The sequence below is a fragment of the Triticum urartu genome, chromosome 3A (genome assembly GCF_056163025.1).
Source record: "Triticum urartu cultivar PI428250 chromosome 3A, HENAU_Tu73, whole genome shotgun sequence".
Lineage (NCBI taxonomy): Eukaryota > Viridiplantae > Streptophyta > Magnoliopsida > Poales > Poaceae > Triticum > Triticum urartu.
In genome coordinates, this window is record NC_141875.1 from 721,862,665 (window position 1) to 721,934,753 (window position 72,089).

The 72,089-nt window shown below is 46.6% G+C and overlaps 2 protein-coding genes and 1 pseudogene across 2 annotated transcripts; 1 reads left to right on the forward strand and 2 right to left on the reverse strand.

The window, feature by feature from the left end:
* Positions 1–25,212: 25,212 nt before the first annotated feature.
* LOC147982172 (disease resistance protein RPS2-like) lies at positions 25,213–28,908 on the reverse strand. Its single transcript, XM_087516225.1, has 3 exons — positions 27,895–28,908; positions 26,370–26,886; positions 25,213–26,237 (listed from the first exon to the last, which is right to left on the reverse strand). Exons 1-3 carry the CDS (start codon positions 28,906–28,908, stop codon positions 25,213–25,215), a joined length of 2,556 nt encoding a protein of 851 aa, XP_087372351.1.
* A 2,447-nt stretch (positions 28,909–31,355) lies between these two features.
* Positions 31,356–33,849, forward strand: LOC147982173 (uncharacterized). Its single transcript, XM_087516226.1, has 2 exons — positions 31,356–33,101; positions 33,433–33,849. The coding sequence occupies exons 1-2, from the start codon at positions 31,356–31,358 to the stop codon at positions 33,847–33,849; spliced, it is 2,163 nt and encodes a 720-aa protein (XP_087372352.1).
* A 22,506-nt stretch (positions 33,850–56,355) lies between these two features.
* Positions 56,356–58,900, reverse strand: LOC147982174 (uncharacterized; annotated as a pseudogene).
* Between the last annotated feature and the right edge of the window lie 13,189 nt (positions 58,901–72,089).

Sequence of the window (72,089 nt, forward strand, 5' to 3'; positions counted from 1 at the left end):
TTCGGCGCGGTGATTGGCGCTTGGAGTTTTTGTTTTCTGTCCTCTCTACGACCTGGGTCTAACCTAGGGCTCCCTAGGGTTTTCCACGGCTGAGAAGAAAGTTGGGTCCATGGCGGTAGATGATGATCTCGTGGGTATGATGCTAGAGTTGGGAATAGAAGACGAGGATCTGGATGATATTGTCATCGAGGATGAATTCCCGGAGCTGAACAAGGATTCTGTCAGCTGGCTAGCTATTGGCAGGGTTCACACTACGAAGGAATTTGGGGACTTCTGGTTCTTCAAAAACATGCGCAACGCATGGGATTTGGCGCAACAAGTCAAATTCAGATCATTGGGTGATAATCTTTATACCATGCAATTCTATTGCCTTGGTGATTGGGATAAAGTGATGGAGGGGGGCCTTGGACTTTTCGAGGCAACCCTGTTCTGCTAGCCCCCTATGATGGTTTCTCAAAGCCATCGTCCATTGATCTTCACAACTTTAGAATCTGGATACAAATACATGACCTCCCTGATGGTTATGAGCCTTTAGTTAAATCCCTTGCAGGCAAGGTTGGGGAATTTTATTCCCTTGATAATAGAGGCCGGGACATAGCAGGAAATTATTACCGGGCTAGGATCACATTGGATGTCAGGAAAAAGCTCGAGAACCATGTTTCGGTTGTAAAAAGGCAGAAAAGGTAGATCTTCAAGGTGAAATATGAGCGGTTACCGGATTGGTGTGCAGTCTGTGGGATGATTGGACACTTATACACAGAACATGGTGACGGTGTTCACCATCCATCAACAATGATTTTCAGAGAACTCCGTGCTACATGGGGTTCAGGTGGCTCAGGTGGTCGTGGGCTTGACACACGAGCACCCGCTACATATGGTGTGACTATAACCGAGGTTCAGGAAAATAAAAGCATGGAAATAGACCCGAGTAAGGGAGCAGCGGTGGAGGATGATGCTACAGATTCAGAGTCTAATAGAAAACGTGCTTTGGCTGCTCACTCGGCTGCTGATACACCTCCTCTTGCCACAATTTCAAAGGGTCAGTTGTTACTAACTAATTCTGGTCAGGTTGTGTCACCTAGTCCATCCGGCGAGCAGGATCCGAAGCGAACGAGAACTGAGCAGAGCACACTCAATACAAAATATTTGTCAACAACGGCGGGTTCCAATCAGGAACGCCGCCAGGACAAATGAATCTCCTAAGTTGGAACTGCCGGGTGGCGGGGAACTCCCGGACAGTTCGTGATCTGGCGACTCTTGTTCAGTCGCTTTCCCCTACTTTGGTCTTCTTGTGCGAGACCCGCCAACCCAAGTCCCGGATGAAGCGGTATCGAGCAAGGTTAGGCCTCAAAGGATTTCATGGTGTTGATAGTGAAGGAAATAGTGGTGGTTTGTCACTCTTCTGGCATGAATCTCTCTCAGTGGAAGTAGTCTTTTCAAACCAACGATGTATTGACGCTCAAGTTAAATTGGGGCCGGATGAACCAGCGTTGCGTCTTACATGCGTGTATGGGGAACCAAGAGTGGAGAACAGCAGGCACAATATGTGGTCTCTTTTACAAAATCTAAGTGTGCAATCAGATTTACCTTGGATTGTTGTGGGAGACTTTAACGGGTGCATGTGGGATTTCGAGCACTTCTCGGCAACTGCCAGGTCAGTAGAACAAATGCAAGCTCTTTGAGATGTCTTGGAGGTATGCGAGTTGGTTGACTTGGGTTTTATTGGCATCCTGCACACATATGATAATATGAGGGCCGGTAGTGCCAATGTTAAAGTTCGGCTGGACAGGGCAGTTGCAAATCATGCTTGGAGAAATATGTTTGATAATACTTCTGTCAAGCACCTCATATCCCCATGTTCAGATCATGTCCCAATTCATATTTGTTGTGACGTACATAATGACCAGCCTACTAAATCACGTATAAGGAGGTACGAGGTTATGTGGGAAAGAGAACCGGCTTTGCAAGAAGTAATAGCGAAAGCATGGGCTGATGCTGGCATGAAAAACTCGCTTGGTGATGTACATGCAGCTTTCAGAGGTACTATGCGCAGGCTGTGCGAGTGGAGTAAGTCAAAATTTGGTAGTGTCACACGCGAGATAGAAAAATCTCGAACTCAGCTGGAGCAGCTCATGTTAATGAATGCAGATAGAATGGAAATACGAAGTGTGATGGACAGAATGAATGAGCTTTTATATCGAGAAGAGCTCATGTGGATGCAACACTCTCGTATTACCTGGTTGAAAGATGGCGATAGAAACACGAAGTTTTTTCATGCAAAATCAGTGTAGCATGCAAGAAAGAACATGATTAAAAAATTGGAGGATGCTCAAGGAAATTTGTTCACTACCCAGAAGGAGATGGGAGGGGCGGCCACATCCTACTTCCAGAATCTGATTAATCCCGTTGTTACGGCAAATACAAATGATCTCCTGTGCGCTGACTTTACACACAAGGAAATCGCTGATGCTCTATTCCAAATTGGACCATTAAAGGCCCCGGGGCCAGATGGGTTTCCAGCCAGGTTTTTTCAAAGAAATTGGACAACTCTGCGGGATGGAGTTATTGCATCCGTAAAGGAATTCTTCCGTACTGGAAATATGCCTCCTGATGTTAATGATACAGTGATTGTGATGATCCCAAAAATTCAAAATCCAATTAAAATTACAGATTTCCGCCCTATTAGCCTTTGTAATGTTATCTATATGGTAGTGTCCAAATGTCTTGTTAATAGACTTCGCCCAGTTCTTGATGATATTATTTCACCATTGCAGAGTGCTTTTATCCCGGGACGAATGATTACCGACAATGCACAGGTGGCGTTTGAATGTATCCATCACATCAAGCAAGAGAAGGACCCAACAAAAAGTTTCTGTGCTTATAAGCTAGAACTTTCAAAGGGATATGATAGAGTGGACTGGGTTTATCTTAGGCAAACGATGGAAAAGCTTGGTTTTGCTCACCGGTGGGTTAATTGGATCATGACTTGTGTAACTTCGGTGAGGTATTCCGTGAAATTTAATGGAGCCATCTTGGAATCTTTTGCACCGTCGCATGGTCTTCGGCAAGGTGATCCATTGTCCCCTTATCTATTTCTTTTTGTGGCTGATGGTCTCTCTGCACTAATTGGTAAAGGCATTGTGGAAGAACATATCTCTCCTCTGAGAATTACAAGAAGCGCCCTTGGTATATCCCACTTGCTGTTTGCGGATGATACTTTGCTATTCTTTAACGCCACACTTCAGCAAGCTAATTGTGTTAACCATATTTTGGAGGTATATGGAAAGGCCACGGGACAACTTATAAATCAAGCAAAGTGCTCTTTGCTGTTTGGTGATGCATGTCAGCAAGACATGGTTACTTCTGTAAAAGATGTGTTGCAGGTTACTTCATTTGGCTTTGAGGAGAAATATTTGGGGCTACCCACCCCTGATGGAAGGATGACAAAAGGGAAATTTCAGAACCTCCAGGTCAAGCTCACCAAGAGACTATTTGCTTTTGATGGCCATCCTACACAAGCTGGAAAAGAATAGCTCATTAGGTCAATTGCACAATCCATTCCTACTTACTTAATGAGTGTTTTTAAGCTCCCTTTAGCGGTCTGTGATGATCTAAACTGGATGGTACGTAACTACTATTGGGGTGCTGAGAAAGGTAAACGCAAAACACACTGGTATGCTTGGGATAAAATGACAAGGCCGAAGTCCCTTGGCGGTCTTGGGTTTAGGGACTTTCGACTCTTCAATCAAGCACTACTAGCCAGGCAAGCATGGAGATTGATTGCGTTCCCAAATAGCCTTTGTGCTAGACTCTTGAAAGAAAAATATTACCCTAATGGTAGACTAGATGACACCGTGTTTACTGGTAATCCATCCCCATCATGGCAGGCTATCAGTTATGGGTTGGATCTGCTGAAGAAGGGGCTGGTTTGGAGGATCGCAAATGGCCAGAATGTTAGAATATGGAGGGACAGATGGGTGGTGCGCGAGCCCTCAGGCAGATTGATCTCGAGGAAGGGGCGTTGTAGGTTCAAGTGGGTGTCTGAGCTCATGGATTATAATGGAACATGGGACCAAACCAAACTAGAACAATTCTTTTTACCCGTTGACATATGTGAGATCTTGAAAATACGGCCATCTCCATGACTTGGTGTAGAATTTCTTGCTTGGGCACCAGAGAAGTCGGGCATCTTTACTGTGCGCAGTGATGAAGACATGTACCTAGGGTAGTGGCACGGACCTGTCCAAGGAGCCCTACCCTAGGACATCCCTAGGAGAAGTCACCTTTCAATCGACTTGAAGGTATCCCACTCGACGGACTCAAGACACTCGACCAGAAAGCTATCACTCGACCATGAAGCCAACCACTCGACCGCCAGGAGACCTATAGTCACTCCGCAGGCAAACGGTCAGCTGTTAAGTAGTCTTTATGGTCATTATAGCACTTTATTAGGGGCGTTACCAGTAACGCCCAACCTTGAATGTACCTTAAACCCTGCATTACTGAGGGCAGGAGGGGGCCGACGGACTCTATATAAGCCACCCCCCTCCTCAGTATGAAGGGTTCGCACCCCTGTTATTCACACGCCAGTAATCTAGTTGACCGCCTCCGGGCACCGAGACGTAGGGCTGTTACTTCCTCCGCGAAGGGCCTGAACTCGTACATCTTGGTGTGTTTACAACTTCTCAATAGCTGAGATCTAGCCTCTCCATACATACCCCCCTACATCACTGTCAGAGTTAGAACCACGACAGTTGGCGCCCACCGTGGGGCAGGAATCTTAGCGCCTGATTGGAGAAGTTGCGATTTTTCCGACCCCTTTGATCATGGTTTCGTGCGGAGTTTTGGTGGAGGGCCGCGAGATCCGCCTCGGCGCGCTCACATTCATCGCTGACGACTCCGCCTGGCTTCAGGAGCCGCCACTCGACATCGACGCGCTCCCCGTCCGCGGTGCGACGCATTTCCGCGCATGCGTTCGTGGCGTCCTCCTACGGCAGCCGTCGACCCAGTATCGGTCGGCCCCCGTATCGTCTCCCCGCTCTGTCTCCCACCGGTGCAAGCGCTCCAGTCGGTCGAGACTGCAGAGGTGGGTGAGGCACGCCGTGGCTCGCTAGTCGGGCGCCCCGCAAGTCGCGGCAATCGAGCCCGACGAATCCCTCTACGGCCTGTTCGACTGGCTCCGCGGAGACCGCATCCGAGTGCGACAGCAGCGACCCCGCGGCTGAGATCCTGGCGGTCGATGGAATGCACAGTCCTCCCGGTTTCCCTCGCGCTGATGGAGGCGCGGGTGGGGGCGACCCATCGCATCCCCACGATGAGTATCTCCCCGAACCTCTCACGTCATCACAGCAAGAGGAGCTTCGCCGCCGGAACACGGACGCCCTCCGCACCCCTATCGTCGGAGAGTCCCCCGAGGCCTGGGCCTTGGAGGACGCGCGCTTGGCAAATTTGGCCGAGCGCACTCGATTGGAGAATCTCCAGCGAGCACTCGACGAGCAAGCGCGTCCGCGGGCTCCCGAGTCTAGTCGACGCCAGCTCTTCCCGCCGACGCAGGTATACCGAACCCCAGTTCAGAATTTGGCCGCCGCGGCCCGTATAGCAGAATCGATTCAGCCCTCCCAGTCGGAGGCTGGCAGGGGCTTGTTACAGATCAGAGCGTTGCTCCGGGCGGCGGGAAACCAGAATTCCGATGTTTCCCAGTCGCGGAATAGGATCCACAGTCGATCCGTTGCAACAGATACAGTCCAGTCGGCTCATAGCCCGCGGTCACCCCCGAGGCGTGAGAGACGTGGCGACCGGCATGATCAGTACAGAAGGAATGAGTAGTATGATCACCGATCCGATCGTGATGATCGACGTCGAGTGCCAACCCCTCCCCCGAGGAGTGGGTCATACGCGCCTCGACATCGAGATGACAGGCGCCCTCATAGTGTTGGGCAGAGGATTCCAGTCGGCCCCAGGGACCCAGGCTTTGATGCGAGATCCATCCTCGTTCAAGGTTTGGTTGACAGGAACAGAGCTCATCGAGAAGGCCACAACAGAGATGCGCCTGACATCAGCGTAGTACGTGCTTCAGGGCCAGAGTGTTTCAGTCGAGCCATCAGAGCCGCAGTGATTCCTCCCAATTTCAGGCTGGCGACTGGAATCAGCAAGTTCACCGGTTAATCTAAGCCTGACACTTGGCTCGAAGATTACCGAGTGGCTGTACAGATTGGCGGTGGCAATGATGAGGTGGCCATGAAGCATTTGCCTCTCATGTTAGAGGGCTCAGCCAGAGCGTGGCTAAATCAGTTGGCACCCAGCAGCATTTACACTTGGGAGGACCTCTCCCGAGTGTTTATCACAACCTTTGAAGGAACATGCAAGCGACCTGCAGGCCTTACAGAGTTGCGGTCTTGCGTGCAGAAGCCGAATGAAACTCTGAGGGAATACATCCAGAGGTGGATCACACTGCATCACTCGGTTGAGAATGTGCCAGACCATCAAGCAGTTTGTGCCTTCAAGGAAGGCGTTAAATACAGAGAGTTGAATCTGAAGTTCGGTCGAACTGGAGAGATGTCTCTGAATCGGATGATGGAGATTGCCACCAAGTACGCTAATGCTGAAGACAAGGACCGACTCCGGAGTGGCAAGCACAAGGCAGTTGCCCAAGAAACCGGAGGAAACTCCAGTCGGAAACAGAAGCGGAAGGCCGAGCCAGCCGCTCCTGGGGAGGCCCTGGCCGTAGCCCATGGAAACTTCAAGGGAAAACCCAAGGGCCCTTGGAAGCCCAAGAAAGTCAAGGATCAGGATGGAAATGATGTTTTGGATCTGCCATGTCACATCCACACCAAGAAAGATGAAGAGGGTAATTTCATTTACCCAAAGCATACCACTCGACAGTGCCGGCTCCTGATCCAGCAGTTTCAGGGCAAACAGTCCAAGGATAAAGAAAAAGAGTCGGACAGAGTCGAGGACAAGGAAGACAGCGACGATGGATACCCCCAAATCAATTCCACCCTGATGATTTTTGCTGATGTCGAAAGCAAAAGTCGACTGAAAGTCATTAACCGTGAGGTGAATATGGTTGCTCCGGCGACACCCAGTTATCTGAAGTGGTCTCAGACTGCCATTACATTCGACCAGTCCGATCACCCTACGCACATTGCCACCCCTGGGAGGCAAGCTTTGGTGGTCGACCCAGTTGTCGAAGGCACTCGACTGACCAAAGTCCTGATGGATGGTGGCAGTGGCCTGAACATATTGTATGCTGAAACATTGAAAGGGATCGGCATTCCGATGTCCAGGCTCAGTGCCAGCAACATGAGCTTCCATGGAGTCATTCCTGGAAAGAAAGCCGAGTCACTCGGCCAGATTGCTCTCGATGTGGTTTTCAGTGATTCAAAGAATTACCGCAGGGAAAAGTTGACATTTGAGGTTGTGGACTTCCAAAGTGCTTATCATGCTATTCTGGGCCGGCCAGCTTATGCACGCTTCATGGCTCGACCATGCTACGTGTATCTCAAGTTGAAGATGCCTGGCCCCAGAGGTGTGATCACCGTTACCGGCAATCGGAAGAAAGCAGAAGAGTGTTTTCAGAAAGGATCGAAGATTGCTGACGCTCAGATGGCAGTTGTTGAGCTACAAGAGTACCAGAAGACTGCTGATCCGAGTGAACTGCTATGAGCCAAGAAGCCTGCTTCAGAATCTGCTTTTCAGTCGTCTGGTGAAACTAAGACAGCTCACATTCACCCGACCAACCCCGACGCTGCTCCGACTCACATCTCGACGACGCTCGACTCCAAATAGGAAGAAGCGCTCATACAGTTCCTCCGTGAGAACTGGGACGTCTTCGCATGGAAGCCTTCTGACATGCCTGGAGTTCCCAGGGGGCTGGCTGAGCACCGTCTACGAGTCGACCCGAAGTTCAAGCCCGTGAAAGAACATCTTCGACGGTCCGCCGTCCAGAAGAGGAAAGCTATTGGCGAGGAGGTGGCTCGGCTCTTAGCAGCAGAGTTCATCCGAGAGATCTACCACTCCGAGTGGCTCGCCAATGTTGTCATGGTCCCCAAGAAGGACAAGTCACTCCGCATGTGCATTGATTTCAAACATATCAATCGGGCCTGCCCGAAAGATCATTTTCCTCTCCCTCGCATCAACCAAATAGTCGACTCGACTGCGGGGTGCGAGAGATTGTCTTTTCTAGATGCCTATTCCGGGTACCATCAGATCCGTCTGTATGGACCCGACGAGATCAAAACAGCTTTCATCACTCCATTCGGATGCTTCTGTTACGTCACCATGCCGTTCGGCCTCAAGAACGCCGGAGCCACGTTCATGAGAATGATTCAGAAGTGTCTACTCACTCAAATCAGTCGGAATGTGGAGGCATACATGGATGATATTGTGGTCAAGTCACGGAAAGGTTCCGACCTGCGGGCTGACCTTGCTAAAACCTTTTCCAACCTCAGGAGGTATGATATCAAGCTCAATCCGTCAAAATGCACGTTCGGAGTTCCAGGTGGAAAGTTACTCGGTTTTCTCGTTTCCGAACGGGGGATCGATGCCAATCCTGAAAAAGTTGGCACCATACTCCGGATGAAGCGTCCTGTACGCGTGCACGATGTCCAAAAGCTTACAGGCTGCTTGGCCGCTCTAAGTCGATTCATTTCTCGTCTCGGTGAAAAGGCGTTGCCTCTTTACCGACTGATGAAGAAGTCCGACAAGTTCGAGTGGACTCCAGAAGCTGACGCAGCATTTGCAGAGCTCAAAGCTCTGCTCTCCACCCAGCCGGTGCTTGCTGCCCCAATCAGCAAAGAGCCTCTGCTGCTTTACATTGCAGCCACAGGACAAGTTGTCAGTACAGTACTTACGGTCGAGCGGGAAGAAGAAGGAAAGGCCTTCAGAGTTCAGCGCCCAGTCTATTATCTGTCTGAAGTTTTGACCCCTTCAAAACAAAGATACCCTCACTATCAGAAGCTGGTATATGGGATTTACATGACCACGAAGAAGGTTGCACATTACTTCTCTGACCACTCCATTACAGTCGTCAGCGACGCCCCACTGTCAGAGATTCTGCATAACAAAGATGCAACTGGTCGAGTGGCCAAGTGGGCGATCGAACTCCTTCCCTTAGATATCAAGTTTGAAGCAAAGAAGGCTATCAAGTCCCAAGCAATCACAGATTTCATCGCCGAGTGGATTGAACAGCAACTTCTGACTCAAGTTCACTCGGAGCACTGGACCATGTTCTTCGATGGATCTAAGATGCTGAATGGTTCCGGTGCTGGGGTAGTTCTAGTCTCCCCCCGAGGAGATAAGCTTAGATATGTTCTCCAGATTTACTTTGATTCCTCCAATAATGAAGCAGAATATGAAGCACTTTTGTACGGGTTGCGCATGGCCATTTCACTCGGCGTCCGTTGCCTCATGGTCTATGGCGACTCAGATTTGGTGGTTAATCAGGTGATGAAGGAGTGGGACGTCAGAAGTCCGGCTATGACTGGTTATTGCAATGCAGTGAGAAAGCTAGAAAAGAAATTCGAGGGGTTGGAGCTTCATCACATCCCCCGACTGAAAAATCAGGTAGCCGACGATTTGGCAAAGATAGGCTCCAAGAGAGAAGCCATTCCCAGCAACGTGTTCCTGGAGCACATTCACTCGTCGTCGGTCCAAGAAGATCCTTTTTACAGAAGAAGCCCCGCAGCCGAAAAGTGCCACAGATCCGACTGAAGTCAAAGTTCCTGCTATGGTCGACCTGCTCATGGAAGTCTTGGCAATCACTCCCGACTGGACGATACCGTACATCGCGTATATCCTAAGGAAAGAACTTCCAGAGGACGAGGAAGAGGCTCGATAGATCGTCCGCCGATCCAAGGTCTTCACAGTCATAAAGGGGCAGTTGTATATGGAAAGCGCGACTGGAATTGGTCAGAAGTGCATAACACCAGAAGAAGGTCGGATAATCCTTGATGATATCCACTCGGGGACCTGTGGTCACCATGCGTCCTCTCGGACCATTGTGGCTAAAGCATACCGAGCGGGATTTTACAGGCCTAGAGCAAATGAGATGGCAAAAGAGATAGTCGACAGGTGTGGAGGGTGCCAGTTCTACTCCAACATGTCACACAAGCCTGCATCAGCCCTGAAGACCATTCCACTTGTCTGGCCCTTTGCTGTCTGGGGACTAGACATGGTTGGTCCACTGAGAACAGGCAGAAGTGGTTTCACTCATGTGCTTGTGGCAGTCGACAAGTTTACCAAATGGATTGAAGCTAAGCCTATCAAGAATCTTGATGCTTGCACTGCTATCAGTTTCGTCAGAGGGCTAACATTCAGATATGGAGTCCCGCATAGCATCATCACTGACAATGGGTCAAACTTTGATTCGGACAAGTTCAGAGCTTTTTGCGCCTCTCAAGGCACTCGAGTCGACTACGCATCGGTCGCCCATCCCCAGTCGAATGGACAAGCTGAAAGAGCAAATGGTTTGATTCTCAAAGGACTAAAGCCTCGACTGATGCGTGATCTCAAGCACGCGGCAGGTGCTTGGGTCGACGAGCTTCCGTCAGTTCTGTGGGGATTGAGGACCACCCCTAACCGGTCGACTGGAAGAACTCCATTCTTTCTGGTTTATGGAGCCGAAGCAGTTCTGCCAAGTGATCTTCTTCACAACGCGCCCCGAGTCGAGCTTTACACCAAAGATGAAGCAGAACAGGCCCGGCAAGATGCAGTCGACCTCCTAGAAGAAGAGAGGGAGATGGCCATGATCAGATCGACCATTTATCAGCAAGACTTGCGTCGATTCCACGCCCGGAATGTGAGGAGTCGAGCCTTCCAAGAAGGAGACTTGGTCCTCCGAGTGGATCAACAGAAACCACACAAGCTTGCTCCTACTTGGGAAGGCCCCTTCATCATCACCAAAGTCCTCCACAATGGAGCGTATCACCTCTACAATGTTGATCGCCAGATCGACGAGCCACGAGCTTGGAATGCGGAACTACTCCGCCCCTTTTACACTTGAGTTCTCCCTTGGACAAGATGTAATAAGAAAAATTTCTGCAGTTTATTTTTATCAAAGACAAGAGTGTTCCAATAATTGCTGTCACTTCTGTTTGCTTACGAAATCCCCCAGTGGGTGACTTAGCTGCGAATCCGATTTGCCTAAGTTCGAAAAATCCTACCGAGTGGAGAGCCAGACTCCTACTCGGAGGCTTAGCTACGAATCCGTTTCGCCTAAGTTTGAAAAATCCTACCGAGTGGAGAGCCAGACTCCCACTCGGGGGCTTAGCTGCAGCCCAGTGCTTGCCTAAGTGTTTAAAATCCTACCGAGTGGAGAGCGATCCTCCCACTCGGGGGCTTAGCTGCAGTCCAGCACTCGCCTAAGTTCTCTCACTTAGAGACTTAGCCGCAGTCCGGCACTCGCCTAAGTTTGAAAAAATCCTACCGAGTGGAGAGCGATCCTCCCACTCGGGGGTTTAGCTGCAGTCCAGCACTCGCCTAAGTTCTCTCACTTAGAGACTTAGCTGCAGTCCAGCACTCGCCTAAGTTTGAAAAAATCCTACCGAGTGGAGAGCAATCCTCCCACTCGGGGGCTTAGCTGCAGTCCAGTACTCGCCTAAGATCTCTCACTTAGAGGCTTAGCTGCAGTCAGGCACTCGCCTAAGTTTGAAAAAATCCTACCGAGCGGAGAGCAATCCTCCCACTCGGGGGCTTAGCTGCAGTCCAGTACTCACCTAAGTTCTCTCACTTAGAGGCTTAGCTGCAGTCAAGCGCTCGCCTAAGTTTGAAAAAATCCTACCGAGAGAGCAATCCTCCCACTCGGGGGCTTAGCTGCAGTCTAGTACTCGCCTAAGATCTCTCACTTAGAGGCTTAGCTGCAGTCAGGCACTCGCCTAAGTTTGAAAAAATCCTACCGAGTGGAGAGCAAACCTCCCACTCGGGGGCTTAGCTGCAGCTCAGCGCTCGCCTAAGTGTTTAAAAATCCTACCGAGTGGAGAGCAAACCTCCCACTCGGGGGCTTAGCTGCAGCCCAGCGCTCGCCTAAGTGTTGAAAAAATCCTACCGAGTGGAGAGCAAACCTCCCACTCGGGGGCTTAGCTGCAGCTCAGCGCTCGCCTAAGTGTTTAAAAATCCTACCGAGTGGGGAGCAAACCTCCCACTCGGGGGCTTAGCTGCAGCCCAGCGCTCGCCTAAGTTTTTAAAAATCCTACCGAGTGGCGAGCAAACCTCCCACTCGGGGGCTTAGCTGCAGCCCAACGCTCGCCTAAGTGTTTAAAAATCCTACCGAGTGGAGAGCAAACCTCTCACTCGGAGGCTTAGCTGCAGCCCAGTGCTCGCCTAAGTACAAGACACAACCCAATCCGCGAGTCGACTGCTACCTTCCCCTTCGGAGCTGCGCCGCAAATACAAGGTTATTCCGAGTGAAGATCAAGATCCACTCGACGAATCAAACCATGAAGATATTCAACGAGAAATCAAAATCAGATAAAGCCTAAAAGGTCCCAGACCTCAGATCAAAGTACTCAAGCCCTCGGCTCGGCGGAGTTTAACGGTTACAAATCAACTCGGCATTCCGAGGCAAATTTAAAGTGAAGCATAAAAGTTTTTCATTCCTCAGGAGGAGGACTGGAAGGGGCGACGAACTCGTCCAAGTCGATCCCATCTGCAATACGAGTGGCAGCAGCAATAAAAGTCTCCATGAAGTCCTGAAAGTTGTGCTTCCTAGTATTGGCAACTTGGATGGCGGCCAGCTTTTCTTCTCGCGCCTCCTTGCAATGGACGCGGACTAGAGACAGAGCGACATCAGCACCACATCTAGCAGAAGATTTCTTCCATTCCGCCACTCGACCCGGGACTTCATTCAGTCGGACCATCAGGGACTCGAGGTCGTTCTGAAGTGTCGTTCCGGGCCAGAGTGATGTGTCGATCCGCGACATCGCAACCTTCAGCCGAGCAAGATAATCAACGACGCTGGTAACACGAGACTCCAGTCGGAGCACGTTCATAGCAGCCTCGTCCTTCACGAGAGAATTGGCGGGATCCAAGCTTGGCTCCACTCGACTGGTTTCCTCTTCGAAGCTCTGGCAGAATTCTGCAAACACGATTCAAGAATAAGACAGTGGCCGTACGCGGGCTCGGCAACTACAAGACAGCCGGGTTGGAATAATTACCTTCGAGCATGACGAACAGCTTCTTGGCGAGTCCTTCGAGATAAGCCTCCAGATCTTTTGCCTTCCCCGCCAGCTCGCCCGCCTTGTCGTGCAGAGCCATCTTCTCCTTCTTCAGTCGACTGGCATCTCGATTAGCTGTCTCGAGAGCAGTTTTCAGTCTGGAGTTCTCCTGTTCAAGAGCTCCGACCAAAGCCAGTTTCTCTTCTTCGAGCTTCGTTTTGCTCGAGGCCTCCTTCTGTGCCTCCGCAAGGTCTTGATCCTTCTTCTTCAGAGCTTCCTCCAGTTTATCTGCGGCGCGTCGAGTGGAACCAACATCAAGAATGGACAAGAAAGAAAAGCCACCCGTTAAGAATGGAGAACCTCACCAGCCATACCTTTTGCTTCTTCTTGCGCCTTCTTCAAATTCTCCTGAGCAAGCTTCAAGTTAAGGTTGAGCTGGATATGCTGATTCTCCAACTCGGTATAGCGATCTACAAGTTCGCAAGATTTCTGTAAAAATAAAAATCAGTCGACAAACGTCCAAGACAAGTTGCTTCCGAGCAACCAAGAGATAATGATGACGTTTCTAAGACTACAGCCGAATCAAGAACATTCGACAGTAGTCTCGGGGACTACACCCAGTGGGTGCACTCAGCGTGCCCCCACTGGTTCGGCCAAAAAAAAGAGAGAAAAAGTCGACTGCCCGCAGTCGACCGGATACAGTTCCACTCGACCTGGCCCGACCAAACCGAGTGAAGAAATACAGCTACAGCAACACAATGTAAAGACTACAGTCGACTGCCAGCAGTCCACCGTAGTCTCGGGGACTACACCCAGTGGGTGCACTTAGCGTGCCCCCACTCGTCCAAGGATTGGCAGACACACCCAGTGGGTGTACAGATACAGATACAAAAGATCTTCGGAAAAGAGACTCTCCAAACAGCATATCATAACAGACCAAGTGTTGAGTCGACTGACATGGACGTTGCTCTGAAGAGCCGAACTCGCGTCATAGGCTGCTTGGCTGGCCTCCCGAGCCATCTTCACTTGCTCCATCATGATCCCCTCCTGGCGTATAGCCTCCTTTGCAGCAGCCGCTTGGTCCTTAGGGACGGGGTATGCGGCAAAAATCAAAGACGGATCCGCAGTCGACGACGAGGGCCGCGCACTCGCCAGAGGAACAGCGAAGGTCACAGAAGCCCGAGTGGTGTCACCACCATCCCGAGCCACGGCCTAGGATGCCGGAGCGGATTGGGGGGTCTTGTCAGCCGACGCCCTCTTGTGCCTCCTCACTCTCAACGGACCGTTGTCGTTGTCATCCGGGAGGTCGATAACATGAGGAGGGGCTACAAAGAAAAAGTTCAATCGACCAGAGTTGCAATAAATGATCAGCCGACTCAAAGCAGAACGTCAGTAATCGTACCAGGGTTGGAGGTAACAGCATCCTCCATCTCTTGGTTGTCGTCCTTGGCAGAGACCTCAGAAGTAGCAGCACTGCAAGCCTCGAAAGTCAGTCGGTTGGCTCAATGGATCGACCAAGGATCCGTCCACGGTCGACAAAGGAAAACAAGTTTTATTATTACCCAGAAATGGTAGGGACAGCTATCTTCATCTTGGGCAGAGCCTTGGGCGGCTTGGACAGCGTCGTGCGTGGGTGCTTGGGAACCTTCCCAGTCGGCGTAGGAGAAGAGGTCCGAGGGCGTTTCGACGACTGCCCAACAGAAGCAGTCGCCTTGCCACGTTCCCGCGCTGGGTCGTGTGTGTGCTTGCACCGCCCCTCTAGGCGAGGGGGTTCGACCTCCTCCTCCTCCTCTTCGCTGGAGTCGACGTTGTCGTCTCCCTCTCCTTCACCATCGGACTCCCACTCGCTTTGGTCGTCCCCACTCTCACCTCCGCTCGCCTCCCCTTCCTCAGTTGGCTCCTGAGCCCCGTTGGGCGTCGAGTACATTTCGGTGGTCGCCTGGGAAGCAATAGACAAGACGAAAGTCAATCGACCAACTCAAAGAAGACCAATGCAGAAAACAAGATTTCAGTCGGGAGCATAAAGACATACCTGGTCCACTTCATACGAGTTGTCGAGTGGAGTTACCCTCCTGGCTCCTCGGGGGTTGTCTTTGTTCCCCGTGATGCTCGACAGCCACCCCTCCAGCATCTCGTCGGTGACCTCCTCCGGGTGGATCCGAGTGGTGTCATCGAGACCAGAGTACAACCACATCGGGTGGTCACGGGCCTGGAGCGGTTGGATGCGCCTCTGGAGGAAGACCTCCAGCAGGTCCATCCCAGTCACACCCTCACGGACAAGCTCGACCACTCGACCGGCCAACACTTTGACTTGGGCCCTTTCCTCCGGCGTCACTTTCAGAGAAGCGGGTTTTTCAGCTCGGTCGAGGGAGAAAGGAGGAAGACCAGTCGACTGTCCTGGGGTCGCCTGGTCCTGACAGTAGAACCAGGTCGCCTGCCAACCACGGACCGACTCCGGGAAAGTAATGGATGGAAAACAGCTCTTCCCCCTCGTCTGGATCGCCAAGCCCCGCACAACTGGATCACCTGCGTCCTCTCGTCACTCGACTTGGCCTTCTTGACCGATTGAGAACGGCAAGTAAAGATGTGCTTGAAAAGTCCCCAATGGGGGCGGCAACCCAAGAAAGCCTCACACATGGAAATGAAAGCGGCAAGGTATACAATGGAGTTGGGAGTAAAGTGGTGGAGCTGCGCTCCGAAGAAGTTCAAGAAGCTCCAGAAAAAGGGATGGGCCGGCAGAGAAAACCCTCGGTCGATGTGGGTGGCTAGGAGCACACACTCACCATCGCGGGGTTGAGGTTCGATCTCTCCCCCCGGAAGACGCGCGGCTTGGTGGGGAATGACTCCCCCCTCGACCATGTCGTCGAGATCCTCTTGACGAAGCACCGACGGCATCCAGTCACCCTGGATCCAACCTTTGGGCAGAGCGGTCCTAGAGGAGGATCCGCCCCGAGCAGATCTTTTCCTCTTCCCCTACGCCGCCGCCTTCTTCGCGCGCTCCAGAGCAGAGGTCTTGCCCTTCGTCATCGTCGCCGGCGAAGTCTCGCACGGGCCTGCTGCGCTGGGGCGAGAACGGAGGTGGCGGAAGGACTTGCGAAGGGAGAGAGGAAGAAGAAAGGAGGAGAAGAGAGCGCACTGCTTGGAAACCCCGAGCCGGCGATTTATAAGGGACCGCTTCCGAGTGGCTGACTGGTAGGCCCAGGCTATCCAGTCAAATCCCGCAGCAGACGCGCGCGCAGTACGTGGCGAAAAAGGCGACGCGGGGATCGAGGAGCTTCCGCTTTATCGCTTCCGATTACTGCGGCCGCTCCCGTCCCGCGCGCTTCCCAAAATCCGAATCGTGCGACATCCGCGGGCCACAGAACAACTTGTCAAAACAGAAGACCCCGATCGCACCGGCGCTCAGTATGTCACAAGCAAAGAAATTCACTCGACGAAAGGCCTGGAATGGATCAAGGCGGCTGAAAAAGGTTGGCAACGTCATCCGTGACGATTGACCCAAAACGAGGCGCTCACGTAGCCCAAAGAACCAGTCGGAAAGATCTCCAACTCTTTCCCCACTCTAACCTCGATCCATTCGGGGGCTAATGATGAAGACATGTACCTAGGGTAGGGGCACGGACCTGTCCAAGGAGCCCTACCCTAGGACATCCCTAGGAGAAGTCACCTTTCAATCGAGTTGAAGGTATCCCACTCGACGGACTCAAGACACTCGACCAGAAAGCTATCACTCGACCATGAAGCCAACCACTCGACCGCTAGGAGACCTATAGTCACTCCGCAGGCAAACAGTCAGCTGTTAAGTAGTCTTTATGGTCATTATAGCACTTTATTAGGGGCGTTACCAGTAACGCCCAACCTTGAATGTACCTTAAACCCTGCATTACTGAGGGCACGAGGGGGCCGGCGGACTCTATATAAGCCACCCCCCTCCTCGGTATGAAGGGTTCGCACCCCTGTTATTCACACGCCAGTAATCCAGTCGACTGCCTCCGGGCACCGAGACGTAGGGCTGTTACTTCCTCCGCGAAGGGCCTGAACTCGTACATCTTGGTGTGTTTACAACTTCCCAATAGCTGAGATCTAGCCTCTCCATACATACCCCCCTACATCACTGTCAGAGTTAGAACCACGACACACAGTGCTCATCGACTTGCGTCGGATGAAGTGAGCAATACTTCAATCGCTACTTCCAGTGAACATGCTGATGGAGCACGGGTGGGATGGAAGCACATCTGGTCCACTCCAGCTCCACCAAAGGTTCTGAATTTTGCATGGAGATTGGCAACAGATTCATTAGCTACTTGCAAGAACAAACAAAAACGGAACCTGCAGATAAGTGTTATGTGTCTGATTTGTAACTGTGAGGAGGAAGACTCTTTTCACACCTTTTGCTCATGCATTAATGCAAGGCGACTATGGAGAGAAATGTCGGTTGTATGGGACCTTCCGGATGTTACAAAAATAATGCCAACAGGAAGAGAATGGTTTGTTCAGATAGTTTCAGATTTGAACGAACATGTACGGCTAAGACTGATGATGCTACTTTGGCGTATTTGGTATGTTCGAAATGAGCTAGTTCATCATAAACCTGCGCCACTAGTGGACGTCTCTTGCCGCTTCCTAGCAAGCTGCGTCGCGTCGCTACACTCCATTGCTTTAAACCCACAGGCTGATCACTCAAAGGGCAAGTACCCAGCTATGGTGTGTTTTCCTTTGGCTGCTCCTACATGCAATATAAAGCGTCTTGATCCCAGCCCTTGGGCTCCTCCTGTGGCTGGTAGGGTAACAGATCGTGTGTTCCTAGTCTGTGTTTGGTAGCGTGGTGAGTTACCGTAATCCAGCTTATCCAACTAGCTTTTGCCTATTTTAGTGTTTGTTTAATAACTTTATCTCTAGTTTGGTGGCTATTTTCCCACATATTATAACATATAAGCACAGCCAACACAGTGCAGCAACTGTGTACTGAGCCTCAGTTGAGTTTGTAACGCCGGAATTGCATTTTGTACGGGACTCGTGTATGTGATCTGGATCACTAATTAAGTTAATGCAAGTAAAAACATTGTTGCTTCATAGTATAACCTACGTCTCATTCTGATATTCTCTTGGGAAAAAAATCTCACAGTATCATGTTTTTTACGATACAGTCCCATGAACTGATACTAACCACAGACAAGAAGCAATACTGTTGGCTATCCCGATCCTGACAACCGTGCTAACTTGCAAACGAGCTTGTTCTGTGAGGTGAGGCACTGTCCTGCTCGCTCTTTCACGAGCTTGGCTCAATTCCGCATCGATGCAGGCATTGCGCCAGTTGATCATCTGTTTTAGTAGGGTCTGTTGTTGATATACATCTTGTACTCTGCTGTTTACCTTGATAATCGATATATCAAGTTGGCTCTGTGGAGGAACGTCGTACCCATCCTTGGGCGACGGTTGCGTGTTAAATAGCCTGGTCGCGACCTTCTAGTATAGCGTACAAAGTTGGTTCAGATTACATTTTTGGAGGAAAAGAGATAAGGGAAGTTACAACTATATGCGAATAGCTAAAGATCCTAGTCTATCTAGTTGGACTCCTTGTGCGGTGCTTATCTCCAGAAGGTTCCGAACCTTGTCACGTAGGTGGACCAATGTTATGTTCAACACCCTCCCTTAATCACAACTTGGTCAAGTTGAGATTATGCTTGAACTCTTCAAAGTTTCTTGTGGGCAAAGCTTTAGTGAATCCATCTCCAACCTGATCACGAGAATGAATAAACCGAATTTCCAGCTGTTTGCTTGCAACTCGTTCTTTGACAAAGTGGAAATCAATCTCGATATGTTCTGTCCTTGCATGAAAAATAGGGTTAGCAGACAAATAAGTAGCACCAAGGTTATCACACCATAAACATGGAGCTTGAGTAGTCTTTACACCAAGCTCTCGCAACATGGACTGAACCCAGATGATTTCAGCTGTGGCATTGGCCAAAGCTTTGTGCTCAGCTTCAGTACTGGACCTTGATACAGTGGCTTGTTTCTTTGCACACCATGATATTAGGTTTGGACCAAGAAATACTGCAAAGCCACCAGTGGATCGTCTGTCATCTAAACATCCTGCCCAATCTGAATCAGAAAAAGCACTAACAAGTGTAGATGAAGACTTGTGCAATATGAGACCAAGATTGACTGTATCTTTCACATATCCCACTATACGTTTTGCAGCAGTCCAGTGAGTTGTAGTGGGTGCATGAAGAAATTGACAAACCTTGTTTACTGCAAATGAAAGATCAGGTCTTGTCAAGGTCAAATACTGAAGTGCACCTACCAGACTTCTGTACATGGTACTATCATCTTGACCCAAGGGCTCTCCTTCTTTGAGTGACAATTTTTCTATACTGGACAATGGAGTTGATGAAGATTTATACCCCTGTAACCCAGCTCTTCTTACCAGATCAGTGGCATACTTTTCTTGAGATAGATGAAGACTGTTACCTTGTTTCTTAACTTCAATCCTTAGGAAGAAGTGCAAGTCACCCAGATCCTTGAGAGCAAACTCAGCATTTAAATCCTTCAACTTGATCCCAGCCCTTGGGCTCCTCCTGTGGCTGGTAGGGTAAAGCTGAACACCGACGGATCTGTGCTAAATGGAGTAGCAGGTACATGTATGATTCATAGAGACCATGTCGGCAATATCATTTTTAGTTCCAGTAGATATTTGTTTTCTTGTAATGATGTGCTTGAGACGGAGATCATGGGCATTCGAGAAGGTCTCTCACTAGCATTACAATGGAGCAATTTGCCTGTTGATGTTGAATCAGACAACCTTGAAGCAGTGAAGATGATTCTTACTGGGGACATGAATAGATCAAAATATGCTTTTCTGACAGAGGAGATCAAAGCTAGTTTGATCGAGCGTAATTCTTGTATTACTCATGTTGTGCGCAGCAAAAATAATGCTAGTCACTTTTTGGCAAATTTTGGACGATCGCAATGCCGAACTGTTGTGTGGCTTGGATCGGGTCCTGATGAACTCCTCGACATTGCCGGTCGTGATTATAACCCTGGATAGTTTTGAGTAATACAAGTATTATCCAGCAAAAAAAAAGCACAACTTCCTTACCAATTTTAAGAGCTATATGGCTGTATGGTATTCAGATACCTTTTTATGTTTGAACATTTAGAATGTAAATATATTTTCCCAACATTTCTATCCATATTTCTTTCTTATTCATCCACAATATATGTTTTTCGTCTATCTTCTCATGAACAAAAGAAAGTCCCGGAGCAACACGCGGGGTATCATCTAGTTTTCATATAGGTAGCCTGCAAATATCCTTACTGGTAGCTAAATTCATTTTAACGTAATTTCCGCTTTTTTTTTGAGTGGTAGTAGGTAATTTCCGCTTCCGCTGAACCAGTGCGCTCAGCCGCTCACTTTCCAGATTGATGTGGGCCAGCATTTTGGGTACTAATGGAAGAAAGGCCCAAAGCCCAGTCGCTATGGGAAAGGACGTTCAGCTTTGCTTCATTCCCTCAAAAAAAAAAAAAAAAGCTTTGCTTCTTCTTCGTGGAGACAAGGAAGAACAGAACAGATTCTGCTGAGTGCTCTAATGGCGCCTCCAGAGGTCGGGGTAGGTGGGGTTGCTCGCAGCTGGGGGCCCCGGGCGGCAGCCACCATCAGGGCCGGGCCTGTGTCCGTCTCACGCGGTGCCCTGCTGGACTCCCCGGACACATGGACCCCCGGAGCAGAGAAGGGGAGCAGCACCGGGAGGCCGGAGACGAATGAGCTCTAAAGCTTCCAGCTTCGAACCCCGGCCATATCAAGTTCACATATGAGGTAAAATCACTCGTTCCCCATTGCCCCGCCCACTTTTGGTGTACTTCTAGTGCATCTAGGGTTATGTGCCTTTTCCAAAAATGTGCATTAGCTTTCCATAGAAAGGGGAAAATGAAAGGAATGTGGCAGGCTCAACGCTTGGTTAGATCAGGTCGTGCAATTTTCCCTTTCTTTCTGTACAGATTTTATTTTAAATAAAATTTGACGGTAGGTAGTTCACCCAATGAAAAAAAATAGCGTGGCCCTTAAAATATGCTATGAGCATGCTATATCACGCTATAACATGCTATTAGTGAGACATTGTACATTGATTTATTTAACAAATCATTGCTCAAAACATTATAGCGTGCTATTAGCGACACTATAGCGCTTTTCCACTGAGTTCACCTACTATTTTCCTAAAAAAATAGCATCATCATGTGGTTCATCAGAGCCGGCTGGTAGTCCCTACCCTCCCGGACCTTGTGATTAATTAGTTAGAATCCACAAAGAGACACGATTAATTAACTAGTTAATTACGATCCGCAATCTCCCCATAGAGTTTTTTTTGTGTGTGATACTATCTCCCATGTTCAGTGTTTCTGTCAGCGTCGTTTTTGTTAGAGTAAATCCAAGGCATACCATCGATCATCTGAGAACCAAGCAATCACACAAGCATGATACCAATATTTATTAACGAGGTTCACCGATATGGCTACATCCCCGGGACCTGACTATGGGCGCTCCTCTCCATAACACAGCTACAATACCGCACCCGGTCGCCCTGGACACCGGCACATGCCGCCGGCTTCCCCTGCGTTCCGGTGCTATTATGTTGGCATATGTTACATCGTGTGTCTAGCCCCGCTATATATGAGAGGCCTAGGATACAAGTGTCCTACTTGAACACGGCTACATATCCTATCTAAACACAATACAACTCAGAGTTCAACTGTAACCTAACTTGTACACTCTATTCGACACAACTCTAACAAACTCCATCTTGGCAAATATTCTCCACCATATTGAATTCGTCAATTTGTCAAACTTCCATGTACATTGGACTTGAGCTTCTCTCATGAGTACCGCTGCTACTCCAAAGACTCCATATGACTCCACCTGCAACTTGTAATCCTTTCTTTTCTTGACCACAGTCAACACTCGAGCAAAATTAAGTTCCTTGTTACTCTAGTTTGTGCTCCCAACTTTCAGAGTATCCGTCAACGCCATCACGCACCGATCACTGACCTGCGTGAAAGTGAACAACTCACATATTGGATGCCACACATAAGAGTTACCTGAACTCAACATCACCGCTCCTTTCTTGACCATCTATCTGAAACTTGAAGGAATTTCACCGTTGCTTGTAATCATCCCGAGTCAAATTCGCAGTTGTCTCACCACATGTATGACCACCAGAGTCTTGGCCCGTCTCCATGCCCCGTGCATACTGCACGCCTCGCCGCTATTACCGCGTCGAGCCTCCGCTGTCCCGGTCGAGTCTTAAGAGTCGTGAACCCACACCACTCAACCCCCACTGCAGAGTACCACCGACCATCACCGACCGATGACGAGTTTCACGCTTTCATCAGACCACTGGGCTCCAGTCCAAACTACGTGTCCCTCACTTTTTCCCACCTGCTGAATAGGCTTCGATTCCCTGGATCCTTACATCGTAGCCCCTCAATCCAGCTCCACCTTCAACATGACTCCATGGTGGTTGTACGTGCCGCCCCGCGCCCCGTCGACTCCAAGCTCTCGTGTGCACCGTCTTGAATCAACGTGTTTCCACGCCCAGAAGTCGGTCACCATCGGCATCACGCTCCTATGTGGTCGTCACCGATCCCACCATCATCTTCTGTACCAACCGACATGCGTCGATCCGTCAAACCGTCCAAGTCTGACCTCAACCGAACTTCCCCGACTGCACGACACGTTCCAAACTCCTCAAGCCGTCACCGTGACCATCACCATCCGTACACATATGTGTACCAACAAACAAAACCAGGCAAAGTCCACATAGCCTTCCCGTGTCAACATACATGAAACCCGATTCATCACGTCTGTAGCTGGGCTTTACTTTTCTTTTCTTTTTTCCATGATAGCATCACGATCTGACTAAGTCCTTGTGCCGTATTTTTTTTCCCAAACATATCACTTGTCCTTGCTTTTACAGCTCTGCAGCTTCCTGCACGCACTCGTCCATGCTTCCATGCAGCATGCCACGCATGTTGGCCTCACCAGGCTTCAGCCCAGCCGCCCGTGCCATGGCCTCGTCCGTTGCTCACCTTGCAGCCTGCGTAGCTGCACCTGCCCCCAACTTGGGCCGCCTGAACCACACACCTGTAGGCCCCTCCTGGGGCTTAGCGCGCCTTGCACAAGCCAGCCCTGCCTGGGTTCTCTTGGCAACCTTGCCGATGGCAACGCTGCCGCGGGATTCCTGCCGCTGCACGACTGATCTGTCGTTACGTCCGCGTGTACCACGCGCCAACCAATTCGATCTCGCCAAGTCCTGCGGAACATGCCACCGCCGCTTTAGATCGATCTGCTGCACGCCAACACGTGTCGTCTGCCGCCAGCTTCTCGACGAGATGTTTGCCTACGCGCCCGTCGCCGCTTGCACGCCCTCTGCTGCACGCACCGCTGCTTTCCGATTGCTTCTTAACAGAACTCCTGCCATCTATCGATCTTTTCCGGTCGCAGGTCTTGACCAGACCAATTCGACGAATTCCGCTCCAATCTCTAGATCAACAACCATGGTCTCAAAACGAACCTTGCTCGTGATATCACTTGTTAGACTAAATCCGAGGCATACCGTCGATCATCTGAGGATCAAGCAATTACACGAGCACGACACCGAGATTTGTTAATGAGGTTCACCGATATGGCTACATCTTCGGAGCCTGACTATGGGCGCTCCTTCCCATGACACCGTTACAATACCGCATCTGGTCGCCCTGGACACCGGCACATGCCGCCGGCTTCCCCTGCGTTCCGGTGCTATTATGTTGGCATAAGTTACATCGTGTGTCTAGCCCCGCTATATATGAGAGGCCTATGATACAAGTGTCCTACTTGGACACGACTACATATCCTATCTAAACACAATACAACTCAGAGTTCAACTGTAACCTAACTTGTACACTATATTCGACACAACTCCAACAGTTCATTGTCAATAAAAACAGTGAGAGAAGGGCAACATTGGTATTTCATAAAGTTGGTATATATATATGGATCATGTCAATTATAACTCCAGTCGATCAGACAAAACATTCGGATGAGATGTAGGCATCAGTCCACTTGCTTTTTATCTATAGTGATATTATAATCAAATTCTCTGTATTTAACAGCAAGCTGCTAGCGTGTTGAACTTACTTGACCCACATTGTCACATTCGTTGAGAAGCTGTTGCTACAGTCCTACGAACAGTTTTAAATTTGAATTATATTTTTGCCGGGTACACGACACTACAAGACCATATACAACATATGACATCAGTTTTTAATTTTCTGTTCATTGCAACGAAGGCAATACCCAAAATCTAAGACACAAAAAGTGGAATTTAAGAACATGGTCTGAAAGGAACAGCAAAACTCAAGCGTACATCATACCGCATCTCACACAAATTCAGGTTTTCCTTACAATAAAGGTTCAGGTTTTTACACATTGCACAAGATGTAATGGCCAAATAGACAGATAAAAAAAAGAATTTATGGAAACAAGTTTTTGCACTGGTGTACACTTGTATGCAGTGCTTCCTTTATCCGTAACATAATCAACTTCAGATATAGGTTTCATGACATAGGCATCCAGTAGAATTTGCCAGACGGGGGATTCGTTGTTTCGAGCAAAACCAAGTCTCAAGCCTGGAAGCTTGCACGCTCTTGCATTCTACCTTGCGTACAAACACAAAATCGTTCGAATTAGAATTTCCACAAATCAAGTGAAAAGATAAATGGAAAAATGTATTTACTTTGCTGATGCTAAGACATTAATTACTGATGCAAGACAGTAGTAAACACAAACTAAGAAACACTTTTGATGGGCATACAAGCATGTGCCCATGTTATTGACAAGTCTCTAAATGCAACGTTTCTACATGTAATCAAAGGTGAAGTGATATCATCAGTACTCCATTTATAGAGGCAATCCGTGAGAAACATAATTGACAGCTTGTCAGCACTTTTGAAATTACAAGATGGCTATAACATGATAAAAGCGAGGCCAAAAGCACGCACAAATGTTTTTTTTCTCCTTGGCCCGCTAGGAGGAAAATGTTGGATCGAAGTAGGGAATAAATCTCCCTGAGCTATTCCGATTCCACCAATCTTCGCTGCAATCTATCTTGATCATACTCTGCTTGTACTTTTGATTTTGGATATCCTTCATTTCATCGCATCGAGTTACACAAATATAAGACAACTCTTCAAATTCACATGCTTGCTTGCATATCACGGATAGCTTTGGCAGCTCTTCCAATTTAAGCTTTATCAGCCGAGGAAAACTTTTTGACGTCGTTTGCTTCATGCTGACACCTTGTGGCGATTCTCCAGTTTCAATCAATATTTCCATTTCCTTGCAGTGTGCAACTGTGAGCTGCTCAAGGTGTTCAAGGTGATGAACCCATGTCACATCTTTTAATTTATCACATTTATAGATACTAACCACTCTGATGTCCATCCCTGCATTTTTCCACGTCACTTTCTCTAGCCCTAGAAGATTGTTCAGTTCAAAGATTTCCATGTAAGGGAGTAGCCATTGATCATAATTAGGGCCACCTTCAGCTACCAATAACTTCTGACTGTGAGAGCTCTCTACAATGGCTAATTCTCGCAGCTCTTGTAGTTTGGATAAAATTTGCAAGTTAATAATATCCGGATGTTTCTCATCTTCAAAATGGTCCATGCAGAGTGCCTGTGTGCACACCCTTTTCAATTGTCCCAGTTGTGTTATCTCTGCTATTGTTTGCACAGTATAGCCGAGCATATCCAGATCTATGGTGGAGCTCGCAAATTCTTGCAGGACGTTAGGGAAACTAGCACCAGTATGGAAAAGGTCCAGCCCTCGAAGACTTTTGAGTCCCAAGATAAGCCCTTCTGGTATTGTTTGAAGAACCATGTTATTTCTGATGTACAAGTACTTGAGTTTTGAAAGCTTTCTCAGTACTAGAGGCAAGAGAACAATTGCTGTTGCAGAAAGATTGAGATGTTGCAGTTCGGTCAATGAGCATACCTCAAAAGGCAATCCGATTATTTCCGTCCCCTCCAAGTTTAAAAAGGTTATATTTTGGAAGTAATGAATGAGTTTAAGCGAGAAGACATGTTGAGCCACCAACACCTTGAGTTCTGGGAAACAAACGTTGGAAGACCATTGACGCCATCTTGATGTGTCTTCCTCTGATACCCAAGCCTTCTCCACAGTGTGCCACATCTCTTCGGCCAAGGCTGCTCTATATGGGGAATTTTGTAACCACTTGGTCTTGTATCCATGTTCATTCGCAATCCAGATAGCCATCAGTCGCATCATGGTGTGCATCTTGACATGTGAATTTTCTGTGGAGTCAATGCTAGTGTCACCTTTTTCCAACATGGATGCACGCACTAAGTCATTAATGAGGGTATAGCCCACATCACTAGCATTAGGACCATTTAACAAACCAAGTCCTATCCACCACCTTATAAGTATCTTCATTGGTATGTTCTTATTTTCAGGCCATAAAGAACATAACAAAAAACGCTTCTTCATAACAGCTGTCAGATTATTATAACTTTCTTGTAGATGTTTGAATAAATCTTCATGGGTATCAGTGATTTCATGGAGTTTTGAATTCCTCAGCAGATCTCTGGCGGTTCTCCATTCCCTGTGATCTTTCTTGGGCGACATAAATTTACCGAGTGTGCATAAAGCCATTGGTAAGCCGTTGCACTCCTCAACTATCTGTCGAATATTTAGTTACATAAGTAAGATATGGTTGTATGAAGTGGATGTGGTAAACCACGGCAAAAGAAAAGTATACTTATGCAATTAGAAGGAAAGAAAATTGAACTACAATCATAGGCAGAAATGTTGCTATCAACGGTATCTGCAGACACCACTACCGGGCGGCACAAAAAAGGCCTACTTTATACGTATAAAATATTTTAAGTTACACCCGCTGTTTAAATATATTAATTTTTATAATTTAATTAGCTTTTAAGAATTATAATATGTCTATATCCTTGGAAATCTTCTATTTTTACAAAGAACCATTAGTGTGGTCAGTGGAATCTTCTGCTGTAAAATGACATATATATTAGAAAACTGTGTCTCATAGCAAACCAACGCTTCTGATAGTTGTGTCTGCGGTACGTGATACAATATATACATCTTTTTGTATGCAGTTCTTACATGTGCTCACACTTCATTATGTTATAATACCATGACTTTTTGGAGAAAATTTTGAAATGCACAAGTGCTTGATCAGACCAAATGGGTGTAGATATAGGAAATCCACCATTTAGGAAATTAAATTGGGCAACCAATTACCACTTTCTATTTTCTTAGTTCTCAAAAATCCTGGATGTAAGTCAAGCTATTATTATGTACACATACAAAAATTCATCCAAAAATATGACTATTTGTAATCTAAACATAGCAGAGTACGCACAAAAGTTAGTGTAGTGGCATCTACTTCAGCAAAATCAGCTTTCACATTCTAACTTTGGCAGCCTCAACTAAAAAAACTTTGTTGGCCTCTCTTATCATCTTTTGTTGTCATAAATGATTAAAATTCTAGAAGATCATTAATGCATGTGTAGACAATGTATATTCCACTGATAAATTAAATCTTCTACAACCTAAATTAATGATTCCACTATCATTAACAAACTTGTATTATATAAAAAAGCTTCACTAATTAAATTCATCAATATCACTGCCTTGGGCTGGAGTTAATGCGGAACTAACCTCTTTCGCAAGATTATGAATTTTCTTATCATCAAAGATTTCACTTCCCACCTTCTGAGCAAAGAGATTCCATGCGTCTTGTTTACTCAAGCACTTCATTTGGATGGTATCCTCAGGGCAGCAGCATCCCATCTTGCTACACACGCACATGCTTCTAGTTGTGAACACAACTTTACGCCGGTGTGGCTGTACTACATCAAGCGAGGGGATGCCTAGTTCGTCCAGATTAAGATCCTCCCATAGATCATCCACCAACAATAAGAAGCTCTTATCCCTGAGGTGGTTATGAATGATATTTGCTTGGGAAATTTGGTTGCCTGTCTGAGGTAATGCTATACTAATGGCGATAGCTTTTTGCAAATCAGCAACTGTAGAGCATCCCTTGCCAGCTTGAACAAACAGTACTTCGGCAAAATCATCATGATACTTCGAACGAGAATCACTTACCAGATTGATAAGGGTTGTCTTGCCCACGCCTCCCATGCCCCAAACCCCAAGCAATGCAGACTCTGCATTATTGTCCTTAATGAAATCGAGCACCTTCTTATACGAGCCCTCCATCCCCGGCAATGGAGCTCGCAGCTCTTGTGGCTGGACATGGCGGACAGGACGTGGGCTTGCCTTTACCTCTGGCATTAATTTGTCGCCTTGGCTGATGAGTTCATTGGCTTTGTTGAGCTGCCTGTAGGCTTCCCTACCGATGTAGCACCTCTTAAAATAAGATAGGCTGTACTTGTGAAGCCTAATCTTGATCTCTCCCTCTTTGTTTTGCAAATCATCCACGCTCTGGAGCCATCTGATGCGCTCTGCAGAAGATGGGAAGGGATCCTGGCAGCGGAGGTTGATTTGCATCACGCCCAGCATCTCCACCTTTCTTCCAAGATCCTCCACATGGCGGTGAACGCCGAAGGAGTATCCAAGATAAACTGCTATGGGATCCCACCACTTGATAGCCACGAGAACCGAAGCACAGATAGCAGCAATGCTGATCCATGTTGCTGGGTCAAGCTCCATCTTCTTCACACTTACTCCTTACTCTCCTCTAAATTCTGTTCATCAAATTTAAATATAAGGTCCTGCAAACAGTAGACTATGGTGCGCGCGGCTGGTTATTAGCACTTAAAGGTGAGTTTATGCATCTATTTCTACTTCCAATTGTTACATTCTCCTTGTCAGTAGCGACTTGGAACCACTGTATTAGAAAAAGCACAGCTTTTGGTGTTTAGCCCGGTGCTTAGGTTGTGGCGGACAAACCGAGGCTTTTGCTGCAAAATTAATTATTCCAGGGAAACTGTATGTTACATCTTCTGTAGCAATAGATGGACAAAAAATTATTTGTCAGCATCTCAAATAGATATAGAATAATTACAAACACAGAATACAATTCAGCTTGACAGCTTCTTCATGGCTGAGGCTAAGCTACTTAATGGCCCAACATATATTTGGGCGGCACATTGGTTTTGTCGACCGAGTTGGCCTCAGAGGTAGTTTTCAAAATTCGGTTTCAGAAATATTTTGGCCATATTCAGCGATTTCAGTTTATTACAGATGGATTACAGTCTGTTCCCAGTCGAATCTGGCCTAACCCAACAATGCCTCCTACAGGCGTTATTTACGGCCTTGTTTCCCTCTTTTATTTAGATTGCCGGCCGGTCATAGGTCAGTGTCATGGCAGGCTTTTTTTCTTTCATGATAGCCTATTTCTTTTTGCAGCATGGCTGGCTTTGTTAATCTACGCTCCGATCTAGGGATTCCCCCGGAGGTAGAGGATAGAGGTCTAGAGCTTCTTCATGATGATGCCTTCGAGAAGGGGACGACGCAGAAAAACGTCGCCATTGCTGACCTTGGCAACGTGCCAAGAGTAGGGTTTTCACCCGGATCTGCTCAAGGACCCTCCATCTAGCATCGTGTGCACGAGACTGCCACCAATTACCGATGCCGCGCATGGGAGAGGCTGCACCGGCCGGATCAGATCTAACCGGAGACAGGCCCACCTTGCCGCCCACCGCAGTTTCGGGGTCTGATCTGATCTGACCCGCCCCCGCCGGGGGCACGTAGCCAGCATGCAATGGGCCGCCCCCATAGCGTCACCGTCCCGATGAGGACACCGCGGCCGTGAGCCGCCGCCGCCGCTCAGCCGATCTGCGCGCCCGCCCGACTCCGCCGCCTAGCGAGACCACCCCGCACCGACCCTCACGACGCGTGAAGCACAGGGCCCGCCGGCAGCCACTCGAGGGGCTTTTGCCTAGCGGCCCCGGCCGGCGGCGCGGGTGGGGGGGAGCTGGTGAAGAGGCGAGGAGAAGGAGATGGGGGGGGGGGGGGGGTGAGGGGGACGACACGGGGTCCTGGGTCGACCGGATACGCCTCCTTGTCAGTAGTGAGTTGGCACCACTATATTAGAAAAAGCGCAGCTTGGCACCAGTTTGGGGTTTAGCCAGGCCGGTGGCTAGGTGGTGACGGACAAACTAAGGCTTTCGCGGCAAAATTAATTATTCCAGGGAAAATGTATGTTACATCTTCTGTAGCAATGGATGGACTACAAATTATTTGTCAGCATGTCAAATAGATATAGAATAATTACAAACACAAAATACAATTCGACTTGACAGCTTCTTCATGGCTTAGGCTAAGCTACTTAATGGACCAATCGTATATATTTGGGGGCACATTGGTTTTGTCGACCGAGTTGGCCTCAGAGTTGGTTTCAAAAATTCGGTCTCAGAAATATTCTGGCCATATTCAGCGATTTCTGTTTATTACAGATGGATTACAGTCTGTTCCCAGCCCAATCTGGCCTAACCAAACAATGCCTCCTACAAGCGTTATTTAGGGCGTTGTCTCCCTCTTTTATTTCGCTTGCCGGCCGGTCATAGGTTAGTGTCATGGCAGGCCTTTTTTTCTTTCTTGATTACTTTTTTCTTTTTACAGCATGGCTGACTTCATTAATCTACAGCCTGGCTTAATGCCGTCGTCCGGCCACATGAATGCAAAGGGTGCGAGGGCCTGGTCGTACGTTGTACAGAACAGATCATGCAGCAGGAGCAGTTGGTAACATTCAAGTAAACCAGCCATAACACAAAAGCCACCAGGCATATCACTTTTCTCTTGCGAGAAAATAAGCAAGTCACCATACATATTAGAGTTTCAAGAATAGGATGGACGCATAGATCTCATCTTCGTCCCAACAATGTCACCGATTTAGGATGCCTATCGAATTCCTGATGTACGTAAGTGCTATCTTCCTTCCTCCTTGCATATGTGTCTCTTTAGTTATCCATCCCCCCCCCTCAAAGTTCCCACACCTCCTCTGGTCTAGCTTGCGAATCTGCTTGTTTGATTGCAGAATGCTTTTTTGGGCGCTTTGGCCTATGCCGGTGTATGAAGGCTCTGAGCAGATCTGTGGAAAACCTTACATCTCAATTTATTGAGTTTAGAGTTGAGAATTGAGCAGTTTGAAGAAGATGGAGCCAACAGTGTGGGCAATAAGTTTTTTGGTTGTTAATCCACTCATCACACTCCTCATCATGAGCATGTATGCAACGATTACAGAAATGGTTATGATAGTAAGCATCGTTCTCGTTTCTATTGTTTGGTTTATCATCAGAAAGTATAAGATGATTCCTTTTCCCCACTGGAGAATGCATGGGATGATTCTGCTGGCAATGGCAGAGGACATTGTTCATAATTTAGGTTCCATTATTAAAATTTCCGGTCGTATGAAGGATCTTGGGGTTGAAGTTGCGAAGCTGCATGTGATGCAAATGGCCCTCCGTCGTCTGGATCCACTCCTGTGTTCTGAACAATGCATCCATTGGCTTAACAGCGTGGACGCTTTGCAACACACGGAGCAAGATATTCAGGTTGGGTATGGCAGGTGCGGCTTGAATTATTCAAAGAGGCTCCACTTAAGCAGGAAAGTATGCCAGGAGCTCAACACAGCCTATAATCTCCTCAGGCAAGGAGACTACTTCTTGCACCCAAAAATTAATTTGCAGGGCACGATAAACTTCTACACGAAGAAGGTGATTGGTTTTGTTAATGCCATTGACGCTGACTCTGGATTGCTTGGGATTTGGGGCACTGGTGGTGTGGGAAAGTCATGCCTTCTCAAGCTGGTTAGTGATTCTCGTTCAGAGTATGCTGATGGTTCCTTAAATGTCATGTTTGTTCGTGCTGGCATTGGATGTACAGTTAGTCAGGTGCAGCAGGTAATTGCCACCAGTATGGGACTATCTCTAATGCACAATAAGACTTCCCATGCAAATATCATTCGTGATCACCTCAGTGATGTGAGCTTCTTATTGCTGTTAGATGATCTATGGGAGTATCTTGATTTGGAAGCTGTGGGCATACCATTGCCGTTGGGGAGTGTTGTAGTCTCCCTTCAGGGAGGGTTGGCACGGCAAAAACAGCGTAAAGTTGTGCTAACAACAAGGAACATGAATTTGTGTGACAAGATGGGGTGCAACCACGACAATACCATCAAAATGGAGTGCTTGGACGAAGAAGATGCTTGGAAACTCTACCGTAGATTCTGGTCTGTATTCATCGATAGAGAATTCACCATAGAAGAAAAAACATTATTGCCTGAAATACTACCAGTGCAACGACCGTCCGGCTGCAAAACCCTGCAAGATGATCGGTTCCCAGGAATGGCAGGCTCCTACAATAAGGTGCGCTATTTCATCGAGGACAAGGGTGGCCGATCCCTATTACTGGGGGTCTGGGGCACGCGAGGCGTGGGCAAGACAACTCTTCTTAGGCTCATGCGTGATTATAAAGGTAACGCTCACTTCGAGCACATTATGTTCGTTGGGGCTGGAACTGGATGCGTGGTGAACAATGTGCAACATGCTATCGCTGTCAATCTAGGCTTAGATTTGGCCATGATGTCATCACTTGATGAGCTTTCCCGAGCCATGCATATCTTCAACTATCTTGAAGACAAGAGCTTCTTATTGTTACTAGATGACATAAGAGAGCCCCTTAATTGGTGGGCTGTTGGCTTGCCACTATTATCATGTAGGGGGCAAAAGATCATCTTGGCGACGAGGAGTCAGGCTGCATGTGCCCTCATGGGGTGTCATCCCGCCGACGTCATTGAGATGCGTTGTCTGGGAAAAGATGATGCATGGAGCCTCTTCAAAGACAAGGTTGGGATTGGAATCATCGATGATCATACTCAAGTTCATCATCTTGCAAAGCAGGTGTATATATTTCACCTATCAAATATGCTCTTCCTTTCCAATTTATAAGGCCTACACGTACTAGGTTCAAATTTTGATCATCAGATTGACCACTAAAATATGAGTTATGTTTCCCAAGAAGTATACCGTTGAATTCATGTTTGAAGGAAAGTTTCCGGTGGTATAATTTTGTGCCTCATAACTTACATATATTATTAGTATAACTTGGAAGGAGTGATTATTTGTGTATTTATGTAAAGAAATAGCTATATATTTAACATTCAAGTACATACCATTCGTGTGGAAACAAGAGTTGCCCCTGAACTAACTTAGTTGAGTATATGATAAGCAGATGGTCTCACGGTGCGGCGGCTTGCCCCTAGCATTATGCGCCCTTGGTCGAGCCATGTCAAATAAGAGAGACCCTAGGGAATGGAGAAGCGCCTGCAGTCAGCTCACGGCTATTGGCCTGGAGCCATGTGAAATCGACGAGAAGGTGGGTACTATAATCGTCGACCCTCTGTATGGATGGAGAAGGGATCCCATCATCCCAGCTGAACAGATCCAAGGCAAGACCACCGTCGACCATCCAGATGTATGGGGAGAGGACCCCACCCTCCTAGCTAAACAGATCCAACCCAATACCAGCGTCAGACAGGAATGGGGAATACTGCGCTCCTCGGCATCACGCAGAATCTTTCAGCAGGCACATGGACTCCCCCCTCCTGTGGAAAAATATAGGCCTCACAAAGGGAGTGAATCTGATTGATACAACATCTCTGATACAGATAACAGATCGTGTGTTCCTAGTCTGTGTTTGGTAGCGTGGTGAGTTACCGTAATCCAGCTTATCCAACTAGCTTTTGCCTATTTTAGTGTTTGTTTAATAACTTTATCTCTAGTTTGGTGGCTATTTTCCCACATATTATAACATATAAGCACAGCCAACACAGTGCAGCAACTGTGTACTGAGCCTCAGTTGAGTTTGGAACGCCGGAATTGCATTTTGTACGGGACTCGTGTATGTGATCTGGATCACTAATTAAGTTAATTCAAGTAAAAACATTGTTGCTTCATAGTATAACCTACGTCTCATTCTGATATTCTCTTGGGAAAAAAATCTCACAGTATCATGTTTTTTACGATACAGTCCCATGAACTGATACTAACCACAGACAAGAAGCAATACTGTTGGCTATCCCGATCCTGACAACCGTGCTAACTTGCAAACGAGCTTGTTCTGTGAGGTGAGGCACTGTCCTGCTCGCTCTTTCACGAGCTTGGCTCAATTCCGCATCGATGCAGGCATTGCGCCAGTTGATCATCTGTTTTAGTAGGGTCTGTTGTTGATATACATCTTGTACTCTGCTGTTTTCCTTGATAATTGATATATCAAGTTGGCTCTGTGGAGGAACGTCGTACCCATCCTCGGGCGACGGTTACGTGTTAAATAGCCTGGTCGCGACCTTCTGGTATAGCGTACAAAGTTGGTTCAGATTACATTCTTGGAGAGAAAGAGATAAAGGAAGTTACAACTATATGCGAATAGCTAAAGATCCTAGTCTATCTAGTTGGACTCCTCGTGCGGTGCTTATCTCCAGAAGGTTCCGAACCTTGTCACGTAGGTGGACCAATGTTATGTTCAACACCCTCCCTTAATCACAACTTGGTCAAGTTAAGATTACGCTTGAACTCTTCAAAGTTTCTTGTGGGCAAAGCTTTGGTGAATCCATCTCCAACCTGATCACGAGAATGAATAAACCGAATTTCCAGCTGTTTGTTTGCAACTCGTTCTCTGACAAAGTGGAAATCAATCTCGATATGTTCTGTCCTTGCATGAAAAACAGGGTTAGCAGACAAATAAGTAGCACCAAGGTTATCACACCATAAACATGGAGCTTGAGTAGTCTTTACACCAAGCTCTCGCAATATGGACTGAACCCAGATGATTTCAGCTGTGGCATTGGCCAAAGCTTTGTACTCAGCTTCAGTACTGGACCTTGATACAGTGGCTTGTTTCTTTGCACACCATGATATTAGGTTTGGACCAAGAAATACTGCAAAGCCACCAGTGGATCGTCCGTCATCTAAACATCCTGCCCAATCTGAATCAGAAAAAGCACTAACAAGTGTAGATGAAGACTTGTGCAATATGAGACCAAGATTGACTGTATCTTTCACATATCCCACTATACGTTTTGCAGCAGTCCAGTGAGTTGTAGTGGGTGCATGAAGAAACTGACAAACCTTGTTTACTGCAAATGAAAGATCAGGTCTTGTCAAGGTCAAATACTGAAGTGCACCTACCAGACTTCTGTACATGGTACTATCATCTTGACCCAAGGGCTCTCCTTCTGTGAGTGACAATTTTTCTATACTGGACAATGGAGTTGATGAAGATTTATACCCCTGTAACCCAGCTCTTCTTACCAGATCAGTGGCATACTTTTCCTGAGATAGATGAAGACTGTTACCTTGTTTCTTAACTTCAATCCCTAGGAAGAAGTGCAAGTCACCCAGATCCTTGAGAGCAAACTCAGCATTTAAATCCTTCAACAGTCCTGATATAGCCTCATCAGATGAGCTTGGGACAATAATATCATCGACGTATATAAGAACGAATATGGATGTTTTCAACTTGTTGTAAATAAAAAAGGATGTGTCAGACTTAGAAGGAACAAAGCCAAGAGTTTGCAATTTGTGACTAAGCCTGGAGTACCACGCCCTGGGGGCTTCTTTGAGTCCATATAGCGCTTTATCAAGCTTGCACACGTGAAACGGTTTGTTCTTGTTTTCAAAATCAGGAGGTTGTTTCATATACACTTCCTCTTCCAGAACGCCATGAAGAAACGCATTCTTGACATCTAGCTGACGAAGGCTCCATCCCCTGGAAGCAGCAATAGAGAGCACAAGACGAATAGTTGCAGCTTTAACAACTAGACTAAAGGTGTCCTCGTAGTCTATACAATACCGTTGTTTAAAGCCCTTTGCAACGAGTATGGCTTTGTAGCGATCAATGGTTCCATCAGCCTTCTTTTTGATTCTAAAAACCCACTTGCAGTCAATCAAATTTTTACCATGCCATGGGGGAATCAGATGCCATGTTTTATTTTTGAGGAGTGCCATGTGTTCTTCTTCCATGGCTGCCTTCCACTTTTTGTCGCTGAGTGCCTCGCCAAGAGTCCTTGGTTCATCTGTGGAGCAAACTAAACTGAACTTTGTCAACTGTTTGTAATTAACTGGTTTTGTTACCCCTTTTTGAAGACGTGTCTGTGGAGCAGCAGCAGGTGTTGGTGCAGAAGATCCCGATGCTGCAGCGTCAGGGGCAGCAGAACCCGAGGAGAATCCCATGGCAGTCCCCGCCTCGCTGCCAACCGTGCCAGACGGATCCTCTGTGCCGTCACGGGGTGGAGGCGTTGGAGATGTGGCTGGATCAGGCGCAGACAATCCTGGGCCGCGGGAGACATCCGGCGCAGACCCATCATCTCGTAATGATGAGGCGAATCCTTGCGGGATCGTGCCGGATCGTGCGCCAGCAGCACCAGCGGACTGGGCCGGATCTGCCCGGGGAGACGCGCTTGTCTCCTGCCGAGGCGACTCCCCGCCTGTCGGCTGGCGGCGCACGTAGTGGCGGGGGCCATCAGTGGCCCATCTAGTCTCGGTGTGCCGCGTGGGGGCGTCCGAGTGGTGGAGGCGGCCCGTGACGACGCGCCGGGTGGCAGACAGGGGGCCGCTGCTGGGTCGGCCGTCGGGCGACGCGGAATCCCGCGCAGCGCTGCCCTCATGATGCGACTCCGATCCCGAGGAGGATCTGCTGCCAGGCTGCAGTGGAACTGATCCTGGGGAAGATCTGTTCCCCCAACCCTGGACACATAAAATATGGCGTATTTTGCAGATTTTCTTCGCCGTTTTGGATGGTTGGTGCACCATTTTCTGCGCCGTTTTCATCTACGTCATCATAGAACTCATGCACTTGGTTATGAACATTAGTCAATATTGGATCACTATAATCATTATCCCCGTGAGAAATGCCGGTAAGGCTAGATGGTAATAGAGGAATTTCTTTATGAAGGAGTGCACCGGCATTTGGATGAAGTTAAGAGAAAGGAAATTTTGTCTCATCAAAAATGACGTCGCGAGAAATATAAATGCGACCAGTGGAGATGTGAAGGCACTTGACACCCTTGTGTTGAGCGCTATAGCCAAGAAAAGCGCATTGCTTAGAGCGAAACATGAGCTTGTGAGTGTTGTATGGACGGCGATTCGGCCAGCAAGCGCAACCAAACACGTGAAGGGTTGTGTAGTCGGGTTTGGTGTGAAGGAGACACTCAATGGGGGTTTCATGGTTTATGACACGGCTAGGGAGCATATTTATGATATGTACCGCACCAAGAAAAGCCTCGTCCCAAAATTTTAAGGGCATGGAGGCGCCAGCTAGTAAAGCTAGACCGACTTCAACGATGTGTCTGTGTTTGCGTTCAGCAGACCCATTCTGTTGATGAGCGTGAGGACATGACACGTGATGAGATATGACAATTTTCTGAAAGAACGAGTTTAGCTTCTCGTACTCCCCTCCCCAATCAGATTGGAGAGCAAGGATTTTGCAATCAAATTGGCGCTCAACAAGAGCTTGGAAGTTCAGAAACACTTGAAACACATCCGATCTTTTCTTAAGAAGATAGATCCATGAAAACTTGCTATAATCATCTATGAAACTCACATAATATGTGTGTCTACCAAGAGAGGAGGGGGCAGACCCCCAAACATCAGAGAAAACAAGTTGTAAAGGCTTGGTAGAAATACTGGTAGAAACTGTATAAGGTAATTGATGGCTTTTAGCCTTTTGACAAGAATCACAAATTGTCTCAACATCACGCTCGCCAACATACGGGAGCTTATTTTTCTTAAGTAATCGCTCAACTAAGGAAAAAGATGCATGTCCTAAACGATCGTGCCATCGTGTTGAAGACACTTTGGTGGCTTTGAAAACTTGTTTATTGAATCTTCTAATCTCCGAAATCAAAGGGTAAAGCCCACAAACGCATCTACCTCGATATAGCACCTTCTTCGTTGCCCGATCCTTAATAAAAAAGAAGTAAGGGTGAAACTCAAGAAATACATGGTTGTCGGCCAATGCGATGAACGGAAAGAAGACTTTTGGAAGCACTAGGGACATGTGAAAGTGCTAGTGATCGACTAGAGGGGGGGTGAATAGGCGATTTTTATGAAAGTCTTCAAAACATGTAAGTTTCGAAGACAAACGATAGAAATAAACCTATTACCATGTAGTGGAAGGTAGACTACACTAGGCAAACCATAGTCACTTATTCAATGAAGTGAAAGCACAATGACTAATAGCAGCTAGGCAGTAAGGATCAGGTAGGAAGATATTGTGAAGCCAATCAGTAAGCGTAATCATTTAGTGAAGTCGAATGGTGATGCTATCGTACAATGACTTCACAAGAACCAACAGTAAGTAAAGGGAAGGGAAGGATGAAACCAGTGACTCATTGAAGACAATGATTTGTTGGACCAGTTCCAGTTGCTATGACAACTGTACGTCTGGTTAGGGAGGCTGAGATTCAACTCAGAATACCTCGTCTTCACCTTATTCCCCTTGAGCTAAGGACACCCAGTCCTCGCCCAATCACTCTGGTAGGTCTTCAAGGTAGAATTCCAAACCTTCATAGATTTCGTTCACCGGCGATCCACAATTACTCTTGGATGCTCAGAACGCGACGCCTAACCGGCTGGAGGATTCACAGTCCTCAAGTGTAATAAGTCTTCAGATCACACAGACAAGAAGACTAAAGTGATGCCTAACACTCTTTGGCTCTGGGTGGTTAGGGCTTTATCCTCTCAAGGAATTCTCTCTCAAAGGCTTCGAGGTGGGTTGCTCTCAAACGACAAAAGCCATATTTTAACTCTGAGCAGCCAACCGTTTATGGTTGTAGGGGGTGGGCTATTTATAGCCACTAGGCAACCCGACCTGATTTGTCCGAAATGACACTGGGTCACTAAGGAACTAACACATGTTCCAACGGTCAGATTTCAAACACACACGGCAACTTTACTTGGGATGCAAGCAAAGCTTACTTGTCCAACTCTGGACAAGATTTGCTCTCATAGTCTTCACTCGAAGACATAGGATTTTGGTTAAGCATCACTTCAGTCATTCTGACTGGTTCTCTTGGACCCCACTTAACAGTACGGTGGTTCCTATGACTCAACAAAGAAGAAAAAGAACTACGAAAGATCTAAGTCTTCGCGCTCCATAGTCTTCATGCGATGTCTTCTCTTGTCATAGTCTTCAATGTGAATGTCTTCACATACCACCTTTGACTTCAATGTCTTTATACATTTTTAGGGGTCATCTCTGGTAGGAAAACCGAATCAATGAGGGACTTCTACCTGTGTTATCCTGCAATTCTCACAAACACATTAGTCCCTCAACTAGGTTTGTCGTCAATACTCCAAAACCAACTAGGGGTGGCACTAGATGCACTTACAATCTCCCCCTTTTTGGTGATTGATGACAAACTAGTTGAAGTTTTCAACGGGGAATATAATATGTGAAATTGTAAAGGATAAGGAATTGTCTTCATAAGTTGCAAGGGCTCCCCCTGAAGATGTGCATATAAGGAATTTGCTTTTGGAATGCAAATGCACATGGCAGGTTGTACTTGTGGAGATCCTCTTCAACTTATGATGACAATTCATCATGCATGAAAAGTATGTGAAGATAATGACATGCATAATGAAAAATGGACGTCTGCAAATGATCTAAGTGTGGAATTTATTGTCGCACATGCGGAATTTATCATCGCATCACAGAATAGCAAGTAAGTAGTAGAGGACCATCGAGTTTAAGTGTTACAACTCAAAGAACCAAATGTATCAAAACGAGAGTTGTAAACACTAGGCAAAACATAAAGTAACCGCCCATATGGACCCGCTTGAAGACTATCAAACTCATATGCTTCTCCCCCTTTTGTCAGTAAGGACCAAAAAGGTTTGAAGACATAGAGCATCTACTCGTTCCCATGAGGAGTAGGTGAAGCAGCAAGGTCGTCGGTGTTGTTAGGCGGTGCAGACGAACTCGGGGCAGTGTCAATGCGTGCTGAAGTAGGGGCGATGAAGTAGCATCGTGTTCGTCCTCGATCACTCTGGCATTCACAGTTGCCGCGGAGGAAGAGAACTCAGAGTCTTCAAGAGACGGAGTTCGTCGCAGCACAGTCCTTCGGGGAGGTGTGGAGTCAAACTTGAAACATTCAGGGAAGCCATCCTCTTGAAGATCATCTTCAGAACACATAAGCGTCAGCCCTTTCCATGTACGCCGACAGGTTTCATGGGCAACAAAGGCGTTCTTGGTGGCAAGATTGTGGATGCGGTTGACATCCACCAAGAGGCTTTGCATTTGGCGCTTTAGCCAGTCATGATGCCTATCCTGTTTCTGATGAAGGGCAGCCAGAAGCTCTTGGTCATTGAGAACACGAGATCGCTTCTTGGGCCGTTGGGCAATAGTGCTGTCAGTGGCTTCAGTGAGGGCACGATGAGGTGCACGTGTAGTACCAGCCAGAGGATAAACACGAGTGACTGCTTCAACTCCTTCAATGTTCTGAGAGAAACTTTGATGCTCAGCATTCTGAAGACTAAGAGGCTCCTTGGCAGGCTCTGGATAGATGGCTTCAATGGACATATCCACGTCAGGCAGAAAGATTCGATGATTGCGAGAAGAGGGCTGATATGAGATAGCTGAGTGGAGTTTGATCAGCTACATTATCCATGGAGCGTAGAACTTCAAGCCAAAAAGATCAGATCCTGATGCAGCAAGTTGGCGGATGAAGAAGTCTTGTGCATCGAAGCATTTGCCATGAAGAATATAGAAGACCAAAGTCTTCATTGCACTTTTCAGCTTTGCATGTGGAGAATGTCCTTTGATGGGCCAGAGAGTTCGCCTTATAATGTGATAGATAGTGCGTGGCAGATACTCAAGGTCTTCAACAAAGAACTCCTTAGGATATGCAGCATCTGCAGGCAAAGGCTTCATCATGCTAAGCATCTGACTCATGTTCAGTTCAGGCTTCTGAAAGATGCTCTCCATAGCTTCACTGTGAAGCTGACAACCAGGTTCATAGAGATCTCCAGGAGTGGGCAGACTAGTGAGCTCAATGATATCAAAGGCTTTGGCTTCGTGATGAACATTTCTGGTCATCCACTCAAGGACCCAAGTTTTCAGATCTCTGTTGTAGCCACGAATGTGAAGAGTGGCATAAAATTGGAGCAGCAACTCTTCGTTCCAGTGCTCTTGGTCGGTGACGAAAGGCAACAATCCAACCTCTTTGAAGCAATCAAGAGCTTCTTCCAAGCAGGGCAGACCAGTTATTGCTTTGGTGTCAAGACGCATATGAGGGAAGATGCGACCTTGATTGTACAGAATGCAAGGGTAATAACTTCGATGCGGATAGCTCCATAACTGATCAGAAGATATTCTTTTCCTTGAGTAGGGGTTCTTGGAGCTATTGAAGAAGGCGTTGTCTGCTTTGAAGCCGTTGACATTAAAGGATCCAGGTGCTGATGCAGGACCTGGAAACCTGGGCAACCTTGGCATTGGCTTCTGTACCTGAGGCCTATGCTCAACATGATAGTCAAACTGAGGACCACCAGCAGGCGCAGGAACAGGAGCAGTAGCATCATTGGCTTCACTGACTTCTGGTGCATGGGTTGCTGTAGGTTCCACATTTGCTTCAGCCATGACTACGTCATTGGCTTCATTTGTGTTGGTGGTGGCAGCCTCAAGATTCTCAACCTCCACTTGATGAGCTGGAGGGTCGGACACAGACACGTTCTCCTCGAGAACAGCTTCTTGGTGAGACGGGGGTGTAGCAACTCTTGGGGTTTCTTCTTCATCGGCTGATGCAGCCGGAACATCTTCAACCAGTTTGGCTTCGGATTCAGTCACAGTGGGAGTGGCATCTGGAAACACTTGACGTGCAACAGATTGGTGAGGCACTTCTCCTTCTGGAATGCTGGAAGGAGGGACGTGAGACCTTGATCCTTTGCGAAGCCTGCGGAACGCTGGCGACGCCTTTGGAGATGGAGTTTGCTGGGCCTCCAAGTCGTCTGCTTCTTCTTGCCGGGGTGGTGTGACTTGTTGTTGTGGGTGATCAGCCCATGATGCATCCTGAGAAATTGGCGTCAGAGGACAACCAATGCTGATGAGTTTGCTGTGCGTAAGCACAGACGATGATACCTGTTGGTGCTCGATCTGAGGAAGAACTACATCATCTTCAACATTGTCATGGTGACCAATGTCTTCAGCAGCGGTGGGATCAGCTGCTGGAATGTCTTCAGCTGTATGAGCCTCTGTGGAAGCAGGCTCATGGACAATCAGTTGACGCTCTTGGTGTGTAGATGAAGGGCAAACCATTGAGATAGATTCAACAACTAAGGGCTCTGTGGGAGCAGCCCGATCCTTCTTGGTCTTGCGCTTGTTCTTGGAGGGAGCAGCATCAGAGGCTTCAGGATGTTTCCTCTTTCTGGCTTCAGCCTCAGCAGTCCTCGTCTTCTTCAGATCTGAAGCGGTTGACCTGACCTTTGGCTTCGAGCCAGTCATACTGGCTGGGAAGACAATGGGATGTGCTTCCTGCCTTGGTGCATCGGGTTCGGCCGCAGCAGGCTTCTTCTTCTTCTTTGCAGCCATCCTGGGGCCGATGCCAGGACGACCAAGGGCCTTGCTGTAAGTGCATCTAGTGCCACCCCTAGTTGGTTTTGGAGTATTGACGACAAACCTAGTTGAGGGACTAATGTGTTTGTGAGAATTGCAGGATAACACAGGTAGAAGTCCCTCATTGATTCGGTTTTACTACCAGAAATGACCCCTAAAAATGAATGAAGACATTGAAGCCAAAGGTGGTATATGAAGATATTCACATTGAAGACTATGACAAAAGAAGACACGTTATGAAGCCTATGGAGCTCGAAGACTTAGATCTTTCGTAGTTCTTTTTCTTTTGTGTTGAGTCATAGGAACCACCGTACTGTTAAGTGGGGTCCAGGAGAACCAGTCAGAATGACTGAAGTGATGCCTAAACCAAAAACCTATGTCTTCGAGTGAAGACATGAGAGCGAATCTTGTGCAGAGCCGAACAAGTCAGCTTTGCTTGTAGCCCAAGTAAAGTTGCCATGAGAGTTTGAAATCTGACCGTTGAGACACGTGTCAGTTCCTTAGTGACCCAGGGTCATTTCGGACAAATCAGGTCGGGTTGCCAAGTGGCTATAAATAGCCCACCCCCTACAACCATAAACGGTTGGCTGCTCAGATTTCAGTGCACGGCTTTTGTCGTTTGAGAGCAACCCACCTCGAAGCCTTTGAGAGAAAATTCCTAGCGAGGAGAAAAGCCCTAACCACCTAGAGCCAGAGAACATTGGGCATCACATAAGTCTTCTTGTCTGTGTGATCTGAAGACTTATTACACTTGAGGACTGTGAATCCTCCAGCCGGTTAGGCGTCGCGTTCTGAGCATCCAAGAGACATCGTGGATTGCCAGTGAACGAAGTCTGTGAAGGTTTGGGAGTCTACCTTGAAGACTTACTAGAGTGATTGGGCGAGGACTATGTGACCTTAGCTCAAGGAGAATACGGTGAGGACTTGGTGTCCTGAGCTGCGTGTTCAGGACTGGGTGTCCGGGACTGTGTGTCCTAAGGTTTAAATACCTAGCCGCTCCAACCAGACGTACAGTTGTCACAGCAACTGGAACTGGTCCAACACATCATTGTCTTCAACGAGTCACCGGTTTCATCTTCACTTCCTTTTTTTTACTGTTACTCATCGTGAAGCCATTGCATGCTTGCTCTATCTTTTGTCTTCACAACGTGAATGTATGATCTGTTTGGCTTCATAACTTCTTCCTACCTGATCCTTATTACACTACAGCTGTTTATCTTTGTGCTTTCACTTTATTGAATACTCGACCATGGCTTGCCTAGTGTAATCTAACTTCCGCTGCATAGTAATAGGCAAAATCTTCGCTGTTTGTCTTCATAACTCCCAAGTTTTGAAGACTTTCATAAAAATCGCCTATTCACCCCCCCTCTAGTCGATATAACGCACTTTCAATTGGTATCAGAGCAAGGTGCTCCCTTGTTCTGTGTGATTCGGTTTAACCACCTGGAGTTTTAGCCATGTCGACTGCAGGGATAATCAAAGTCTCCGCTGCGTGCCCCGTCTTCGATGGAACTGAATATCCCTACTGGAAGAATAAGATGCGCATGCATCTTGAAGCCATTGACGTCGACCTATGGTATGTCGTCGAGAACGGCGTTCCCAAGGCTGGAGAAGGTGTCACTGCTGCTGATGTCAAGAAGTTCACTCAACTGGACTCTACTGCCAAGAATATCATCTGCGGTCATCTGACAAAAGGAGAGTATGGCCGTGTGAGTGCCTTGAAGACATCCAAGATGGTCTGGGACTGGCTCTCCAAGGTCAATGAAGGCATCTCAACCCAGAGAGATCAGAGAATCAGTGTTCTTCGCAACCTCTTCAACCGCTTCAAGCGAAATGACAATGAGAATGTCCAGCACACATTTGACCGGCTCACTGACATCACAAATGAACTTCAAGCCCTCGGCGCCACTGAGATCACCAAACATGAAATCGTCAAGACGCTGCTGAGATCACTTGATAGTTCGTTTGACATCCTAGCCCTGATGATTCAAGAACGTCCTGATTTCAAGACACTCGATCCGTTTGACATACTTGAGAGGCTCAACACACATGAGTTCCAGCTTTCTGAGAAAAGAGATATCTACGGTCCAAACTATGGGCGAACTCGTGCCTTGAAGGCAAAAGCTATTTCCTCATCTGAAAAAGAATCTGACAGCAGTTCTGATGATCCTGAAGACATTGGAAGGGAACTTGCAATGCTAGTGAAGAAGTTCCAAAAATTCACCAAGAAGAAAGGCTTCAGAAAATCTTCACGATCAAGCTCAAGGAATGATGAAGTTTCTGCTCATGACTACAAGAAGAAAACATGTCACAAGTGCAAGAAAACTGGACACTTCATCTCTGAGTGTCCTCAGTGAGACAATGAGAGCAGAAGGAAGAAGAAGAGCAAGGAATATGATTCTGACGACAAGAAGAAGAAGAAATTCTCAAAGTCTTCTTCCAAGTCTTCCTCAAAGTCTTCATCACACAAGAAGAGCTCATCTGGCAAGGCACGTGCGTTTGTTGGCAAGGAAATGGATTCAGAGGAGGAGTCCGCTTCTGAGGAGGCAGAGGTGGAATCTGAGGAGGAGTCTGATTCTGGCATTGCGAGTCTGGCTACAGCATACGTCGCCAAGTCCATCTTCAACACTGAAGACAATGACTTCATCACCGACACTTATGCAAATGACAAGAACGACTCCACTCCTACCTACTGCTTCATGGCACGCAGTGCCAAGGTAAACACATGCACTACTCGCTATCAAACATCTAGTGACGATGACTCTGACTGTGATTCAAAACCCAGCTACAAAACACTTGCTAAAATTGCAACTGAACAACAGAAAGCTATGGAACATATTCAAAAACTGTTAGACAGAAGCGATGATCTGTTGGGTGCTGAAATGACTCGATCTGAATCCTTAATTGAAGACATAAAAAATCTTCACGTTAAGTATCAGGAACTTGAAGATCGTCTTGATACTCTCTCAACAACTCATGAAAAGCTTTCCTATGATTATCTTCAAAGGAAGTAAGAACTTGAGAAATTGAGAGCGGCTCATGAAGATCTTCAAAAGGAAAACAAATCACTTCGCGCCGAACAGATCAGTTACGCTTAGGAAGGATTTGAACCACCATGTCTTAAATGCATTGAGCGTGATAATGCTACTTCTGTTGCTGAATGTTCCACTGCTACTGCTGTTGCAATATCTTCAACTGTTGATGTGGTAACTAACCCCTCTGCTGAGGATACCACTGCTATTGCTGATGAGAATGCTAGGTTGAAGACATTGCTTGAAATAGGGATGTACAAAAGTCTTAAAGGACATCAGACATTATGTGATGTCCTCAAGAAGCAGATTCTGAACTGAACCCTAGGAAAGAGGGTGTTGGGTTCGTAAGGAAAATAAATGCAGATGGCTCTTACTGGAAACCTGAGCAGTACCCCAAAACCACATGGGTTGCTGCAAAGGAACCTTCAGCAGATCCATCCAATTTATCTGGCTTCACATGTGCTAACCCCATTATTATTGATGAATCCTTTGATGCAAACTATAAACTGTTTAAGAATCAGAATGGTGAAGTGTTTGACAGGTACATTGGTACTAACTACAGGAATGGACCGCCTATAAGGAAGATCTGGGTTCCGAAAAAGTGACTGGAAAATCTTCCTGTGAATGTCTTCATGACACCTCACTTGAAGAAGACAAACCTCAGACCAAAGGCTTCATACGGTCCAAAGGCTTCATACAAACAGAGGACTCACCTGAGTCACACTAACGCAAATTTTTTGCAGGGAAACCATACTCAGGCATATGAATATGAAAGCGGTTCATCGAACCGTCATGTTCATATGACCAAAAATTATTCTGCTTATTCCTATGAGTATTATTGTCCACCTGCAAGACTGTTTGCTAAGGCTTCAAAGCCAAAATTCTCAGATGCTGCACTTAGACTTATTGCTTCTAAGCCACCCTTGAAGATGTGGGTGGTTAAGAAAGCTTAACTCTCTTTTGCAGGGAAAGGTCTCCAGCAGAAAAACAAAATCTTCTGACGCTATTGCTGGGGACCTTAAAAATCTTGTAGGGCGCAAGATAAAATGCCCGAATGGCATCATTATGTACTTCGTTCCTGAATCGCATGCTACTCTCCCTATTAGTCCTAATCTGGATCTAAGTTTTCATAACCCACTGGTTCGTCAAATGTTTTTGCTTCACAATTCTCTTCGTGAAGCCTATCCGCCTAACTGCACTGTAGGGTACGACACCAGCGACTTCAAAGTCTTCAGAATGGATTATTGACAGTGGGTGTACAAATCACATGACTGGCAAAAGAAGCCTTCTTATGGACTCAACCTTACGTCCATCCGACAAGAGCCACATCACATTTGCTGACACTGGTAAAAGTAAGGTATTGGGTCTAGGTAGAGTTGCAATCTCAAAGGATCAATACATGGATAAAGTCATGCTTGTTGAATCCCTTGGCTTCAACTTAATGTCTATCTCAATGCTTTGCGATTTGAACATGATCGTAATGTTTGGAAAATATCATTGCCTAGTACTAATGGAATCTGACAAGTCTCTAGTGTTTGAAGGGTATCGAAAAGATGATCTGTACATGGTAGATTTCTCAGCAGGGCCACAACTTGCAGTATGTCTTCTTGCAAAAGCTTCAGAATGCTGGCTTTGGCATCGGAGGCTTGGGCATGCTGGCATGAGGAACCTCCACACCCTTGCGAAGAAGAAGCATGTCATAGGCATCGAGGGCGTCAAGTTCAAGAAAGATCACTTATGCGGTGCCTGTGAAGCAGGGAAGATGACAAGGGCAAAACATCCTTCGAAGACAATCATGACTACTACTCAACCCTTTGAACTGCTCCACATGGATCTTTTCGGCCCCACTCACTACTCAACTTTTACTACTACTGTTTGCCTCTATGGCTTCGTCATTGTTGATGATTACTCTAGATATACTTGGGTGCACATAATCCTTTACAAGACTGAAGTGCAGGATGTCTTCAGACGCTTCGCCAATCGTGCTATGAACAATTTTGGCGCCAAGATAAAACACATCAGAAGTGACAATGGCACTGAATTCAAGAACACTGACCTTGATACATATCTTGATACCTTGGGCATCACACATGAATTCTCAGCTCCGTACACGCCACAGCAGAATGGCGTCGTCAAACGCAAGAATAGAACACTCATTGAGATGGCCAGAACAATGCTAGATGAATACAAGACTCCAAGAAAATTCTGGACTGAAGCCATTGACACTGCATGCCATACAATCAATCGTGTTTATCTTCACAAGCTTCTGAACAAGACATCTTATGAACTCCTAACTGGCAAGAAGCCAAATGTCAGTTACTTCAGAGTATTTGGCGCAAGGTGCTGGATCAAGGACCCACACCACACCTCAAAGTTTGCACCAAAAGCACATGAGGGCTTTATGCTTGGATATGGAAAGGATTCGCACTCCTACAGAGTCTTCAATATCTTTCATTACAAAGTGGTTAAAACAGTGGATGTGCGGTTCGATGAGACAAATGGTTCACAAAGAGAGCAACTGCCAAATGTGCTAGATGAGATTCCAGCTAGTGAATCAATCAAGCTAATGGGAACTGGAGAGATTATACCTTCTGAAGCTCATCCTGAAGAAGAACTTATCATCTCAGCACCTGATCAACATGAAGACAATGCTCAGCCTGAAGACATTCCTCCCAACAACAACACAGATCAGCAAGAGCAAAGTCTTCGCCCTGTACATCCTCGTGTTGCCAATGAAGTGCAGATTGACAGAATAATTGACAGCATCAATGCACCTGGTCCACTCACTCGTTCAAGGGCAACTCAGCTAGCAAATTTCTGTGGGCACTTCGCATTCGTCTCAATATCAGAACCCAAGAAAGTTGAAGAAGCCTTCATGGAACCTGAATGGATTCAAGCTATGCAAGAAGAGCTTCAACAGTTTGAGCTGAATAATGTATGGGAACTGGTTAAGCGTCCTAATCCACAATGAAACATTTGCTCCCGTGGCTAGGCTTGAAGCCATATGCATTCTGCTGGCCTATGCAAATCATCATAACATACTTCTATATCAGATGGATGTGAAAAGTGCCTTTCTCAATGGCAAGATTGAAGAAGAAGTGTATGTTGCACAACCGCCTGGCTTTGAAAATCCAAAACATCCTGACATGGTATACAAGCTCAACAAGGCACTGTATGGCCTCAAACAAGCCCCTAGGGCCTGGTATGACACACTCAAATACTTCCTGAAGAGCAAAGTCTTCATACCTGGTTCCCTGGATCCCACTCTTTTCACGAAGACATATGATGGTGCACTGTTTGTGTGCCAAATATATGTGGATGACATTATCTTCGGCTGCACCAATCAGAAGTACAGTGAAGAGTTTGGATATATGATGCAAGAGCAATATCAGATGTCCATGATGGGGGAGCTGAAGTTCTTCCTTGGTCTTCAAATATGACAACAACACAATGGCATGTTCATATCTCAAGAGAAGTATCTCAAAGATTGCCTGAAGAAGTTCGGTATGCAAGACTGCAAAGGCTTCACAACACCAATGCCAGCCAAACATCATCTAGGTCCTGACGACAATGGTAAAGAGTTCGATCAAAAGGTATATCGCTCCATGATTGGTTCTTTGCTTTATTTATGTGCATCTAGGCCAGATATTATGCTTAGTGTTTGCATGTGTGCTCGATTTCAAGCGGCACCAAAGGAGTCGCATCACTTAGCTGTGAAGCGAATTCTTCGATATTTGGCTCACTCCCCAACTCTAGGATTATGGTATCCAAAGGGCTCAGAGTTTGATTTGGTTGGATTTTCGGATGCTGATTATGTCGGTGACAAAGTTGATCGCAAGTCTACATCAGGCACATGTCACTTTCTGGGACGATCACTTGTATGTTGGTCTTCAAAGAAGCAGAACTGTGTATCTCTCTCCACTGCTGAATCTGAATACATTGCTGCTGGATCTTGCTGCGCTCAGCTTCTGTGGATGAAGCAAACACTCAAGGACTATGGCATTCATCTGAAGCAAGTACCACTTTACTGCGACAACGAAAGTGCCATCAAGATTGCCAACAACCCAGTTCAGCACTCGAAGACAAAGCACATTGAAATTCGTCATCACTTTCTCAGAGATCATGTTGTGAAGGAAGACATTGATATCATACACGTCAACACTGAAGAACAATTGGCAGATATCTTCACCAAGCCCTTGGATGAGAAGAGATTTTGCAAGTTACGGTGTGAGCTAAATATCCTAGAATCCTCAAATGTCCTGTGATCAGGCACACATCCTAACACTTATGCATATGCTGACTTAGATGTGCAACGCACAAAGTAAAGTATATCTTCAATCAATGAAGACATACATTCTAAGTGTGAATACATTAATGTGGAATTTGACTTCGGAGCACCACGATAATTGTGCGCCGTGTCTGGGTCTAATACTTGCTATACGGTGGGTAACGCCACCACCAAACGTTCTATTTTGAAGTGTTTCACTCATGGCGTTACCTTGCAATATCTTCACATTTGGTTTGGCTTCGAACTCAACATGTCTTCATGATTATCTTCACTACGTTGATTATATAGATGTATACATACTAGTGTTCTGTCCTCTACAGCATTCACTTATAGCTATGTCTTCTTGGTTGAATCTTTTGAACTAAGTGAATGTGATCAGACCCTAATCTCTCTATGCTTTCTATCTCAAACTCTGTCTCTCCAAGTCATATGCATTCTATTGAAACTGTCAAATGTCTTCACTGCGTCCTTCTCAGCAGAAGATATAGAGACAACCATAAAGTCCGTTTTAAATGCTCATTCCTCCACATAAAATCCGGAGAAGCAGGAACGACCGCCCGACAATCCAGGCGTGCGTGGGACGTGGAACAAACCCCAAACCTCCGCAAACTGGCCACGCGTTCCTCAGATGCGAATCGCCAGGGGCACCTGTGTAATAGCACAGTGCCGCCCCTGTGCCTATAAATTCACACTTACCGCGGTCATTATCTCCTTCTTCCACCCTCGCACGAACCCTAGCGCCACCGCTAGCTCTCGACGACGCCGGCGACGAAGCGCTTCGCTGCCGCAACCTCTCTGACGCCGTCCTCACGCCGACCGCGGACATCGTTCTCTCCGCCGTCGCCGTAGGTGTCTTCCGTCGCCAAGTTAGGGAACGGAGGAATGAACTGCTCGGCATCATCTCCCACTTCCGTCTAGCAGTTCCAAGTGTGGTAAATAAAACTTCTTTTTACAGCCCCTTTTGATCTCATGGTTCTGTCACTTTATACCATAAGAAGTTTATCTTCACACAAGTTAGATCTCTCAATCTACATCTCATAACATGCCTAGTATATTTACTTGTGCTTCATGAAGTAGTTAGATTCCTCACTTGTACTGATCTGTGGGTTCGTACAAATCTGGAACCAACTTCTTATCTATGAGTGAATGTCTTCGCACGATGAGGTCAATGTCTTCTAAACTGATTAATCTTCAAAACCTTCTGAGAATGCATATGACCTCTTCCCCTTCCCTCGCACCTTAATGCTGTCATAGGTACATGTCCATGGGAGAATCCTTCGGTTCTCATAGTCTGCATTCATTTGCAGAATTCCTACAGCATCACATAAATTCTCCTGAAGCGAGTTCCTGTTGGTCCAGCAAAAGAAAGCCTTTGAAGCCTTTGAAAGTTTTGAAGCCTTTCAAGTTAAAGTTTATGGCTTCAGAAGCAGCAGCAAGGAAGGGGGGCAGACAGCGACGTGAAAGAACTTCCAAAGATCTGCCTGAAGACCTGGCAGAAATGTATAAAACAGATCCTGAAGAGAATTATGCGCAGCGCAAGACCCGAATCCAATGGATTCGACGCTATTGGGCTGAACAATGGTTCAAATACCGCTTCACAACCCAAGAGTATGCTGAGAAAAGTGCCATCAAAAGACCGTGGGGAGACATCTTATACAAAAACCTTGTACCCAGGTCCAGAGATGAAGCTATTGCCCAAAGCTTCTATCCATGCATGGTTCGTGGGCCACAGCCTGATGATGCACATCCGTCGTCACTACTCTGGTGTCGTGACGACAATCTATTCAAGCGCAACTTCCAGTTTGCCCAACAATCAGCGAAGCAGAACAAGAAGAAGTTGGGGTTAGACTTCAACCCTGGTCCCTCAGCACCAAGGGCAGATGGCACACGCTACGCAGAACCCAATATCATCGGTCCGTATGCCAATCTTGAGGGCCTCATCACCCGCATCTTAGTCCAAGGGACTGCCGTGAATGACCCTCCATCTGACTCTGAGTCTAATGAAGCTCCTGCTGTACCGAAGCCAAAGCAGTCGAAGAAGCCAAAAGCTTCAAAGCCAGCCCCTTCATCAAAAATCTCAAGGGCGAAGCCATTGGCAACTGCACCTCCTGAAGACAGTGTGCAGTCTGAAGACGTATCCCGCGTCTCCAAGCCCCAGAAGGCCAAGGTGCCTCAGCCATACACCAGCAAAGAGCTCACAGCTGCTGCCATTCTGCGCAGCGAAGCCATTGATCTGTCAAGTGATGAAGATCTTGGAGATGACGCTCTAGAGCAGCTCATCAAGAGCAAAGAAGAAGCTGAAATCTTCAACAATTTGCCTCTCTTTGATGTCGCCATCATCCACAACTTCATCGACGAATGGTTTGCCACACCAAACATCAGCTTCGAAGATCTGCAGCTGCCTGTTGGCCTCAGCGTCGCCTTCCAAGGCGCAATTGCTTCAGAACTTGCCATTGCCCAGCGCATTGTTGAACTGAAGCAGAAAATTGATCATGAAAAGGCTCAGTTCAAGAAGAATATGGCCAAGCTCAGCGTGCAAGAAGTGAAGAGCTTCAAGACCATGTTGCATGAGCTCAAGGAAAATTTTCTGAAGAAGCATGCAGAAGCTCAGGGCTCACGTGAGCGGATGAAGTCTCTGGCTGAAAGATGTGTACAAGCCTACAATGAGGCTGAGAAGCGCAAGGCACTTGGGCGTCCTGGCATCGACCCCAAGATGGCCGCGAAGAAGAAGAAGAAGCCTGCTATGGCTGAACCAGAGGCACCTAGGCAAGAAGCAGTTCCAGTTGTCTTCCCAACTGCAACGACTGGCTCGAAGCCAAAGAGCCAGTCAACAGCTTCAGAGCTCAAGAAGACAAGAACTGCTGAGGCTGAAGCCAGGAAGAGGAAAAGCTCTGAAGCCTCTCCTACTGCCCCCAGCAAGAAGAAGCGAAAGATCAAGAAATCTCGGGCTGCTCCCACAGAGCCCTTGATAGTTGAACCTATCTCAATGGTTCACCCTAACGCAGAACGACAACTGACAGTTCATGAGCCTGCTTCCACAGAGGCTCCTGAAGCTGAAGACATACCAGAAGCCGACCCCATTGCTGCTAAAGACATTGGTCATCAGGACAATGTACAAGATGATGCAGTCCTTCCTCAGTATGAACAAAGCGAACTCATCAGCATTGGTCGTCCTCTAACGCCAATTGCACAAGATGCGTCATGGGCGGATCGCCCTCAAGAGGAAGAAGACAATGAGGCCCAGCCCACTCCAACCCCACAGGCGTCGTCTGCATTCTGCAGGCTTCGCAAAGGTCCAACGCCACAGGCGTCGTCTGCATTCCGCAGGCTTCGCAAAGGTCCAACCCCACAGGCGTCGTCTGCATTCCGCAGGCTTCGCAAAGGTCCAAGGCCTCAAGTCTATGCTGAAGACATTCCGGCTGCATCAGCCGCAGAAGACGCACCATAAGAGCCTACTCCTATGCTCCACCAAGAAGCAGTTCTCCAGGAGAACGTGCTTGTGACTGACCCTCCAGCTAGTCAAGCGAAGGCTGAAAATGTTGAGGCTGCCACAACCAACACTGAAGCCAATGTGGAGCCCTCCCCACCAAAAGCTTCAGCAGACAGCGAAGCTACCGATCCAGACACTTCTGTTCCTGAGTCTGCTGCAGGTCCTCAATTTGATTACCATGTTGAGCACAGGCCTCATGTCCAGAAGCCAGTCCCAAGGTTGCCAAGGTTCCCAGGTCCTGCATCAGCACCTGGCTCCTTTGACATCAATAGCTTCAAGGCAGACAATACGTTCTTCAACAGCTCCAAGAACCCCTATTCAAGGGAAAGGATTTCATCAGATAGGTTCTGGAGCTATCCTCAGCGCAGCTACTATTCATGCATCCTATACAACCAAGGTCGCATCTTCCCGCACAAGCGCCTTGATGTTGAAGCCATTGCTGGTCTGCCCTGCTTAGAGGAAGCGCTAGATTGCTTCAAGCAAGTGGGTCCGCTGCAGTTTATAACTGATGAAGAGCACTGGAATGAAGAGCTTCTGTTGCAATTCTCACTACACCACAGCACCACATCCCCAACAAACAGGTTGGTCGGAAAAACAGCGTCTGCCGACACACAGTCGGTCGGGAAAAAGTATTGCCGACCGACAGCGTCTGTTGGGGTAAGTCCAGACGGGAAAACCTTTTCCCGACCGACATGTCTTTCCCGACCGACAGTTGGACGCCTATAAACCTAATTGCCGACCGACTTTCTGATGGCCTACCCCGGAATCTTTCCCGACCGATTTTCAGCTGGTGTTGCTCTTGAAGCTTTCCCGACCGACCGTTTGACAGTACAGTCTTTGCTGACCGACTTTTTGCTGCCCCTATCCTGAACCTTTCCCGACCAACTGTGCGATGGTGTCTTTTTTGCCGACCGACTTTCCGTTGGTCCTAGCATGAGCCTTTGCCGACCAACAATAGGATGCTGTTTTGTTTTGCCAACCAACAATTTGATAGCACGTACCCTTGATTTCCCATCTGCCTTTCAATACAATGTCAACCAAAATCAAGTTGCATATCTCATTATAATATGATATTAGTCAAGTTACAGAACTTGCATGTACTCCGAAAATATTAAATCATGACCAAAGAAGGATAACCTATTAATTACTTCTCACAAATAAAGGAAACATTTACGGTTCAACGACCGAATCACCCAACAGGTTTACAAAATGATAGATGCATCTCCAATATTCATTGTTTGCTCCATTACACAAAATACCCAGGTGACAAGATGACATATAGGTTTACAAAATGAGACCTAAAAGACACATTGTTTTTGCTCCATTACAGAAAATCTCTAGCTGATGCAAACTGACATCTTCCTGGTTCCTTCCTGCTCCTTTTGTATGTCTTTTCTACAAAGGATAAAAATGTAATGGTGAGCATGCATTCAGAGACAATGGCAAAAACAATAATTGTATAAAGCATCTAGGGCAATTGGCAGTAAAAAACTATGGGATTTTAGTGTTACAAAAAATAGCTCAAGTTCAGAACAATGCCACAACATGTGTTAATTAGATCTTTGCTGTGTTGGACATCATAAAGCCTTGATGCAACGTGACCATGAAGTATATTTCAGGAAATATGAGCAATATAGAGGTGTACTCGGAGCAACACCTGGTACTATTTTGCAATATAAAGCAGCAGCAGGGACGAGCTGGAGCGCGAAACGGTGAACTTTTCGCGCGCCAACGGCCATCCGGCCATCTAGCGCTAGGCGCCAAGCCAGTAACCAATTATGCATAGCAAGTATGTGATCTACTTTGCTAACCTAGCTACCAGGGACGCTCTACACAAGGCAGGCATAGACGGCTCTTACTGCCAAGCCCATGCTATTGCTCCCATCCCACGGAAGGAAAACTCTAGCTCATACTCTGTTCCTCGTCATTTCTAGCTAGGATGTAACACGATGACATGTATGCAAGTACTGAATAGTTAGGTCCCATGGTGCAATCCGTAGCTCGATGCCTACACGATACGATGAGCGAAAAAATGAAACTCAAGCCGACTGAACCGACCTAGCACAAGAAACAGAACTCTAGCTTCTACTCTGTTCCTCATCATATCTACTCTGTGACACCATGACATGAAATGTATGCAAGAATCGGATAATTAGATCGCGCATAACAACTCATAGCCTGACGCCGACGCAACAAGCAAAAGCATCAAACTGAATCAACCTGAACCAGCCCAGCACAGATAGATAACTGAACTTGGAGCAGAGAAATGAGTATCTAGATCAGCGACGGCAGCAAGCACAGGACTAGAACAGAAAGCGATGGGGGATTGGGAAGAAATTATACCTGCGGAGGTTCATCGCAGCCGGGCAATATCACGGGCAACATAATTAAGTTGTATTTCCATCATCTGGACATAAGGCAAAAAATTAGCATGTTCGGACAATTACTCTTGTAAACAATTGCATGGACATGAGAGCACCTTTTGCATCACATTATTATTTCCTTGTATTTTTACTAAACCATGTAAGCTATGAACTGTACATTAAGAAGTGGCAATGAACTAGGCAGGTATTGAAAATAAGAGAAGATAGACCAGCATTGATCGTTACTGCTCAATGTACAGAGCTAGATAACAACTATCATGAGGAAGAAGAAGATACAAGGGTCTGGTTAAGTTCATTTCGATCCCTGGTTTTGTAGCTCAAAAAATAAATACTAGCTCATGATTCAAATATACCTTAGCGGCGTGACGAGGAACATGCCCCAGGTTTGTAGGGTTTCATCTAGCAAAGTGATCATGAGTCAGTATCACGCATCAAACAATTCGAGATAAGTGGACAAAACACACAATGTTGGTGATTACCTTGCTAGATGGCCATGCAATGGACCTTGTGACAGCATCACCGATAATTTGTAAACCTTCATCTTCAAAAGGCAAAGTAGCATCCCTTCTGATCGCAACATTGACAAGAACCTCATAAGTTCCTAGTCCAAGGGGCTCTCCGCCCACAATAGTGTCTGGGTCAACTGAGATAATTGTTTCCTTAGCAACAGGAGTTTCAGGACCAGTCCATGCATATAGAAGCACATCCATACCAATCTGAATCAATGATTATTTTAGAAACATGAAACAAAATAAAATTTCAACATATAGGTAAGGATGAGAAGATTACAAGGCTTTCATCTTCATAGGCTGATGAGCTTCTTGAAGGGGGCTTTGCAACAACTCTTCTATGAACAAATGGTTCTTCATCATCCTGTTCATCATCTTCTTCACCATCGTTATTATCCTCAGCTTCAGCTCTTGAGTTCTATCAAACAGAAATAGAGTTAGTGCATGGAAGATGGATTATTGATGCAATGAAAAGATGTGGAAATAGTTCATTACTTGTCGAGAATTGGAACCGTGCTGCGAGCTAGGAGTTTCCAGATTATGCCCTCCTTGTGAAGCTAACATCAATTCCATTCGGTTCATCTGTTCCTGCATTTGTAGCACATGCCCCTCCAGCATGTTAAAGCGATTTTCAGCTTCTCGACGCCCTTCCATTTCAACTGATTAGCGGATGCCCTTCCAGCATGATGCATCTTCAAATCCTTCCAATATGGTAGTTTAAACCAAATAGACTTTCTTTTCCAAATGATTAGCGGATCCCCTTTCTTGCATTTCTTAGTTCTAGGCTTCTTCGTTATAGGATCCTTCCCGAACTTGGTTTGCATATTTTCTGTTAGCTCTAAGATTTGCCTACCGGAAAGTGGAATGGGTGCTGTCCCACGTTCTATGTCACCAAATGTGCGTGTATCATACCTCAAGGGGTGATCTGCACATAAGAACCTACGATGCCCCATATAGCAAGTCTTGCTACCATATTTTAGCCTAAGAGAACATAATTGAGAGTGGCATTCAGGGCAAGCTCCTTCTCCAGAGGAAGCACAGGCAACCAAAGACCCAAGACCCGGTTTATCCGTAATTGTGCATATTATGGCAGCATGCAACTGAAAATACTCTTCGGTTGAAGCATCATAGGTCCTAACACCATCAAGAAACATATCTACCATATCATCAACTAGTGGCTCAAGATAGACATCAATATCACTACCAGGTGAATTTCTGCCAGGAATCAACAGTGATAGGATGAAATTTGATTGCTTCATAATCATCCAGGGTGGAAAGTTATAAGGAATCAATAATACTGGCCAAATGCTATAGCTGAGATTCATGGATCTAAATGGATTAAAACCATCGGCACATACTACAAGCTTAAGATTTCTGCTGTCTTTTGCAAAATCTTTATTTTTTTCATCAAAATCTTTCCAAAGGAGGGAATCTTTAGGATGCCTAATCAAGCCATCTTGTGTGCGCTCTTCTGCATGCCATCTTGTAAGAGCCGCAGTTCTGGAACACACAAACAACCTTTGAAGCCTCTTCTTTATTGGGAAGTAACGAAGAACCTTCTTAGGAACCTTGTGGACACGTTTCCCATCTGCACTCTTCCTTTCAGATTTCCATCTTGAAGCCTTACATTCTGGGCATGAATTGGCATTGGCATTGTTCTTCCAAAATAGAATGCAATCATTTTCACATGCATGGATATTAACATACCCAAGTCCTAGGCATTTGACTAGTTTTTTAGCTTCATTGGACTTTTGGGGTATTGCGGACTGAGGGTAAGCATCTTTTAGTAGATCTAACAGCAGATCAAAACTTCTATCAGACCACCCTCCAAGAAGTTTGGTGTGAAGAAGTCTCACTAGGAAACGAAGCTTTGAGAAATTCTTACAGCCTGGATATAGCTCTTGTCTAGAATCAGCTTCAAGTTTGTGGAGAGATTCTAGAAAAGAGTCATCCTGATCTAAACCACAATCATCTTCAAGATCCCCCCTTTATCCAAACCAGCAGCAAGGTCTCGTAGCAAATCAGATATATCATCGCCCTCATCCCTATCGTCACCCTCATCTAGATTTGGAGGAATGGAAGAAGAAGAGACACGTTCTCCATGAAACATCCACTGTTTGTAGCCATCTACAAATCCCTCGCATACCAGGTGCTCACGGACTTCAGACTCTTCTCTCCAGTATGAGTTCACACAGTTTTTGCAAGGACATAAGATTTTATTCTCGACCGATGATTTATTAAATGCAAAGCCTAGGAATTTGGCGAGCCCTTGTAAGTACTTCTCTGTATGCCTACATGCAAGTGTACATGTGTAGTGTGTTATATATAGTTTCAGCATCTAAGAAATTTAAAACATATATGCTGCGTTATACCTAGGCGCATCCATCCAACTTCTATCCATGGTAGCTAGCTTCACACTTGGTCACTACAAATACACACTAAATCCTGAACAGATGATATCACAACCAAAGAATGCAAGGAATTACTTGAAGTACTATAAATACAATGGCTCGGAAAAGAAAGTAAGAATCATAGAACCAATTCAATGGTAGTACACATAGCAAAGGTAGATACCACCATAAATAAACAGACCAAAGATATGGTTGACTCACCAACTAGTGGAGGATGTCGTGACAAGCACGGAAGGGGATTACTGCGCCGCTGCTGGAAGTTGAGTCGTTGGTAGCAAGAATCCTAATAACCAACCAGATTACACACTAAAAAAATCAGTGCCAAACATAAGGAGGTATCTCTACATATTCATGGCATCCACACACATGGAGGGCCTCTAGACTTGAGTGGGGCAGAGGAACTCACTTGAGTGGATGCAGTAAGCATGTCGGTGGATGATCTCTTGAAGATGAGCTCCCACGGTGTAGCCTCCTGAAGGAAGAAATGCATAAGAGCCGAAGCCTAAGAAAAACCTTCAATTCATGTTCACACGCAACATTGGCTGGGTTATGCTAGGAACATACTAAGATAACAACTTCAATAAATCTTGGAGCCACATTTGTGACAAAATACCAACAAGATATTAAGCTCACCAATTTCATAAATAATATCTGTTTGTTAGCCACTAACTCCTAATCTATCTACCATTTAAGTTATTCACATAATTTCTGAATCAAACAGCCAGACTAAAAGCACTCCATCAACTAATCATATACTGAAAGAAAAATAAACAGTGGACACTCCACACACACCTTGTGCACCAAGGTGGTGTTTGGTTCAGGCAAATATGATGCTAGGTACAATCAAATACCACAAGCTGGTCACTAAGTACCAATGATTCTGCTACTCTTCTTCCTCTGCTCAATGGTACCAACAATGGTTCTCTGTGCAACCTGCAACAGAAACAAAAGAGAGATGAAGTCAGGTCGCATGTACAGAGAGATGAAAATCCACACTGCGTGAGGTCTCCCCGAGTTCAGATGCTAAACTTCCTTAAGAGGAAATACAAGAATCTAGCCTCGATGCTTATCTCACCAAGTCAGAGAAACCACTTCCTATGAAAGGTAAAAAGTTGTTCAGTATACAGAATTTTGTTTTAGCCCATGATGTTGAATATAAAGTCTCTTACGAGATCATGCTGAACAACACTAAGGACAATGTAGAAACTTGCTAGACTTAATGAGTGATCCCTGCTCATTGAACCTGTAACAATTCAGGCATAAACCATGTAAAATGCATCTGTTCCTTCTTTTTTAATGTCAGGACAAACGTGTGTACTTACACAACTAACGGTAATGAAACATTGTTCTCAAATCATATGTACAGATCCAGTTCGGCCTCCACATGAAGCTGCAGAGTTAGTATCATCATTTCCTCAAAAGAACCTCGGAGTTGTCCCCGCCACATGCGTTCTACGGAAGATCCCCACTGCCAGAGCTCCAACATGCCTCTAGGGGAGAGAGAGAGAGAGAGAGGAGCTGTACCTCAGACGCACGCTGCCCGGTTACAAGTTGAAGCAGCCACTCGGACGGACGAGCGCGGGGCGCCGATGGACGGGCAGGACGAAACTGCGTGGGGCGCCGATGGACGGGCAGGATGGCGCGGGGCGGAGATGGATGGGCATGACGGTGCAGAGCGGCGCAAGGCGGAGATGGATGGGCATGACGGTGCAGAGCGGCGCAAGGCGGAGATGGATGGGCACGGGACGGCGCGGGGCGGCGCAGGGCAGTTAGGACGGCGCGGGGCGGCGCAGCAGAGGCAGGATGGCGCGGGGCTGGCAGGATGGCGCAGGGCGGGCAGGACGGCGTAGCGGAGGTCGTGGGACGGCCTGGGGAACGACCGGCGGGAGGCGTGGGGCGGCGGTGGAATGGCTGGGATCTAGGGATTTGGCGGCGTGGCTGGGGGGAAATGTTAGGGATTTGGCTGCTCGTGGGGATTGAAGTGATTTGGGAAAAAAACATTTCGCGGGCTGGGCCAGACTTCACGCTAAAATTTGGCCATTCGCGCGCGAGGCCCATTTAGCATCTGACTATTGGTCGGGGTTATTTGCCGACCGATGGTCCGTGGGCCATAAGGGAATTCCTGACCGACAGTTCGATGGTATATGTTTTATCATTCCCGACCGACGGTGTGTCACCGTAAATAATTTTCCCGACCCACAGTCTGTTAGAAACTTTCATGGCCAACCGTGGGTCGGCAATAGTGACTTTTTCCCAACACACAACGGTAGGGAATTCTGGTGCATGGTGTAGTGTCTATGCCACCCTACACATCAAAGGATACAACGGAGATCCGAAGACTTGGGCCCTGGAGTGGATGACCGGCAATGACCATCACGAAGCCAATGCATTCGATATCATTGAGCTCACCGGCCTGCCCACTCCTGGCGAACTCTTCGAGGAAGGCTGTCCACTACACACTGAAGCTCTTGAGAGCATATTCCAGAGGCCTGAACCAAACATGAGTCAGATGCTCTCCATGATGAAGCCATTGCCCCACGATGCTCCTTATCCAACAGAGTTCTTCGTTGAAGACTTTGAGTACCTGCCCAGAACCATCTATTACATTATCCGCCGGACTCTCTGGCCTATTAAAGGGCACTCTCCAAATGCCAAGATCGAGGGTGCAATGAAGACTCTGATATTCTATATCCTTCATGGCAAATGCTTCAACGCACAGGATTTCTTCATACGCCAACTCGTTGCATCAGGCTCAGATCTGTTTGGTTTAAAGTTCTATGCTCCTTGGGTAATGAGACTGATCAAGATTCACTCTGCGATCTCATATCAGCCCTCAGCCCGCAACCATCGAATCTTCTTGCTAGATGTGGATACCTCTGCTGAAGCTATATATCCTGAGCCTGCCAAGCAACCTTTGAGTCTTCAGAATGCAGAACACCAGAGCTTCACTCAAAACGATGAAGGTGTTGAAGCCATCTCCAGGGTGTATCCTTTGGCTGGCACTACACGTGCGCCACACCCTGCTTCAACTGAAGCCACTGATAGTGCAACTGCTTCAAGACCCAAGAAGCGCGCTCGTGTTCTCAATAACCGAGAGCTTCTTGTGGCCCTTCATCAAAAACAAGATAGGCATCACGACTGGCTAAAGCGTCAGATGAAAAGCCTCTTGGTGGATGTTAATCGTCTTCGAAATCTTGCCACCAAGAATGCTTTCGTCACTCATGAAACCTGTCGTCGTACATGGAAAGGGCTATCAATGATGTGTACTGAATCAGAACTTGAAGAGGATGGCTTCACTGAGCGATTCAAGTTTGACACCACACCTCCTAGAAGGGCTGTGATGCGCAACACACCATCACTTGAAGACTCTGAGTTTTCTTCATCTACTGCCACAGTCACTGCCAGAATTATTGATGAAGAAGACGATGCTACATCACCGCCACCTGTTTCAGCACCTCCAAACTCTTCTGCACCGCCAAACACCTCCAACGACCCTGCTACTCCTGGGAATGAGTAGACACTCTATGTCTTCAAACCTTTTTGGTCCTTGCTGACAAAAGGGGGAGAAGCATATGGGTTGATAGTCTTCAAGCGGGTCCATATGGGCGGGTGCTTTATGTTTTGCTATATTTTGCTTCGTGCTTACAACTCTCGTTTTTTTGCTTCATTTGGTTCTTTGAGTTGTAACACTAAAACTCGATGGTCGTCTGCTACTTGTTTGCCACCCTGTTTGCGAAGATAAATTCCGCATGTGCGACGATAAATTCCGCACTTATCTCATTCTGCAGACGTCCATTTTCCATTATGCATGTCATTATCTTCATATACTTTCACATGCATAGTGGATTGTCATCATAAGCTGAATTGGATCTCCAAAAGTACAACCTGCCATGTGCATTTGCATTCCAAAAGCAAATTAACTTATATGCACATCTTCAGGGGGAGCCCTTGAAACTTATGAAGAAAATTCCTTATCCTTTACAATTTCACAGACTATATTCCCCGTTGAAAACTTCAACTAGTTTGTCATCAATCACCAAAAAGGGGGAGATTGTAAGTGCATCTAGTGCCACCCCTAGTTGGTTTTGGAGTGTTGACGACAAACCTAGTTGAGGGACTAATGTGTTTGTGAGAATTGCAGGATAACACGGGTAGAAGTCCCTCATTGATTCGGTTTTACTACCAGAAATGACCCCTAAAAATGTATGAAGACATTGAAGCCAAAGGTGGTATATGAAGATATTCATATTGAAGACTATGACAAAAGAAGACACGTTATGAAGCCTATGGAGCTCGAAGACTTAGATCTTTCGTAGTTCTTTTTCTTTTGTGTTGATTCATAGGAACCACCGTACTGTTAAGTGGGGTCCAGGAGAACCAGTCAGAATGACTGAAGTGATGCCTAAACCAAAAACCTATGTCTTCGAGTGAAGACATGAGAGCGAATCTTGTGCAGAGCCGAACAAGTCAGCTTTGCTTGTAGCCCAAGTAAAGTTGCCATGAGAGTTTGAAATCTGACCGTTGAGACACGTGTCAGTTCCTTAGTGACCCAGGGTCATTTCGGACAAATCAGGTCGGGTTGCCAAGTGGCTATAAATAGCCCACCCCCTACAACCATAAACAGTTGGCTGCTCAGATTTCAGTGCACGTCTTTTGTCGTTTGAGAGCAACCCACCTCGAAGCCTTTGAGAGAAAATTCCTAGCGAGGAGAAAAGCCCTAACCACCCAGAGCCAGAGAACATTGGGCATCACTTAAGTCTTCTTGTCTGTGTGATCTGAAGACTTATTACACTTGAGGACTGTGAATCCTCCAGACGGTTAGGCGTCGCGTTCTGAGCATCCAAGAGACATCGTGGATTGCCAGTGAACAAAGTCTGTGAAGGTTTGGGAGTCTACCTTGAAGACTTACTAGAGTGATTGGGCGAGGACTATGTGACCTTAGCTCAAGGAGAATACGGTGAGGACTTGGTGTCCTGAGCTGCGTGTTCAGGACTGGGTGTCCGGGACTGTGTGTCCTAAGGTTTAAATACCTAGCCGCTCCAACCAGACGTACAGTTGTCACAGCAACTGGAACTGGTCCAACACATCATTGTCTTCAACGAGTCACCGGTTTCATCTTCACTTCCTTTTTTTTACTGTTACTCATCGTGAAGCCATTGCATGCTTGCTCTATCTTTTGTCTTCACAACGTGAATGTATGATCTGTTTGGCTTCATAACTTCTTCCTACCTGATCCTTATTACACTGCAGCTGTTTGTCTTTGTGCTTTCACTCTATTGAATACTCGACCATGGCTTGCCTAGTGTAATCTAACTTCCGCTGCATAGTAATAGGCAAAATCTTCGCTGTTTGTCTTCATAACTCCCACGTTTTGAAGACTTTCATAAAAATCACCTATTCACCCCCCCTCTAGTCGATATAACGCACTTTCACTTGCGCTTCTCAGCCTCATTGTAGGCTTGCACACACTTGTCAGCCAGGCTCTTCATGCGCTCACGAGAACCTTGAGCTTCTGCATGTTTCTTGAGAAAGGCTTCCTTGAGCTCGTGCAGCATAATCTTGAAGTTCTTCACCTCTTGTACACTGAGCTTGGCCATATGCTTCTTGAAATGAGCTTTCTCAAACTTGATCTTTTGCTTCAGTTCAACGATGCGCTGAGCTAAAGCTAGCTCTGAAGCAATGGCGCCATGGAAGGCGACACTGAGGCCAATTGGAAGTTGCAGATCTTCAAAGCTGAGATTGGGCGTGTCAAACCACTCATCGATGAAGTTGTGGATGATTGACACATCAAAGAGAGGCAAATCATTGAAGATTTCTGCTTCTTCTTTGCTCTTGGTCAGTTGCTCAAGAGCGTCATCTGCAAGATCTTCATCGCTGGACAGATCAATGGCATCATTGCGCAGGATAGCAGCAGCAGTCAATTCTTGGCTGGTGTGTTGCAGAGGCATCTTAACTTTCGAGGGCTTGGAGATGCGTGACAAATCTTCAGACTTCACACTGTCTTCAGGAGGTGCAGTAGCCAGTGGCTTCGCCCGTGAGATTTTCGGTGTTGAGGCAGGCATTGAAGCTTTAGGCTTCTTCTGTTTCTGTGGCTTCGGTGGTGCAGGCGCTTCATCAGATTCATCGTCATCTGCAAGCTCATCCACTGCTGTCCCTTGAACTAAGATATGAGTGATGAGACCTTCCAGATTGTAGAAGGGCCCAACAAGATTGGGTTCAGCTTCGCGGGTGTCATCGGCACGGGGAGCAGAAGGGCCAGGGTTGAAGTCTAGTCCCAATGACTTCTTGTTTTGCTTAGATGAATTCTTGGCAAATTGGAAGTTGCGTTTGAACAGATTGTTGTCACGACACCAGAGTAGTGACGATGGGTGTGCATCTGCAGGCTGTGGTCCTTGAACCATGCAGGGATAGAAGCCTTGTTCAATGGCTTCGTCTCTGGACCTGGGTTGAAGATTTTTGTATAGGATGTCTCCCCAAGGTCGCTTGATGGCATTTTTCTCAGCATATTCCTGGGTCACAAACCGGTATTTGAACCATTGTTCTGCCCAATATCTTCGAATCCATTGGATTCTGGTCTTGCGCTGATTGTAATCCTCTTCAGGATCTGTCTTGTAAAGCTCTGAGAGGTCATCAGGCAAATCTCTTGATGTTCCCCCACGACGCTGTCTGCCACCCTTCCTTACTGATTTCTTTGCAGCCATGAACTTCAAACTGAATGGCTTCAACACGTTCAAAGGCTTCAAAGGCTTTCGCTTGCTGGACAAACAGGAACTGGCTTCGGGAGAATTTATATGATACTGTAAGAATTCTGCAAATGAATGCAAGGTGCGAGGGAACCAAGGGATTCTTCCACGGACATGTACCTGTGACAGCATTAAGGTGCGAGGGAAGGGGAAGAGGTCATATGCATTCTCAGAAGATTTTGAAGATAAATCAGTTTAGAAGACATTGACCTCATCGTGCGAAGACATTCACTCATAGATAAGGAGTTGGTTCCAGATTTGTATGAATCCACGGATCAGTACAAGTAAGGAATCTAACTACTTTGTGAAGCATAAGTGAACATACTAGGCATATAATGAGATACAGTATGAAATAGATCCATCTTGTGTGAACAGAAAGTTCTTATGGTAGAAAGTGATGAATCTATAGGATCAAAGGGGCCGTAAAAAGGAAGTTTTATTTACCACACGAAGAACTTCTAGACGGAGTGGAAGAGGAGGCCGAGCAGTTCGATCGTCCGTGCCCTAACTTGGCGACGGAGGACACCTACGGCCACGGCGGAGAAGATGATGTCCGCGGCCGGCGTGAAGACGGCGTCGGAGAGGTCACGGCAGCTAAGAGCTTCGTCGCCGGTGTCATCGAGGGCTAGCGGTGGCACTAGGGTTCGTGCGAGAGTGGAAGAAAGGATGATGACTGTGGTGAGGCATGTATTTATAGGGACAGGGACGGCACAATGTTATTACACAGGTGCCCCTGGCGATTCACATCTGAAGGACACGTGGCCGTCATGCAACATATCGGAGGTTGTTCCACGTTCCCACGCACGCCTGGATTGTCGGGTGGTCGTTCCCACTTCTTCGGGTTTCAGGTGAAGGAATTAGCATTGAAAGCGGACTTAATGTTTGTCTCTGTATCTTCTGCTGACAAGGACGCAGAGAAGACATTCGATAGTTCCAAGAGAATGCATATGATTTGGAGAGATAGAATTTGAGATAGAAAGCATAGAGAGGTTAGGGTCCGATCACATTCACTTAGTTCAAAAGTTTCAACAAGAAGACATAGCTATAAGTGAATGCTGTAGAGGACATAACACTACTATATGTATATATATAAGTGAGGAGGACAACCAAACCAACATAGTGAAGATAATCATGAAGACAAGTTGAGAATGAAGACAAACAAAATGTGAAGACATAGCAAATGGAACGTCATGGGCAAACACTTCAAACAGAAGAATTTGGTGGTGGCGTTACCCACCATATAGGAAGTATTAGACTCAGACACGACGCACAATTATCGTGGCGCTCCGAAGTCAAATTCCACATTAATGTATTCACACTTAGAATGCATGTCTTCATTGATTGAAGATATACTTTACTTCGTGTGTTGCACATCTAAGTCATCAATATGCATAAGTGTTAGGATGTGTGCCTGATCACAGGACATTTGAGGATTCCAAGATATTTAGCTCACACCGTAACTTGCAAAATCTCTTCTCATTCAAGGGCTTGGTGAAGATATCTGCCAATTGCTCTTCAGTGTTGACGTGTATGATATCAATATCTTCCTTCACAACATGATCTCTGAGAAAGTGATGACGAATTTCAATGTGCTTTGTCTTCGAGTGCTGAACTGGGTTGTTGGCGATCTTGATGGCGCTTTCGTTATCGCAGTAGAGTGGCACTTGCTTCAGATGAATGTCATAGTCTTTGAGTGTTTGCTTCATCCACAGAAGCTGAGCGCAGCAAGATCCAGCAGCAATGTATTCAAATTCAGCAGTGGAGAGAGATACACAGTTCTGCTTTTTTGAAGACCAATATACAAGTGATCGTCCCAGAAAATGACATGTGCCTGATGTAGACTTGCGATCCACCTTGTCACTAGCATAATCAGCATCCGAGAATGCAACTAGATCAAACTCTGAGCCCTTTGGATACCATAATCCTAGAGTTGGGGTGTAAGCCAAATATCGAAGAATTCGCTTCACAGCTCAGTGATGTGATTCCTTTGGTGCCGCTTGGAATCGAGCACACAAGCAAACACTAAGCATAATATCTGGCCTAGATGCACATAGATAAAGTAAAGAACCGATCATGGAGCGGTATACCTTTTGATCGAACTCTTTACCATTGTCGTTGGGACCCAGATGATGTTTGGCTGGCATTGGCGTCGTGAAGCCTTTGCAGTCTTGCATACCAAACTTCTTTAGGCAATCTTTGAGATATTTCTCTTGAGATATAAAGATGCCGAAGATATTTGAAGACCAAGGAAGAACTTCAGCTCATCCATCATGGACATCTGATATTGCTCTTGCATCATATATCCAAACTCTTCACTGTATTTCTGATTGGTGCAGCCAAAGATAATGTCATCCACATATATTTGGCACACAAACAGTTCACCATCATATGTCTTCGTGAAGAGAGTGGGGTCGAGGGAACCAAATTTGAAGCCTTTGCTCTTCAGGAAGTCTTTGAGTGTGTCATACCAAGCCCGAGGAGCTTGCTTGAGGCCATACAGTGCCTTGTTGAGCTTGTACACCATGTCAGGATGTTTTGGATCTTCAAAGCCAGGCGGTTGTGCAACATACACTTCTTCCTCAATCTTGCCATTGAGAAAAGCACTCTTCACATCCATTTGATATAGAAGTATGTTGTGATGATTTGCATAGGCCAGCAGTATGCGTATGGCTTCAAGTCTAGCCACAGGAGCAAATGTTTCATCGAAGTCAATCCCTTCAACTTGAGTGTATCCTTGAGCAACGAGACGAGCTTTGTTTCTAACAACTTGACCATGCTCATCTTGCTTGTTGCGATATATCCATTTGGTGCATATTATATTGTGCTTCCGAGGATCAGGACGCTTAACCAGTTCCCATACATTATTCAACTCAAACTGTTGAAGCTCTTCTTGCATAGCTTGAATCCATTCAGGTTCCATGAAGGCTTCTTCAACTTTCTTGGGTTCAGTTATTGAGACGAATGCGAAGTGCCCACAGAAATTTGCTAGCTGTGTTGCCCTTGAACGAGTGAGTGGACCTGGTGCATTGATGCTGTCAATTATTCTCTCAATCTGCACTTCATTTGCAACACGAGGATGTACAGGACGAAGATTGTGCTCTTGCTGATCATTGTCATTGTTAGAGGGATTGTCTTCAGGCTGAGCATTGTCTTCAGGTTGATTAGGTGCGGAGATGATAAGTTCCTCTTCAGGTTGAGCTTCAGTAGGTATGATTTCTCCAGTTCCCATAAGTTTGATTGATTCACTGGATGGAACTTCATCTAGCACATTTGGCAGGTGCTCTCCTTGTGAGCCGTTAGTCTCATCGAACTGCACATCCACTGTTTCAACCACTTTATAATGAAAAAGATTGAAGACTCTGTAGGAGTGCGAATCCTTTCCATATCCAAGCATAAAACCCTCATGTGCTTTTGGTGCAAATTTTGAAGTGTGATGTGGATCCTTGATCCAGCACCTGGCGCCAAATACTCTGAAGTAACTGACATTTGGCTTCTTGCCAGTAAGGAGCTCATAGGATGTCTTTTTCAGAAGCTTGTGAAGATAAACACGGTTGATGATATGGCATGCAGTGTCAATGGCTTCAGGCCAGAATTTTCTTGGAGTCTTGTATTCATCAAGCATCGTCCGAGCCATCTCAATAAGTGTTCTGTTCTTGCGTTCGACGACGCCATTCTGCTGTGGCGTGTACGGAGCTGAGAATTCATGTGTGATGCCCAAAGTATCAAGATATGTATCTAGGCCAGTGTTCTTGAATTCAGTGCCATTGTCACTTCTGATGTGCTTTATCTTGGTGCCATAGTTGTTCATTGCTCGATTGGCGAAGCGTCTGAAGACATCCTGCACTTCAGTCTTGTAAAGGATTATATGCACCCAAGTATATCTTGAATAATCATCAACAATGACAAAGCCATAGAGACAAGCAGTAGTAGTAAGAGTTGAGTAATGAGTGGGATCGAAAAGATCCATGTGTAGCAGTTCGAAGGGTTGAGTCATTGTCATGATTGTCTTCGAGGGATGCTTGGCCCTCGTCATCTTTCCTGCTTCACAGGCACCGCATAAGTGATCCTTCTTGAAATTGACGCCCTCGATGCCTATGACATGCTTCTTCCTTGCAAGGGTGTGGAGGTTCCTCATGCCAGCATGCCCTAGCCTTCGATGCCAGAGCAGCATTCAGAAGCTTTTGCTAGAAGACATACTGCAAGTTGTGGTCCTGCTGAGAAATACACCACGTACAAATCATCTTTCCGATACCCTTCAAACACTAGAGACTTGTCAGATTCCATTAGTACAAGGCAACGATATTTTCCAAACATCACAATCATGTTTAAATCGCAAAGCATTGAGACAAACATTAAGTTGAAACCAAGGGATTCAACAAGCATGACTTTATCCATGTGTTGATCCTTTGAGATTGCAACTCTACCTAGACCCAATACCTTGCTTTTACCAGTGTCAGCAAATGTGATGTGACTTTTGTCAGATGGACATAAAGTTGAGTCCATGAGAAGGCTTCGCTTTCTAGTCATGTGATTTGTACACCCACTATCAATAATCCATTCTGAAGCAGCTGGTGTCGTACCTTACAGTGCAGTTAGGGGGATAGGCTTCACGAAGAGAATTGTGAAGCAAAAACATTTGATGAACCAGTGGATTATTAAAGCTTAGATCGAGATTAGGACTGATAGGGCAAGTTGCAAGCGATTCAGGAACAAAGTACATAATAAGACCATTTGGGCATTTGATCTTGCGCCCTACAAGATGTTTAAGGTCCCCAACAATAGTGTCACACGATTTTGGTTTTCGGCTGGAGACCTTTCCCTGCAAAAGAGAGTTAAGCTTTCTTATCCACCCACATCTTCAGGGGTGGCTTCGAAGCAATAAGTCTAAGTGCAGCATCTGAGAACTTTGGCTTTGGAGCCCTAGCAAAAAGTCTTGCAGGTGGACAATAGTACTCATAAGAATAAGCAGAACAGTTCTTGGTCTTATGAACATGGCGGTTTGATGGACCACGCTCATATTCATAGGCCTGAGTATGGCTTCCCTGCAAAACATTTGCGTTAGTGTGACTCAGGTGAGTCCTCTGTCTGTATGAAGCCTTTGGACCATATGAAGCCTGTGGTCTGGGGTTTGTCTTCTTCACTTGTGGTGTCATGATGACATTCACAGGGAGATTCTCCAAACACCTTTTCGGCACCCAGATCTTCTTCATAGGTGGTCCATTCCTGCAGTTAGTACCAATATACCTAGCAAACACTTCACCATTCTGACTCTTAAACAATTTATAGTTTGCATCAAAGGATTCATCAATAACAATGGGGTTAGCACAAGTGAAGCCAGATAGGGTGGATGGATCTACTGAAGGTTCCTTTGCAGCAACCCATGTGGTTTTGGGGTACTGCTCAAGTTTCCAGTAAGAGCCATCAGCATTCATTTTCCTTTCGAACCCAACACCCTCTTTCCTAGGGTTTCGGTTCAGGATCTGCCTTTTGAGGACATCACATAGTGTCTGATGCCCTTTGAGACTTTTGTACATCCCTGTTTCAAGCAGTGTCTTCAACCTAGCATTCTTATCAGCAATAGCAGTGGTATCCTTAGCAGAGGGGTTAGTTACCACATCAACAGTTGAAGATATTGCAACAGTAGCAGCAGTAGAACATTCAGCAACAGAAGTAGCGTTATCACGCTCCATTCATTTAAGACATGGTGGTTCAAATCCTTCCCGAGCTGAATTGATCTGTTCGGCGCGAAGTGACTCATTTTCCTTTTGAAGATCTTCATGAGCCGCTCTCAATTTCTCAAGATCTTGCTTCCTTTGAAGATAATCATAGGAAAGCCTTTCATGAGTTGTTGAGAGCGTTTCATGACGACTTTCAAGTTCCTCATACTTAACGTGAAGATTTTTTATGTCTTCAATTAAGGACTGAGATCGAGTCATTTCAGCATCTAACAGATCATCGCTTTTGTCTAACAGTTTTTGAATGTGTTCCATAGCTTTCTGTTGTTCAGTTGCAATTTTAGCAAGTGTTTTGTAGCTGGGTTTGGAACCACAATCAGAGTCATCGTCACTAGATGTTTGATAGTGAGTAGTGCGTGTGTTTACCTTGGCACCGCGTGCCATGAAGCAGTACGAAGGAGCGGAGTAGTCCTTGTCATTTGCATCGGTGTCGGTGATGAAGTCATTGTCTTCAGTGTTGAAGATGGACTTGGCAACGTATGCTGTAGCCAGACTTGCAACGCCAAAATCGGACTCCTCCTCAGACTCCACCTCCGCCTCCTCAGAAGCGGACTCCTCCTCAGAGTCCATTTCCTTGCCAACAAATGCACGTGCCTTGCCAGATGAGCTCTTCTTGTGTGATGAAGACTTGGAGGAAGACTTGGAAGAAGATTTTGAGTATTTCTTCTTCTTTTTGTCGTCGGAGTCATA

Coding starts and splice junctions, on each gene's coding strand:
- LOC147982172 (XM_087516225.1), bottom strand. CDS start 28,908: ATGGAGCTTGACCCAGCAACATGGATCAGCATTGCTGCTATCTGTGCT. Junction 26,887..27,894: donor TTCATAATCTTGCGAAAGAG/GTTAGTTCCGCA, acceptor AATATTCGACAG/ATAGTTGAGGAGTGCAACGG. Junction 26,238..26,369: donor GGCCGAAGAGATGTGGCACA/CTGTGGAGAAGG, acceptor TTCATTACTTCC/AAAATATAACCTTTTTAAAC.
- LOC147982173 (XM_087516226.1), top strand. CDS start 31,356: ATGGAGCCAACAGTGTGGGCAATAAGTTTTTTGGTTGTTAATCCACTC. Junction 33,102..33,432: donor TTCATCATCTTGCAAAGCAG/GTGTATATATTT, acceptor TATGATAAGCAG/ATGGTCTCACGGTGCGGCGG.